This window comes from Hemitrygon akajei, chromosome 7, assembly GCF_048418815.1.
Source record: "Hemitrygon akajei chromosome 7, sHemAka1.3, whole genome shotgun sequence".
Classification (NCBI taxonomy): domain Eukaryota; kingdom Metazoa; phylum Chordata; class Chondrichthyes; order Myliobatiformes; family Dasyatidae; genus Hemitrygon; species Hemitrygon akajei.
Genome location: NC_133130.1, coordinates 135,440,323 through 135,512,411, shown reverse-complemented (window position 1 = coordinate 135,512,411; position 72,089 = coordinate 135,440,323). Strand labels below are relative to the sequence as shown.

Genomic DNA, 72,089 nt, shown 5'->3' with positions numbered 1-72,089 from the left:
CGAGTGACATTCGACTGGCTCTTCCTCAAGGTGTGGCGGACCCATCTCCACTTCCTCCTCCTTATCTGGAATACAATGGGCTCTTGGTTTGCTCTCTTCCATAGGTCTAGGTTTGACACTCTGTCGTACCACTTGAGGCGGAGGATCTGCTGGAGGCATTTGTTGAGAAAGATCTGGATCTTGTTGCAGCTGGTGTTAGTGATTCTCCATGTTTCAGATCCATATAGCAGGATGGCTTTCACATTGGAGCTGAACATATGGAGCTTAGTTTTGACAGAGATGGTCGTAGATCTCCAAACAGGTTGCAGGGTTGTGAAGGCATGTTGGGCTTTTCCGATCCTTGCTCTGATGTCCTCATCTGTACCTCCTGATTTACTGATTTTGCTTCCGAGGTAGGTGAATTTGTCTACATCTTCAACTATTTGTCCTTCAATCCGTAATGGCTCCTCTTGTTTGTTATTAATGCGTAGAACTTTGGTCTTCTCCTGACTGATCTTAAGGCCTACTCGCTGTGAGGTCTCTCCCAAGGAATCTACTTTCTTCTGCATATCTTGAAGCCGGTGTGAGAGAACAGCGAGGTCATCTGCAAATGCCAGGTCTTCCAAGTTCCCTGTTAACGTCCACTGGATGCCTCTCTCTGAGCCAGCATAGGCTGTTCTTGTAGCCCAGTCGAGTACCACAAGAAAAAGTAGAGGTGACAGCAGGCATCCCTGTCTGACTCCAGTAGTGACCAGGAACTCTTCGGACAGTCTCCCATCGTGGATGACCCTGCATGAGAAGCCATCATAAAGCTGCTTGATGATATTCACCATCTCTTCTGGTACACCATAGTGTCGTAAGATGCTCCACATTGACTTTCTGTCCAGGCTGTCAAATGCCTTCTCAAAATCAATAAAACACACATATAGTGGAGTTTGCCATTCTATTGTCTGCTCCACAATACTCTAAGTGTAGCTATCTGGTCAATGCATGATCTCTCTTTCCTGAACCCTGCCTGCTCATCTCTAAGTCTCTGGTCAATGGCGTCTTACATCCACTCCAAGATGACCCTGGTGAGAACTTTGCTAGGAATGGACAACAAGGTGATCCCCCTCCACTTGCCACACAGTGAAAGATCTCCAGATTTTGGCAGCTTCACAAGGAGGCCCTTCTTCCAATCTGATGGGATCTCTCCGGTTCTCCACATCAAATTCAGCAGTTTATGCAAATGGTCTACCATAACCTGTCCACCCTCTTTCAATGCTTCTGCAGGAATGTTGTCTTCTCCAGCAGCCTTGCCGTTCTTCAGGCTTTTCAGGGCTTTTCGAATTTCTTGCTTGGTGATTTCACCTATATTGATGTTGAGTGGGTCTCCAGGCTCCAGGTCAGGTGGGTTCTGTGCTGGTGGTCTATTCAATACTTCCTGGAAGTGTTCCTTCCATCTCTCCAGCTGATCTTCAACCGAAGTGAGCAGATGGCCTGTCTTGTCTCTAACAGGTCTGTTGAAATTGCTGTTCTTCCCTCTCAAAAGTTTAGTTGTCGTGTAGAGTGCCTTGAGGTCCCCTTTACTGTTTCTGCTTGCTCTGCTATTTCATTGAAGTATGACCTCTTGTCCTTTCTGAGCTGTTTCTTCACCTCCTTGGCCATCACACTGTACCTGTTGGTGGTGATTTGTTTCTGTTGCCGGGTTCTGGCCTGATTCAACTCCTGTTTGAGCTTTTTCCTCTCCTCCACCTTCTGCCATGTCTCGTCCCTGATCCAAGGTTTACTGTTGACTGGTGGTCTTCCCAGTACTTCTTCGCAGGCTCCTACAGTGGCCTGCTTGAAGGTAATCCAGGCGTGTTCTGCTGTTCTCTCTTCTTGTTCCTCCATTTGAAGAGCCCCAAAGCAGCTTTGCAAGGCAATGTGGAAATCTTTCTTGTTCTCTTCCGTCTGTAGTTTTCTAACATCAAACTTTATTCGCCTGTTCTGTTGCTTCTTCTTGGCTGATAGCTTCATCTTCAGCTTTGCAACAACCAAATGGTGGTCAGATCCAATATCTGCTCCTCTTTTGGCTCTCACATCTTGCAATGAACTTCTCCAGCGCTGGCAGACTACAACATGATCAATCTGGTTCTCTGTTTGATGGTCAGGCGAGACCCAGGTTATCTTGTGGCAGTGTCAGTGGGGAAAGAGGGTACCTCCAATGGTCAGTTCATTGAAGGCACAGAAGTCAGTAAGGAGTTCTTCATTTTCATTCATATTCCCCAAACCATTCTGGCTCATCTCTCTCTCCCTGACAGTGTTATCACTGCCTACTTTGGCATTCAGATCTCCCATGACGATCAACATATCTTGCTCAGGTACCTTTCCAACTACTGCTTGAAGCTGGGTGTAGAAGAGATCTTTTTCTTCTTCCTCTGCATTGTTAGTTGGGGTGTAGCACAGGATAATGGATACCTTCTGGAATCTGGACTCGAACCTGGCTGTGATGATACGGTCTGACACTGGTTCCCATTCTATCAAACTTCTGGCTGCTTCTTTGGACAACATCAGGGCCACACCAGCCTCATGCGGGTCTTCCTCTTTCTCTTTGCCGGAATAGAGCAGAGATTCTCCCGTCTGCAGTTTGGTCTCACCAAAAGTATTCCACCTTGCTTCGCACATGCCCAGGAGTGTGAGTTGGTAGCGGTTCATTTCCTTCACTGCCTGTGCGCACCTACCTGTCTCCCAAAGTGATCTCACATTCCATGTTCCGATTAGGATAGATTTCTTCTGTGAGAGCAGCTTTGGAGCCTCCATTATGGTTTTCCTCGGGTGAAGGAGGGTTGTCAGCCCTGCAGCTTCCTGACGGGTTTGGTTGCAGCGCGTCATCAGCCTCCTGAATGGGGCCCTGCTTTTCCCGAGATCTGGGTTAGTGGTTGACAATCTGTTGACGGTTTCTGAAACAATTGCTTGTTTTACGTGAACGGGTTGTTAGCCCATTGCACAACCCCCAACCTGGAGGACCAGGGGTTTTCTGTCGGGGTCACCTTCCCCTAGGCGATGGCATTTCCATGCTAACGAGCTCCACCTGCCCGGGTTTGAAATCAGAGTTTACCCTCTCTTAGATAGGCTGCCATCCAAGGCCAACGAGTCCTATCTACCCGGGTTTAGAATCGGAGTTCCTTCTCCTAGGCTATGTTGGTTCGCGGCACCTTCTTCCATATTATCCGGTGCACCCCTCACACGAGGGATCCCCCATCCACCACCCAGGGGACACGCCTCAACGCCGTATAGCCCCAGCGCGAGGGAGATTGTTTGGCAAGAACAAACAAAAATAAGGCAGGAGCAAGCAGAGTGGCCAATGCTGGAGCCGATACTGTGGGAGTGGACAGAGTTAGAGTGGCTATCTGAGGCTTTAGCAAGGTGAGGCTTGAGTGAGAGAAGGCAAAAAAAGCCGCAGGTAGATTTTTTACCCCAGTTTATTCATTGCTTCCTTCTTTATATTTGCAGAGCTAGAACAGTAGAGATAGCAGGCAGGATAATTGAATGGCATGCCTGTGGAATGTGGGGAGGCTGGGATGTGTTCCTGACGACTACACCTGTGAGAAGTGCATCCAGCTAACACTCCACGTTAAGGAGCTGCACTAGAACTGGGTGAACTCTGGGTAATTTGGGAGGCTGAGGAGGGTAATAGATAGGACATACAGAAAAGTGTAGGACACAGGAGATTGGGTGACAGTCAGGGATTAAACAGCAGTGCAGAGTACCCTGTGGCCATCCCCCTCAACAACCTGTATCCTGTTGGGGGAATGGGGGTTGATCTAGCAGAGGAAAGTCACAGTGGTCAGATTTCTGGCTCTGAGTCGGACTCTCTAACTCAGAAGCAAAGAGGGGAGCAGAGGCAAGCTCTGGTCTTAGAGGACTCATTAGTTAGAGGAACAGAAAGGAGGTTCTGTGGACGAGAATGAGATTCCTGGATGGTATGTTACCTCCTGGATATCATGGTCCAGGACATCTCAGACTGAGTCCTCAATGTTCTTAATTGGGAGGGTGAGCAGTCAGAAGTCATGGTCCACGTAGGTACCAATGACAGGTAGAAAGAGTGATGGGGTTCTGCAAAGTGAGTTCAGGGGGATAGGTGGTAAATTAAAAGGCAGGACCTTCAGGGTAATGATCTCAGGATTGCTACCCATGCCACATGCTAGTGAGGCCAGTAATAGGAAGATTATACAGTTTAACACATGGCTAAGGAGTTGGTGTAGAAGGGAGGGCAGAAGATTTTTAGATCATTGGGCTCTCTTCCAGGGAAGGTGGGACCTGTACAGAAGGAACAGTTTACACCTGAACTGGAAGGGGACTAATATCCTAGTGGGAAGGTTTGCTAGTGCTGTATGGGTGGTTTAAACTAGAGTTGCAGAAGGACGGGAACCAGAGTGCTAGAACAGTTAATGGAGAGGTTGTGGAGACAGACGTTGTTAAGACCTCAGACAGAGACAGGAATCAAAAAGCTGAGCATGGTGTGACTAATGTTCTGAGCTGTGTATATTTCAATGCAAGAAGTATCGTAGGAAAGACAGATGAACTCAGGGCATGGATCAACACATGGAATTATGATATAGCAATTAGTGAGACTTGTTTGCAGGAGGGGCAGGACTGGCAGCTCAATATTCCAGGGCTCGGTTGATTTAGGCATGACAGAGTGGGAGAGATTAAAGGAGGAGGGGTGGTGTTACTAGTCAGGGAAGATGTCATGGCAGAGCTCAGTCAGGACAGACTGCAGAACTCATCTAGTGAGGTGTTATAGGTAAAACTGAGAAATAAGAATGGTATGACTATATTAATGGGGCTATATTATAGACTACCTAACAGTCCGCAGGATTAGGGGGAACATATTAGTAGAGATCGCAAACTGTTGCTAGAAACATAAGGTTGTTTTAGGAGGTGATTTTAACTTTCCACAAATTGACTGGGAGTCCTATATTGTAAAAGAACTAGATGTGATGGAGCTTGTCATATGTGTTCAGAAAAGTTTCCTTAATCAGAACCCAGAAGTCCCAACAGGAGACTGTGATACTTGATCTGCTATTAGGGAATGAAACTGGGAAGGAGACAGCGTTTTGGCAGGGAACACTTTTCATCTAGTGATCACAAATCCATTAGTTTCAAAGTCAATATGCAAAAAGATAGGTCTGGTCTGTGGGTTGCAATCCCAAAATGGAAAAAGGCCAATTTGGATGCTACCACAAAGGTTCCGGCAGGTGTGGATCGGACCAGGCTGTTTTCTAGCAAAGGTTCATACTTGGTAAGTGGGAGGCTTTCAAAGTAAAATTTTGAGAGTAGAAAGCTTGTATGTGTTTGTCAGAGTAAACGGTAAAGATAACAGGTTTAGGAAGCCTTTGTTTTCAAGAAATATTGAGGCCTTAGCTAAGAAAAAAAAAGAGGTGCATAACAGGTATAGTCAGGTAGGAACAAATGAGGTACTTCCGGAGTGTAAGAAATGCAAGAGAACACTTAAGAAAGAAATCAGGAGGGCTGAAGGAAGGCATGAGGTTGTTGTAATAGAGAAGATGAAGGAGAATCCTTCTACAAAAAAGTTCAGAGCAAAAGGATTGCAAGGGACAAAACTGGTTCTCTGAAAGATCAGAATGGTAATCCATGTGGAGAACCAAAAGAGACAAGGGAGATCTTGAATGGATTTTTTGCATCTGTATTTACTCGGGTGAGGTACACAGAGTCTGTGGTAGTGAGGCAATGCAGCATCAAAATCATGAACCCTATACAGATTACAGAGGAGGAGGTGCTTGCTATCTCGAGGCATATTAGGGTAAACAAAGGTGTTACCTCTGATACTACAGGAGGTAAGTGCAACAGTTACTGGGGTCCTAGCAGAAATACATAAATCATCCTTAGCAACAGGTGAAGTACTAGAGGATTGGAGGATAGCTAATGCTGTTCTGCTGTTTAAGGAAGGTTCTAAAAATAAACCAGTAAATTATGAGCTGGTGAGCCAGTCATCAGTAGTGGGAAAGTTATTGGAAGGTATTCTAAGGGACCGGATATCTGAGTATTTGGATAGACATGGACTGATTAGAGATAGGCAGCATGGCTTTGTGCGTGGTAAGGCATGGCTAACCAATCCTTTACAGACTTTCAAGGAAGTTACCAGGAAAGTGAATGAAAACAAAGCTGTGGATGTTGTCAACATGGACTTTAGCAAAGAATTTGTCAAGGTCCCATATAGGAGGCTGGAGGTTCAGTCGCTTAGCATTCAAGATGAGGTAGTAAGTTGGATTTGACGTTGTCCCTGTGGGAGAAGCCAGAGAGTGGCAGTAGATGGTTGTGTCTCTGACTGAAGACCTGTACTCTGTGGTGTCTTGCAGAGACTGGTTGATGCTTGTCATCTATATCAATGATCTGGATGAAATGTGGTGAACTGGATCAGCGAAGTTGTGGATGACACCAAGAATGGGGGTGTAGTGGACAACGGGGAAGACTATCAGAGCTTGCAGCGGATTCTGAACCAGCTGGAAAAATGGGCTGAAAAATGACAGATGGAATTTAATACAGACAAATGCAAGGTATTGCAGTTCGGTAGGACCAACCAGGGTAGGTCTTACACAGTCAATGGTAGGGCACCAAAGAGTGGGGTAGACCAAAGGGATCTGGGAATACTTGTCCATAATTCATTGAAATCGGTGGCACAGCTACAAAGATTGGGTCATAAAGAAAGATTTTGGCACATTGGCCTTCATAAATCAGAGGATTGAGTACAGGAGATGGGATGCTATATAGATGATGGTGAGGCCTAATTTGGAGTATTGTGTGTTGTTTTGGTCACCTACCTACATGAAAGATATAAATAAGTTTGAAAGAGTACAGAGAAAATTTACAAGAATGTTGTTGGGACTGGGGGACCTGATTTATAAGGCAAGATGTGAATAGATTAGGACTTTATTCCTTGAAATGTAAAAGATTGAGGGGAATTTTGATGGGGTATGCAAATTTTGAGGAGTATACTTTTTCCACTGAAGTTGAATGGGACTACAACTAGAAGTCATGGGTTAAGGATGAAACGTGAAAGGTTTAAGGGGAACATGAGGGGAAACTTCTTCACTCAGAGGGTGGTGAGAGTGTGGAATGAGCTGCCAGTGCAAGGGGTGCATGGGAACTCGATTTCAATGTTTAAGAGGAGTTTGGATAGGTCCATTGAATGTAGAAATATGGATGGATATGGTCCCAGTGCAGGTCAATGGGACTAGGCATTTTAAATAGGTCGGGATGGACTAGATAGCTGAAGAACATGATTATGTGCTGTACTTTTCTATGAATCAATTACTTTTGATTTGCATTAGGGAGAATACATCAAGTGCAGTGTCTTGTAAATTTTTCAGGTATTTGCTTCTCCAAGGGTAAATGGGATATCTGCAAGGGTAATCAGAATTTCCACAATTAGTTGTCCTCTTGAATTCAGTCTACTGTGTCTTCCAAGAAACAAGGCATTCGTGCTGCTCCTGCTCGTGGAATTCCACACTGTGGATTCAAAATGGGTACTGTTGGCTGATGATCAGTAACAAGGCTAAACTCTCTCCCACCCAAGTATTGGTTGAAACGTTTTACACCCCAAACTACACTCAAAACCTCTCTGTAAATCTTTGTGTAGATCTTCTCTGCAGTCAAAAGAGAACATGATACAAAAGTTAAGATGTATTCAATTCCATCACTCATAACGTGACATGACTGCATCTAAACCAGAAGGCAAGCTACACTGACGAGGTGAGTGAATGTGTGAGTGCAGTGTCTGATTTCACCATTCCCTTTGCCTTTTAGTAAGCCACCCCATGCTGCTTTGTCCATTACCATTTCTTCCCAACCTGTAGTAATGAGGTCAAATGGAGGAGCTCAGTAGCCAGGTTTGTCAAGAACCTGTTACAGTCATTGATGAATCTTAAAAGGACCACAACCATGACATGCCCTTTAGCCTTGGGGCATCCACCACTGCTTGAATTTTCTCAGCATACCTGTGTAACCCTTGTGCGTCAATGGTGTGACCACAGTAAGTGATGCTTGGTTTGAAGAATTTACACTTGTTTCATTGTGCTCTGAGTTCATAATCTTCTAATCTTGATATTTTAGAGATGTTCCTTTTCATCCTTACTAGTAACAATGATGTCATCCAGGTACCTAGTCCATAGCTTTCGGCCATAGTGCAGGTGCAAATGCTACTCTGAAAATAAGAACATTATAGCAATAAAGCTCGTTCTGAGAGATTATGGTGAGAAACACTTTGGACTCTTCTTCCATTTCCATCTGTAGGTAGGCATCAGTTAAGTCCACTTTGCTGAAGTGTCTCCCTCCAGAAAGCATTGCAAAGATATCCTCTACCCCGGGCAGATGGCATTGATCTACTTTCAGCACGAGGTTGATTATGACCTTAAAATCATCACAGATCCTGACAGACCCATCCTCCTTGGCCATTGGGACCACTGGCTTTGTCCAATGGGCTCCACGCAACCTTTGAACGAATTCCTTCAGCCTCCAGGCAATCATCACGGATGGCATAAGGAACCGGATTGTAAAACTTGGGCATTTTCATTTAACACTATTTTAGCACTGATATTTGTGAGTTTTCCAATGCCATTCTTGAACACTGCTGTCGTATCATCCAGTACCTTCCTCAATTTGCATTCAGTTGACTCTGTTAAAGGGATGGAATGCAGACTGTGGATGGATCTCCAGTCAAGTTGTAGTTGTCTCAGCCAATCACTGCCCCACAATGCTGGTCCTCCTGTTTTTATCACATAGAAGACCAAAGTGGCTTATTCGTTGTTGTATTTCATTGTTACAAATGTCAATCCCACAGGAACTATCTTTTCTCGTGTGTAGGTTTTAGTTGGGATATCTGCAGGCCTCAGATCAGTATCTTCCAAGTACTATTTAAACGCATTTTATAGAGTAACTGAAACAGCTGAGCCAGTGTCCAATTAAATTTTAATTAATTTGCTGTTCACTTCTGGTCTAAGCCATATTGCTTGTCTGTTGTTAATTTTCACATTGTAAATCTTACGGCTACCCAGCCCGATGTCATTCTCATCGTTATCAGATTTTTCAACAACAGCATGCAGATTAGTGCTCTTTTTGAAAGTGCAACTTGACTTTTTATCTTTTTCTCTTCTCTGTGCATCCATTTATTTTTGTCCACCTGACAATCTTTTTACTTGTTCTATTTTGTTGCATTTTCTGAAGTTTTATACCTGCATTGGTCTGGTGTATGTGAGCTCCCGTCACACTGGTAACACAATTTGTTCAGCCGGGCTGGTTTCTGTTTAGACGCTGCAATTCTGTTCGTGCTCACTTTTATTCCTGACTGCATCTTTTCATGTAAGTTTCCATGGATACAGCATATGAGTTGTGCTTCAGTTAGGAGCCATTTTTGAACGCCTTCTTGTAAGATTCTACAAACTGAGCGATCTCTCAGTGCATCATTAAGCCTATTACTGAACTGAAGTTGCTCAATTTCTTCAATTCAGCCAGATAAGCTGAAATGGACGCCCCTTCATTTTGATTCTGCTTATGAAACCAAAAGTGTTCTGCAATCAGAAATAGTTTCAGTCCTAAATGTTCCTGCATTACATTCACAATATCAGCAAACCTCATTTCGGCTGGTTGGATGGGAGACATCAAACTTCTCAGCAACCTGTACGCTTTTCCACCAATTTGACTCAGCCAAACTGGCACTTATTTTTCATCAGCTATTCCATTTGCTTTAAAATACTGCTCAATTTTTTCAGTATTCATCTCCCAGTTATCTGTTGTGCAATCGAGCACATCTATCTTACCGATATAGTCAATATCTTTGCTTTTTATCTATTTATTATTACTCACCAGTACTCACCAGTTATGCACCCATGAACATCTCTCTCCCCTTCAGAACAAAAAGGGTGCTGTTTTTTTAAACTCAAACATCTCTCTTTTCCCTTCTAAAAAAATTATTTCTTTTAACACAAAACACTCGCTGTGCTTCAAAAGGTAGTTAGTCATCTCAAGTTCATTTCGAACCTACCTCAATGTCACTATTATGTTCTGTAACTCCAAAACATAAAATTAATTGAAAGAAAAATGTGGGAACCTGGGATAACTTGTGTATGTTTCGTTTTACTTTAGTGAGCCATGCATCTAATACGTGGTGATGTAACGACATTTACCATTCATGTACTTTTACATATAACCTGTAATTAATTATGTAAACAAACAAAGAATGCTTAATCAAACAATATATTTACAATATTACTCAAATATTACTGAAATATTAAATACACTACATCATTCTCCTTGGTAAATACATTTCTGTAGATAAGTGACCAGAACTATACACAGTACTCCAGCTTGTCCTCACCAATGTCTTAAATGAATTCAACATAACATCCCAGCTCCTGTACTCAATGCTCTAATTTATGAAAGCAAATGTGCCAAAAGTTCTTTTTATGATCCTAACTACCTGTGACGCCACCTTCAAGGAATTATGGATCTGTATCCCAGATCCGTCAGTTCTGGGAGATAGCTTAACCTTGTTATTTGTTTGAAGAAAAGCTAAGAACAGTTCTTGTACTTTGACCAGGATGATACTTACTCTACACTCTCTTGTTAATTCTTTCCAAATTATAATATGGATATTATGTGCAGGTATCCAAAGGAGCTGGAAGTTGACTTTAACTCCCTCGCTCAGCATCTCACTAGAGAACTACCTGAACCTTTATCACCCACCTGAGAAGTCCAAACTATATTATAATCTCACCTGAGCTAAAATTAGCTAAATTTACATAATTTCTAGAGCAGTACTGACTCAAAGTTGAATCACCAAGAAAACGTGACCTAAAGACATTTTTATTAACAGCAACCTCACATCTTCAGGATTAATAAATATGAATTGATATGATCCATGTTATAAAGTAACTTCAGTAGCTACAATTTTAATGAATAAACAATTAAGACTAATTTACTTTGCTGTAAATCAACATATAAAGATGCATACACCTGGCTAATGTTCAGTCCCTGGACAATAAGCTGTGCAAACTGAGAGCCAGAATTTCCTATCAGTGGGAAACAAAGGAATGTAATGTTTTATGATTCGTGGAGATCTGGCTGATGGAGGAGATATCAGATCATGCCATCAGGCCCTCTGGGTTCTCCCTGTTCTGGGTGGACAGGTCTAAAAACCTCTCTGGGAAGAGTAAGGAAAGTGCTTCATGGTCAATAATGCTTGTTGCAACCCCCGGAATATCCATGCCCTCAAATCCTTTTGTTCCCCAGATCTGGAGTACCTTGTGTGGGCTTTACTGGCTGCCTAGGGAGTTCACGGCTGTTACTATCAATGCTGTGTATGTTCTGCTGCAGGCTGATACTGACCTGGCTCTCAAGGAACCATACAAGAACAACATCACCTTAGAGACTGCTCATGCAGAGGCTGCCTCCATTGTCACCGGTAACTTTAATAGGGCATCACTGTCTGAAGTCTCTCTGAAGTTCTGTCAGCACATCCAGCTGCGCACATGGGGAGATAGCGCGCTCAACCACAGCTGCTCTCCCTTCCGCACCGCTTACAAAGTAGTCCTCCCCCCACCGTTTGGGAAGTCGGATCACTCCTCCATCTTGCTTCTGCCAATGTACAAGAGGCAACCATAGCTAAAACCGTCCTCTGTTGGTCTGACCAGTCGGTCTCCATGCTGCAGGACTGCTTTGATGACGTCAACTAGAATGCCTTTCATGATGACAATGTCTCCGAGTTCACGGAATGTCTCATGGAGTTCCAGAAGTGCATCAAGGACCCAGAAATTGGTCAGGGTTTACCCAAACCAGAAACCATGGATCAACAGTTCCGTGCGAGCAGCACTTATCACACGTCACAGACCTTACGTTGCTGGCAATCAGCAGGAGCTCCTGAAATGCAGCTACGATCTGCACAAAGCCATCTAGGCAACGAAATAATAATACAGGGACAAGATCCAGACACAACTCTCCACCACCGAGACACGCAACTAATGGCAAGGTCTGCACACCACCACAGACTTTAAAGCTAAGCGCAGTGGTGCCGCTGACATTGCTGCTCTCCCAGATGAGCCAAATCTTTTTTTACGCTCGGTTCGATATTACCAACACTGAACCCCCATGGAGAGCAGCCAAAACAACCCGCATCTTGGTCATCTCTGAGGCTGAAGTACACGGGTGTTTCCAACGAGTGGACAGTCGCAAGGCTGCGGAACCGGACGGCATTCCCAGGGCAGGTACTCAGGATGTGCACAACAGGACTGGCAGGTGTGTTTACAGGTATTTTTAATCTCTCCCTCTCCCAGTGTAGAGTGCCCTCTCGCTTCAAAACATCCACCATTGTCCCTGTACCTAAAACGACCAAGGTAACATGTCTGAACGACTGGTGTCCTGTCACACTCACCTCAATAATAAGCAAATGCTTTGAGAGGCTGGTCAAGGATTACATCTGCAGCTTGCTACCACCCACACTGGACCCCCTACAATTTGCCTACCGACACAACTGGTTGAGAGATGACACTAGTAGCCACAGCTCTACACTCTGTCCTTACACATCTGGAGAAAAGGGATACTTATGTGAGAATGCTGTTCTTGCACTACAGTTCAGCATTCAACACCATAATTCCATCCAGGCTCGACAAGAAGCTGAGAGACCTCAGCCTTCACCCTGCCTTGTATAGCTGGATCCTGGACTTCCTCTCAAATCGACAGCAGGTGGTAAGAGTGGGCTCCCTCACCTCTGTCCCTTTGCCCCTCTGACCCTCAACACAGGTGCTCATCAAGCTGTGTCCTAAGCCCCTTCCTTTACTCTCTGTATACCCATGACTGTGTCGCCACCCACAGCTCCAATCTGCTAATTAAATTTGCAGATGATACTACATTGATTGGCCTAATCTCAAATTATAACAAGGCAGCCTACAGAGAAGAAGTCATCACCCTGACACAGTGGTGTCAAGAAAACAACCTCTACCTCAATGTCGCAGAGCTGGTTGCAGACTACAGGAGGAATGGAGACAGGCTAACCTCTATTGACAGTGATGGATCTGGGGTTGAGAGGGTGAACAGCTTTAAGTTCCTTAGCATAGACATCACCGAGGATCTCATGTAGTCTGTACATACCAGCTATTTGGTGAAAAGAGCACAACAGCACCTCTTCCACCTCAGACAGTTGTAGGAGTTTGGTATGGGTCCCCAAATCCTAAGGACTTTCTACAGAGGCACAATTGAGAGCATCCTGACTGGCTGCATCACTGTACTTCCCTCAGTCGCAGGACTCTGCAGAGAGTGGTGTGGACAGCCCAGCGCAAATGTAGATGTGAACTTCCCACTATTCAGGACATTTACAGAAACAGGTGCATGAAAAGGGCCCGAAGGATCATTGGAGACCCGAGTCACCCCAACCACAAACTGTTCCGGCTGCTACCATCCGGGGAACAGTACCGCAGCATAAAAACCAGAATTAACAGGCTCTGGGACAGCTTCTTCCACCAGGCCATCAGACTGATTAATTTATGCTGATACAATTGTATTTTTACACTATATTGACTGTCCTGTTGTACATACTATTTATTACAAATTACTATAAATTGTGCATTGCACATTTAGATGGAGACGTAAAGATTTTTACTCCTTATGTAAGTAATAAAGTCAATTCAATTCAATGATCATAGTCCAAGCTAATTACATTTTTTTACTGTTTAATCACAATATAAGAGAGGTCTAACTAACAGCTTAGGCTTTATGTGAACATAAACAATTTTGTCCTAATGCATGTTCTGCGTCCCAATTCCATCTCTAGGATGGAAGTATGATGCGAAGATGATAAACGAGGAGAGTTTACTTTAGTTCATCCCATTTCTCATAGGGGCACTAATATCCCAGGTCACCTTTGGGTAGTTGTACAATTCATTCAAAAACTTACCATTCCCTGGAAAGGTAATCTGAACCTCAGACAGGCAGTGGGTGGAGCAGATGTTGGCACATTTTCCTGTCTTTTCTAAATATAGCTCCCATTCCCACTGAATTTTAAAAGAGAAGATGGATGCTGCCTCTTTTGTGTCACATTTAACAGAGTCTGATTAAATACTGGATAAGATGTGAGCTATTTCTGTCACTGTCAGACTCTGAACCTGAGCATCTAAAATTAAGAAAAGAAGTAAGAAATGCATGCTTGAAAGCACAACCACTACGATATAATTAACTTAACATCTATCTATAGCAAGACAAACTGAAAAGCTTATCTTGGTGGCCTCTGTGATTTGCTGAGGTAATCTGTGGGGACTAAAAGCGCTGTGGCTCAATGGTTTGGATTAATTCGGTCTCCAGCTCTTCTCAGTATTCAGTTCAAGTCTGATGAAATACCTTTGATCTGAGACTTTAATTTTTTGTCTTTCTGCACAGGCGCTGCCTGACTTGTAGACAGCTTCCAGCATCCCTGCACAAGTTGGCGCAATTCGGACAGATCATGGAGAGAGCCCCCCCGTCAGTCACAAATTATGGCTTAAATGTCCTTCAACATAAAGAGCCTACTCAACTAATCAAAGCATTCTTCTTTGTCAGAACTCCAATAAAGGATGCCTGTTACGGACAAGGACTCTGAGAACTGTGCTGCTTTCAGATATCTCAACAGAGGGGGAGTCCGTGGTGGGAGAGTCGGACAGGAGTCCAAGGCATCTCCCACCCCATACACCTTGTGACCACACCTTCTACAGTATACTTTACATACACAGGTGTAGTCCTCGTGCGAACGTGCAAAAGAATAGGAATTTGTAAGCGCAAACTGAAAGGCCAGGCCGAGCTGGTGTTTGGAGTGACAGGCGATCTATTCAACTGGTGTGCATCAGGAAACCAGTCAAAGCTGATCTTCCGAGTGTGAGTTTGATACAGCTTTCATATTGTCAGTCGATGAGATAATGTAACATTGATTAACAGTAAAACTAGTTTTTGATAACGAAATGGTAGTTACAGAAAGACTTACTTAAGTGGCAGTGTTTATAATTTGCGGCTCCACTGTGAAGTGTCTCCAAGGGATGCCTACCCTGAAGAAGGTTAAATCTCTTCCACAGGAGTTCAGTAAGACCGTCTCTCACTGCTCCCATCTGTGATCTCTGCTGCTCTGTGGCTCTTCAACCCTGTGCTCAGCCAGACATGCCACCACAGCATTCTTCTCCAGCCCTTTACCTTTCCCACCCACCTGGCCTCACCCATCACCTTCTAGCTAATCCTCCTTCACCTCCCCCCAACTTTTTATTCTGGCATCCTCCCCCTTCATTTCTAGTCCTGAAGAAGGGTATTGACCCAAAATGCTGACTGTTTATTAATTTCCACAGACGCTGCCTGACCTGCTGAGTTACTCCAGCACTTTGTGTGTGTTGTTAGTTAACAGTGAAACCAAATTTCTATTACAACAGTGTGTGCATTCTATAATTAATGAAGTTCCTGAAACTCGGGTGTTGTTACTGCTACATTTCATGTCTCTACTTCGAAACTTAGTCAGTGGTTCTGTGTTATCACAGAAACACAATCCACATTCCCAGTTGCTCAATATTAACCTTGCTAATCTTTCCCCTACAAAGGAAGTTGTGAGCTAGTACCAGAGAAATATTTACTGCCATGTGAAAATGATGCCACTCAAAGATTAAGCATGTGTGCATCACCAGGCTGGCTCAGCTCTCTGCTCTACTCACTTTACACTTAGGACTGTGAGGGTAAGTACAGCTCGAATGCCATATTTAAGTTTGCTGATGGCACCGCGGTCGTTGGCCGGATCATAGGTGGTGCCAAATCAGCACGTAGGAGGGAGACTGGAGATCTGACTGAGTGGTGCCACAACAACAACTCCTCACTCAATGTCAGCAAGACCAAGAAGCTGATTATTGACTTCAGGGGAAGGAAACCAGAGGTCCGTGAGCCAGCCCTCTCAAAGGTGGAGAGGATCAGCAACTTTAAAATGATCACTTCAGAGGATATTTCCTGGATCCAGCACGTAAGTGCCGTTATGAAAGAAAAAGCATGGCATTGCCTCCGCTTTGTTAGAAGTTTGCGAAGATTCAGCATGATATTTAAAAACTTCTATAGTTGTGTGGTTGAGAGTATATTGATTGGTTGCGTCATGGCCTGTTATGAAAACACCAATGCCCCTCATGGAAAGTCCTACAAAAACTAGTGGATACAGCCCAGTTCATTACCGATAGAACCATCGCCACCATTGAGCACACCGTCACAGGAAAGCAGCGTGCATCATCCAGGACCCTCACCATCCAGGCCATGCTCTCTTCTCACTGCTACCATCAGGAGAAAAGTAAAGGAGCCTCAGGTTCAGGAATAGTTATTACCCCTCAACTATCAGGCTCTTGAGCCAGCGGGGATAACTTAGTCAACTTCACTTGCCCCATCACTGAGCTGTTCCCACACCCTGTGGACTCACTTTCAAAGACTCACCCTCTCATATTCTCATAGTCCAAATTTTTATTGTTTATTTATTATTGCTGTTGTTGTTTTTCTCTTTTGTTTATGAACAATTGCTGTCTTTTGCACATTGTCCGTCCTGTTGGGTGCGAGCTTCCATTGATTCTATTACGGTTCTTGAAAACTCTGAGTATGCCTGCATGAAAATGTATCTTAGGGCTGTATATGGTAACATACATATATCTACTTTAATAATAAATTTACTTTGAACTTTAAACCTTGAATATCATATATCTTACCCATTTATAGGTTACTACTATTTCATTTTAAATTTATTTGATATTTTACCCTGATTTGAGGCCTGAAGAACTTCTAAGGCATTTCACAAAGAGCAAAATTATTTCATGGTGGTTCAATCATGGGGGCAGAATAACACTTTATATTTTCTTTTTACTTTCTGGTTTGGACATATTTTTGACAATAGTTTGACAAATGTTCCAAGCCTAATTCGGAGAACAAATAGACAGTGTCAGTGAGAACAGTAGGCCAAAATCCTGAACTTGTGCATCTCATGTGATACATCATCACGTTATTTTCTACAGGCCCCCTTTCATTTGAGTGTTGTGGCTTCAGATCCTGCAGCCTGCTCACGCCGGGCTCTCAAACGATGAATCAATTTGACGCATTTCCTTTCTCTCATTTAAATGGTGATTGTTTGTTAAAACATGTAAAGTTCAGCAGCTCCACTCACTTCCTTCCTTACTGGTTGCAGACCTTAAGGACCTTAGTGGAAATTTGATCCTTCAATAAAAAGTTTGAACTTGAGAGATGGTATTCATAATTTAAACATGATTCCAACTCCAGAATTGAAAAGATACCTAAAAGAGAGTTTGTGAATGCAGAGGTTGAAGTTGATTGATGCCACTGTGGATACTTCGCTTAGTAACTCTAATGGAAGCACATTTTAAAATCTTCAGCAAGTTCCATTGCCTTGAGATGGCTGCAATACAACGACACATTGCCTTTTCTCCATTCGTTAGTTTTGTAGCAATGCTGAGAAAAGACCCATACTAATTGTCAATATTAGCACTTTCTTGGCAGTATGGAAGAAGTAGAAGCAGGTGTCAACCATTTAATCTCCAGAGTTTAGCCCAAATTTTCCATATAACCATATAACAACTACAGCACGGAAACAGGCCATCTCGGCCCTTCTAGTCCGTGCTGACGCTTACACTCACCTAGTCCCACTGGCCCGCACCCAGCCCATAACCCTCCATTCCTTTCCTATCCATATACTTATCCAATTTTACTTTAAATGCCAATACCGAACCTGCCTCTACCACTTCTACTGGAGGCTCATTCCACACAGCTACCACTCTCTGAGTAAAGAAATTCCCCCTCGTGTTACCCTTAAACTTTTGCCCCTTAACTCTCAAATCATGTCCTCTTGTTTGAATCTCCCCTACTCTCAATGGAAAAAGCCTATCCATGTCAACTCGATCTATCCCCCTCATTATTTTAAATACCTCTATCAAGTCCCCTCTCAACCTTCTATGCTCCAAAGAATAAAGACCTAACTTGTTCAACCTTTCCCAGTAACTTAGGTGCTGAAACCCAGGTAACATTCTAGTAAATCTTCTCTGTACTCTCTCTATTTTGTTGATATCTTTCCTATAATTCAGTGATCAGAACTGTACACAATACTCCAAATTTGGCCTAACCAATGCCTTGTACAATTTAAACATTACATCCCAACTCCTAGACTCAATGCTCTGATTTATAAAGGCCAACATACCAAAAGCTTTCTTCACCACCCTATCCACATAAGATTCCACCTTCAGGGAACTATGCACCATTATTCCTAGATCATTTCATTTGTGATTATGATATATCTTTTATCTTTCCTGCAATAATCTCTATCTCATGATCCTCAATGTCTGAAAATTCAGTGATTCCGCTTTTGAATGTACTCACATCCAAAGAATCATTAGCTTCCTAGTGAAAAGACTCCTTTTCATCTCTATGCTGAATGGTAAGTTGATTATGATCACTAATTCTAGACATCCCAACCAAGGAACACATCATTGCTACATTTCAAGACGTACAAAAAAGCTGGATGAACTCAGCAGGTCGGGCTGCATCCGTTGAAAGAAGCAGTCAACGTTTTGGGTCGAAACCCTTCATCAGGACCCTTCGTTGACATAACATTGAATTTCCACCAGCATTTCGTAAATCAGTTTCACCCTCTGGAAGTCCCAAACCTTATCTTCCCTGGACACCTTCCCTTTCTGAGATCACAGTGGGGACTCTTTCCTCAGTATTACATCTTGGAGGCATGGTCAGGGGATTGTGTTGATTTCCTTTCCATTCATTCACTCCCAGTAAGTTAAATTTGAAAACTTTTGTCTTCAACAAACTGCGACAAAAATTCCAAAACATGTCAGCGCAACTGAAGTCAGTGAGGTTCCTGCACACAGTCTGCTGAAGCAACAATGTGTGATGAAGGACATTTCCTACTGCAGCACCAACAAAGTTCTGCAGCTTCAAAAGTCAGCCAGAGCAGCAGATACATACCTATATGTTGTTCTCATCAAAGTCCACAGAAGACATGCTTTAAAATGGTTAAAAACAAAGCTACTAACTATCCTCTTAAATTAAACATTTGAGAAAACTATCAAATACATTTCAGGGCAGGAAATGACTGGAATTGAATGAATTTCCAGCCGTACGTTCTGAGTTTGCACTCAGATTTTGACTGGAACTCCTCAGTGTTTATAGATTCACAGTACTCATCACAATATGTAACATATAGATTGCGTAGAGAATCAAAATTTATTTATATCTATATTTGCACAGTTAGTTATTCATTGACCCTGTTTACAGTTACTGTTCCATAGATTTGCTAAGTTTGCCTGCAGAAAAAGATTCAGGGTTACATGTACTCAGATAATAAATTGTACTTCGAACTTTGAAATTTTTTGCTATAGCATATGTTTCAGAACAAGTGACCTTTACGCATTATAATTGTACCTGACTCAACCAACTCCTCTGACAGTTTGATCCACATGCCCATGTGTGGAAAACTTACCCTCAGATCCCCTTCAATCTCTATTTTGTCTGCTTAACCCTTTACCCTCTGTCTCTGGACTCAGCTGCCCCAAGGAACTGACTGTGACCATCTACCCTATCCACAGTTTTCATCATTTTATAAATTCACTAAAGTATTACCTCAAACTCCAGTGAAAATAAGTCCAGCATTTCTTCACTTGAAATAACTCTTCATTCTATCCTGTACTGCACAAAATAGCAGCTCTAGGTGCAGTCTAATCAATGGTTTGTGCAATTACAACTCAAAGCCCTAACTCATATGTAATGCCTCGGCCTATGAAGGCAAGAGGACTGAAGACCTTCACTACCATATCTGCCTTGGTCTGGTAGGTCAGATCACCTGGGACTCAGGATGAGCTGGCCAATTTGTTTCAAAAGTGGAAGGGGTCAGAGGGAGGTAGTGGAGGGCTGTTTTCTGATCGGAGCAAAACACACAAAATGCTGGAGGAACTCAGCGGGCCAGGTAGAGGAATAAACAGTCGATGTTTCAGGCTGAGACCCTTCATCAAGACTGGAAAGAAAGGAGGAGAAGCCAGTACAAGAAGGTGGGTGAGGGAAAGGGGTACTAGCTGACAGGTGATAGGTGAAACCTGGTGGGGATGGTAGATTAGGCAAGAAGCTGGGAGCTGATTGGTGGAAGAAGTAATGGGCTGAAGAAGAAGGAATCTGATACGAGAGGAGAGTGGACCAAAGAGAAATGGAAGAAGGAAGGGCACCAGAGGGAGATGATGGGCAGATAAGGAGAAGGAAAGGGGCAAATGGGGGGCCAGAAAGTGGATTGTAAGAAAGAGAGGAGAAGTTACCAGCAGTTAGAGAAATTGATGTTGTTTCCATCAGGTTGGAGGCTTCTGTGATGGAACATGAGGTGTTGCTCCTCCGACCTGACTGCGGCCTCATCGTGACAGTAGAAAAGGAATGGAAAGTGAAATTGAAATGGCCACTGGGAAATCCTGCTTTGTATGGAGGATGGAGCAAAGGTGCTCAACGAAGCAATGCCCCAATCTGCACTGAGAGTCACAGGCGTAGAGGACACTGCATCAAGAGCAGAGGGTACAGCCGAGGACCCCAACAGGCGAAGTGTCTCCTCATCTGGAAGGACTAATTGAGGCCCTGAATGGTGGTGAGGGAGGAGGTGTAGGGGCAGGCGTAGCACTTGTCCCACATGCATGGATAGGTGCCAGGAGAGAGATCAGTACGGACAGACAAGTGGACCAGGGAGTCACACACAGAGCAATTTCTGCGGAAAGTGGAGAGTGGGGGATAGGGAAAAATGTGCTGAGTGTTAGCGAGCCATTGTAGACGGTGGGCATTATAGACAACGGTATGCTGGATATGGCACTTGCCCATCATCTCCCTCCGGGGCTCTTCCTCCTTCCGTTCTCACATGGTCCATTATCCTCTCTGATTAGATGGTATGAGATGCTTGCCGGTGACGTGTGAGACTACGGCTTGAGGTTGTTAATGGTTCCGGTTGCCCAGCAACATGATGGATGACATTGTTCTGGGAAGGCTGGAGCAATGATTCACCAGGATGTGACTGGGACTGAAGGACTTGAGATATAAGGAGAGATAGACAGGTTGGGGCCTTTGTCCCTGAAGCAAAGAAGGCTCAGGGGTGACCTTTTGGAGGTTTATAAGTTCAGAGGGACATTGAACCCATGTATACATGTATTTGTAGTAAACTTAACTTTAACCATATAACCATATAACAATTACAGCATGGAAACAGGCCATCTTGGCCCTTCTAGTCCGTGCTGAACGCTTACTCTCACCTAGTCCCACCGACCTGCACTCAGCCCATAACCCTCCATTCCTTTCCTGTCCATATACCTATCCAATTTTTTTTAAATGACAATATCGAACCTGCCTCTACCACTTCTACTGGAAGCTCATTCCACAAAGCTACCACTCTCTGAGTAAAGAAGATCCCCCTCGTGTTACCCCTAAACTTTCGCCCCCTATCTCTCAACTCATGTCCTCTTGTTTGCATCTCCCCTACTCTCAATGGAAAAAGCCTATCCACGTCAACTCTATCTATCCCCCTCATAATTTTAAATACCTGTATCAAGTCCCCCCTCAACCTTCTACACTCCAGAGAATAAAGACCTAACTTGCTTTGTACAACTTCAACATTACATCCCAACTCCTATATTCAGTGCTCTGATTTATAAAGGCTTATTAGTAAATGAGATGGACAGTTTCAGTTGAAACCAGAGAGCACAGACTTATGGTGAGAGGGGGAAGATTTTAAGGTGATGTGAGTGGCAGCTTCTTCAGAGAACAGTCACTGTGTGGGACGAGCTGCCAGAGAAATGGCTGTGACAGGTATAACTATAACGTTTAAAGGGCATTCAGACAGGTAGATGGATAGGAATAGGTGTCATACAAAGGTAAATGGGACTAGCTCAGATTTGCACCATGGTTGGTGGGGATGTGTTGGGCCAAAGGGCCAGCTCCCATGATATATAACTTTATACTTTATGACGTGTGTCACATGTTTATGAAGCTGTGAATGTGCATCCCAATGACCCTCTGCTGTCATTTAATCCATAAGTCCTGACAGAAATTGATGTTCCAAAACGACTCTCACTTGTCTGGATAAACTTCCAATAGCCACTGCTCGACCCAACTTTTCACCCACGCCCCACTCTATCCTTCGACACCTTTCTTTTCTGTCAATAACTCAGCCATTTGTCACATCATCTGCAAAGGTTCTCATCCAAGTCATTTAGATTGTCACAAACAACAAAGGAGCCAACAGCAGCCCCTGTCACAGAGTTCAGTAAGACAGACAACTCTCCACCACCACCCTCTGCCTCCTATCACCCAATGTCCGGCATACCTTGGATCCGTTGACCCTCTGGACTAGCCAGCATGCGGATTCGGACAAACCTCCACAGATGTTCAGAGGAAAGTATTCTAACTGGCTGCATCACAGCCTGGTTTAAGATCATAGAGTCATAGAAAAGTACAGTGCAGAAACAGGCCCTTCGGCCCATCTAGTCCATGCCGAGCCATTTAAACTGCCTATTCCCATCAACCTGCACCCGTAACCGAACCATAGCCCCCCATAAGCCCTACCATCCATGTACTTATCCAAACGTCTCTTAAACATTGAAATCAAACCTGCATGCACCACTTGCATTGGCAGCTCTTTCCACACTGTCACAACCCTCTGAGTGAAGAAGTTTCCCATCATGTTCCCCTTAACAGTTTCACCTTGCCCCTTAACCTATGACCTCCAGTTGTAGTCCCACCCAACTTTGTAGAGTGGCTGAGGAGTGCCTTCCACACTGGCTGCAGATGAAGGAAGAGGGTCATCTTGTTGGAGCGGCCCTCTCCTCCGCTGAGCTCTCATGGTAACCGGCTCATTGATGTGGGTGCTTTCTGCTCTTTGCACACCTTTCGGAACTGCCTGGCTGTCTGCTATGCCATCCCATGTTGACCAGCTTCAGATCCTGTTTGCAGGCGTTCTTGAAGCAAAGCCGTTGGCAACCAACTGGGCATGTGCCCTCTGCCAGCTGCCCATTCAGCAGGTCTTTTGGGACTCTACCAGAGCCCATTTGCCTGACCTGTCCTAACTACTGGAACCGCCTCAGCCTGCGGCAGGCGAACATGCAGGGGATGCCTGCACGTTGTAAAACCCCGGTATTAGCGGCTCTGTCCTGAGGCAACATGGGTGAAAGCTGACCAGTTTCTTCTTTTGACGAGCATAGACTGCCCAGGCTTCACTGCTATAAAAGAGAGTGCCAAGAACACAGGCCTGGTACACACATCTTGGTATCTGCTTTCAGATAGTTCTTGCTCATTGCTCTCTCTTGTTCAGCCTAGACTTGACAGCTGCAGCCTTGGCTATTCTGTCGCTCAAGAGAAAGAGTGTTTGTGGCGGTTGACCCAAGATGGGTGAAGGAGTCAACCACCTCTGGAGTGTGACCATTGATAGTGATGGATGGGAGGGAGTCCGTGTCCTGGACCATGACATTGGTCTTCTTCAAGCTGATGGTCAGCTTGGACTTCTTGCAGGCATGAGTCAGGTGGCCGATGAGGTCCTGTGGTTGGGCTTCCATGTGGGAAGTCAGCACTGTGTCAGTAGCCAACAGCAGCTCGCGAATGAAGACCTCTTGGATCTTGGTCTCGGACCGAAGGTGAGCAAAGTTGAAGAGTCTGCCCTCAGCTCTGGAACGTAGGTAGACGCCCTCAGCGCATTCCGCAAAAGCATACCAAAGCAACATGGAGAAGAAGATGCCAAAGAGTGCCGGTGCCAGAACACAGCCTTGCTTTACTCCGCTTCTCACTGGGAAGGCTACTGAGGTTGCACAGTTACAACAGACAGTACTGCACATATCTTCATGGAAGGAAGCGATCAGTTCTGGAGGGAAGCCTATCTTCTGAGCAACCTAAAGAGCCCCTTTCTGCTGAACAGGTTGAACACCTTCGACATGTCAATGAATGCAATGAAGAGTGGCTTATGCTCGTCTTGATATTTCTCCTGCAGCTGACGAGTGAGAAGATCGTATCCACAGTGGAACAGCCTACTCTAAAACCACACAGCAACTCTGGGTGGGACACCTTGAGCAAGGTGCCTCCGCTGTGCCGAAATGACCTGGGCAAAGGCATTTCTCACCTTGCTGAGGAGGGAGGTGCCGCAGCAGTTCTTACAGTCACTGCAGTCGCTGTTGTTGTTGTTCAAGGTAACGATGTTAGTGTCTTGCATGTCTAATGGGACTCAATTACCACAGCCGTATTAGATACACAACACTCCTCCCTGCTTAGGAATAAACTCCAATTCAATATGGAATGCACCTCAATGATATACACAGTATACTATATCATACAACTGCTATACAGACTCCACAGCATAGTACATTTTTAACTTGTCCCATTCAGGCTTAAATATTAAACTGCTGTGAAGGCTTTCTTACTCTTGCAGGATAACATCTTTCCTGTCAGGAGAGGTTACTCTGCTTGGCAGGTGAAACATATGACTGTGAAAACGATCTTAGTTTCTGGGGCCTCATCTGTGGCGGTTGTAGGAGTTGACTGCAGTTCTGACAGCTCGGGACACCTTTCTTCTCCTTACCTTACTTTTTCTCACCTTCCTTTTTCTTCATTTAGTTACTTGTGAGTATCTCTGAACTTCCTAATTTCTCAAGACATTAGGATTAGTTTATCCTCTTCCATTTCCATAGCACTTATGTCATCGTCCTCCTTTTCCTTTTTTCTTCTTTCTAGGATGTGCAGTTTGATCTTGGGAAGGTGGATTGAATTCACTGGAGTATTCCCTCATTAATCTTTCTGTTGTTCCCTTTTCAATCTGATCTCTCACCTTGGTCTCCTCATCCACACCATCTGATGAATCTTCTTTATTTATAACTCCATTGACTCCTTTCTTTTTGGCCTTCCATTCGTCCAGCCGGGCTTTGGTCTTTGTGTCTACCTTTACGAGCAGCTTTTTGCCTCCCACTTGAAGTTCGTGCAGTAACCTTAATGCATAGAACATAGAACATAGAATAGTACAGCCCATTACAGGCCCTTCGGCCCACAATGTTGTGCTGACCCTCAAACCCTGCCTCCCATATAACCCCCCCACCTTAAATTCCTCTATATACCTGTCTAGTAGTCTCTTAAACTTCACTAGTGTATCTGCCTCCACCACTGACTCAGGCAGTGCATTCCACGCACCAACCACTCTCTGAGTGAAAAACCTTCCTCTAATATCCCCCTTGAACTTCCCTCTCCTTACCTTAAAGCCATGTCCTCTAGTACTGAGCAGTGGTGCCCTGGGGAAGAGGCACTGGCTGTCCACTCTGTCTATTCCTCTTAATATCTTGTACATCATGTCTCCTCTCATCCTCCTTCTCTCCAAAGAGTAAAGCCCTAGATCCCTTAATCTCTGATCATAATCCATACTCTATAAACCAGACAGCATCCTGGTAAATCTCCTCTGTACCCTTTCCAATGCTTCCACATCCTTCCTATAGTGAGGAGACCAGAACTGGACACAGTACTCCAAGTGTGGCCTAACCAGAGTTTTATAGAGCTGCATCATTACATCGCGTCTCTTAAACACTATCCCTCAACTTATGAAAGCTAACACCCCATAAGCTTTCTTAACTACTCTATCTACCTGTGAGGCAACTTTCAAGGATCTGTGGACATGTACCCCCAGATCCCTCTGCTCCTCCACACTACCAAGTATCCTGCCATTTACTTTGTACTCTGCTTTGGAGTTTGTCCTTCCAAAGTGTACCACCTCACACTTCTCCGGGTTGAACTCCATCTGCCACTTCTCAACCCACTTCCGCATCCTATCAATGTCTCTCTACAATCTTCAACAATCCTCTACACTATCTAGTGGGGTGTGTCAGGAATGGACAGGAGGAGGAGTATAGGAAACTGATACAGGACTTTGTGATATGGTGCAACTCAAACTACCTGCGTCTCAATATCACCAAGACCAAGGAGATGGTGGTGGACTTTAGGAGATCTAGGCCTCATATGGAGCCAGTGATCATTAATGGAGAATGTGTGGAGCAGGTTAAGACCTACAAGTATCTGGGAGTACAGTTAGACGAGAAGCTAGACTGGACTGCCAACACAGATGCCTTGTGCAGGAAGGCACAGAGTCGACTGTACTTCCTTAGAAGGTTGGCGTCATTCAATGTCTGTAGTGAGATGCTGAAGATGTTCTATAGGTCAGTTGTGGAGAGCGCCCTCTTCTTTGTGGTGGCGTGTTGGGGAGGAAGCATTAAGAAGAGGGACGCCTCACGTCTTAATAAGCTGGTAAGGAAGGCGGGCTCTGTCGTGGGCAAAGTACTGGAGAGTTTAACATCGGTAGCTGAGCGAAGGGCGCTGAGTAGGCTACGGTCAATTATGGAAAACTCTGAACATCCTCTACATAGCACCATCCAGAGACAGAGAAGCAGTTTCAGCGACAGGTTACTATCGATGCAATGCTCCTCAGACAGGATGAAGAGGTCAATACTCCCCAATGCCATTAGGCTTCACAATTCAACCGCCAGGACTTAAGAACTTTTTAAAAGCTATTATTAATGCTTTTTGAGATAGTGATTTAGATGCATATCATATTTTTTACTGAGTTAAGTATTGTATGTAATTAGTTTTGCTACAACAAGTGTATGGGACATTGGAAAAAAAGTTGAATTTCCCCATGGGGATGAATAAAGTATCTATCTATCTATCTATCTATCTATCTACACCACCACCAACCTTTGTGTCATCTGCAAACTTGCCAACCCACCCTTCTACCCCCACATCCAGGTCGTTAATAAAAATCACAAAAAGTAGAGGTCCCAGAACAGATCCTTGTAGGACACCACTAGTCACAACCTTCCAATCTGAATGTACTCCTTCCACCACAACCCTCTGCCTTCTGCAGGCAAGCCAATTCTGAATCCACCTGGCCAAACTTCCCTGGATCCCATGCCTTCTGACTTTCTGAATAAGCCTACCGTGTGGAACCTTGTCAAATGCCTTACTAAAATCCATGTAGATCACATCCACTGCACTACCCTCATCTATATGCCTGGTCACCTCCTCAAAGAACTCTATCAGGCTTGTTAGGTACGATCTGCCCTTCACAAAGCCATGCTGACTGTCCCTGATCAGATCATGATTCTCTAAAGGCCCATAGATCCTATCTCTAAGAATCTTTTCCAACAGCTTTCCCACCACAGACGTAAGGCTCACTGGTCTGTAATTACCTGGACTATCCCTACTACCTTTCTTGAACAAGGGGACAACATTCGCCTCCCTCCAATCCTCCGGTACCATTCCCGTGGACAACGAGGACATAAAGATCCTAGCCAGAGGCTCAGCAATCTCTTCCCTTGCCTCATGGAGCAGCCTGGGGAATATTCCGTCAGGCCCCGGGGACTTATCCGTCCTAATGTATTTTAACAACTCCAACACCTCCTCTCCCTTAATATCAACATGCTCCAGAACATCAACCTCACTCATATTGTCCTCACCATCATCAAGTTCCCTCTCAGTGGTGAATACCGAAGAGAAGTATTCATTGAGGACCTCGCTCACTTCCACAGCCTCCGGCATATCTTCCCACTTTTATCTCTAATTGGTCCTACCTTCACTCCTGTCATCCTTTTGTTCTTCACATAATTGAAGAATGCCTTGGGGTTTTCCTTTACCCTACTCGCCAAGGTCTTCTCATGCCCCCTTCTTGCTCTTCTCAGCCCCTTCTTAAGCTCCTTTCTTGCTACTCTATATTCCTCAATAGACCCATCTGATCCTTGCTTCCTAAACCTCATGTATGCTGCCCTCTTCCACCTGACTAGATTTTCCACTTCACTTGTCACCCATGGTTCCTTCACCCTACCATTCTTTATCTTCCTCACCGGGACAAATTTATCCCTAACATCTTGCAAGATATCCCTAAACATCAACCACATGTCCATAGTACATTTCCCTGAAAAAAACATCATCCCGATTCACACCCGCAAGTTCTAGCCTTATAGCCTCATAATTTGCCCTTCCTCAATTAAAAATTTTCCTGTCCTCTCTGATTCTATCTTTTTCCATGATAATGCTAAAGGTCAGGGAGCGGTGATCACTGTCCCCCAGATGCTCACCCACTGACAGATCTGTGACCTGACCCGGTTCGTTACCTAATACTAGATCTAGTATAGCATTCCCCCTAGTCGGCCTGTCAATATACTATGACAGGAATCCATCCTGGACACACTTAACAAACTCTGCCCCATCTAAACCCTTGGAACTAATCAAGTGCCAATCAATATTAGGGAAGTTAAAGTCACCCATGATAACAACCCTGTTATTTTTACACCTTTCCAAAATCTGCCTCCCAATCTACTCCTCGGTATCTCTGCTGCTACCAGGGGGCCTATAGAATACCCCCAGTAGAGTAACTGCTCCCTTCCTGTTCCTGACTTCCACCCATACTGACTCAAAAGAGGATCCTGCTACATTACCCACCCTTTCTGCAGCTGTAATAGTATCCCTGACCAGTAATGTCACCCCTCCTCCCCTTTTCCCCCCTCTCTATCCCTTTTAAAACACTGAAATCCAGGAATATTGAGAATCCATTCCTGCCCTGGTGCCAGCCAAGTCTCTGTAATGGCCACTACATCTTAATTCCATGTATGTATCCAAGCTCTCAGTTCATCACCTTTGTTCCTGATGCTTCTTGCATTGAAGTACACACAATTTAGCCCTTCTACCTTACTACCTTTATACCCTTTATTCTGCGGCTCTTTCCTCAAAGCCTCTCTATATGTTAGATCTGGCTTTACTCCATGCACATCTTTCACTGCTCTATCGCTCTGGGTCCCATCCCCCTTGCAAATTAGTTTAAACCCTCCCGAACCATGCTAGCAAACCTACCAGCACGGATATTGCTCCCCCTCCAGTTCAGGTGCAACCCATCCAATCTGTACAAGTCCTACCTTCCCCAGAAGAGATCCCAATGGTCCAAAAATCTAAAACCCTGCCCCCTGCACCAGCTCCTCAGCCACGCATTCAACTGTCCTCTCCTCCAATTCTTACCATCACTATCACGTAGCACTGGCAGCAATCCTGAGAACGCCACCCTTGAGGTCCTGTTCTTCAGCCTTCTGTCTAGTTCCCGAAACTCTCACTTCAGGACCTCATCCCTCTTCCTGCCTGTGTCGTTGGTCCCAACATGTATCACGACTTCTGATTGCTTTCCCCCTCGTACCAGGGTGTCATGCACCCGGTCAGAGACATCCCGGACCCTGGCACCCAGGATGCAACAAACCATGCGGGTGTCCTTCTCATGTCCACAAAATCTCCTGTCTGCTCCCCTGACTATAGAGTCTCCAATGACGACAGCTCTCCTCTTCTCCGTCCCACCCTTCTGCACCACAGGGTAGATTCTGCATGCAGAGTAGATTCCGGTTCTTTGTACTTACTAAAGCTGAATGTTTGCAAATTTCCTTAAGCTCCTTGAACTCCCTTCTAGCTTAAAACTAAGCCACATTTCGCTAGTAACTGCCTGATGAACATATTAGAAGCTTTTGCAGATATGTTGCCTATAAATGTCATGGTCCTGTCTGGCCATTCTCCATCTTGCTATTACCTCCTTAATTGGGCCTTAATCCCCTCATCTGATTTCCAATCATTCCCAGTTCCACTAATTGCAGCACACTGGTTCCCATTAGCAAACACAGGATAAAACTTGGGCGTCACAGTCATGCTTTGCCAGTTTGCTAGTCAACTTTAGTGTGAGTAAACCTTGTTTCCTGATTCCTTAGGACTGTCAGTTCTAAGCTCTGCATCATTTCCTGGATACTCTACGTAAGCCTTGTCTCCGTGTAAAGACCCTCCTGGATACCGGTTCCCCGTTTGCGACGGTGCTAACGCCTCACGACTCTGCCTCCGCGCCTGTGTCCTGCACTTGGGTTTGTCCTCAGCCTGGTCCTTGCAGCAATAAAAACTGTTGTAGTCAGACCACTGCATGTCACTTTCATAATTCCTCTGAGCAGCATGGTCCTTCCTTCGTCCAATGTGCTTTCCAAGCAGAGGCACAGAGGTTGGCACTAACACCTGTTTGCCCTCTGTTGGGCAACAGTCCAAGGTGTACAGCATGGACACAGTTGTGGCAACATCCAGTACCTTTCTTAATTCACTTGCTATAGACTCTATTGCAAGGGATGTGGCATCAAATAAAGTTGTAGTTGTCTCAGCCACTCATGACCTCACAATGCTGGCCCTCCTGTTTTTTACCACATACAAGCCCTGTGTGGCTTGATGGTTGTTGTAACTCACTGTTACAAATGCCATTCCCACAGCAGTTATCTTTTCTCCAGTATAAGCTCCGAATTGGATATCTACAGACTTCAGTTCAGTATCTTTGAAATGCTGTTCACGTTCATTTTGTGGAATGACTGAAGTAGCTGAGCCAGAGTCCAATTTCATTTTAATTAACTTACTGTTCACTTCTGGTGTAAGCCGCATTGCTTGTACAGTATATTATTTGTTTTCACATTGTAAATCTTAAGGCTAAGCAGTCCTACGTCACTCTCATCATTATCAGATTTTTCATCAACAGCATGCAACTTGACTTATTATCTTATTCTACTCTCTGTACAGTCCATTTACTTCTGTCTGCCCAACAAGCTCTTTGTATGTGTCATACTTCGTTGCCTTTTCTGCAATTTCACCTTTAAACCTGCATTGGTCTGGTGTATGTGAGCCCCTTCCGCATCAGTCACACAATTCCTTTGGCCAAGCCCGTTTCTGTTTAGACATTGCAATTATGTTCACACTCACTTTCATTCCTGACTGTAATTCAATTGCACCTCTGTATGCTGTTACCATTGATACAGCAATTTCAACTGCTCTTTTAAATGTATGTTGTGCCTCAGTTAGGAGGTTTCTTGAATGCTTTCTTGTAAGATTCCACAAACTAAACAATCTCTCATTGCATCATTAAGCCATGACTTAGCTGTCAATGCTCAATCTCTTCAATTTAGCCACGTACACTGAAATGGATTTCCCTTCCTTTTTATTCCACCTCTGAAACCTAGAGTATTCTGCAATCAACAAGGGTTTCAGTTCTAAATGTTCCTGCATTACGTTCATGATATCAGTGAAGCTCGTTTCAGCTGGCTTTGTTGGAGCAGTTAAACTTCAAAGTTAGCCATATGCCTTTAAATCCAATGCACTCAGCAAAACTGGAACTTGTTTCTCATTGGCTATTCCATTTGCTTTAAAATACTGCTCAATCCATTCCATACACAATGTCCAGTTATCTGTTGTATAACAGAATATGTCAATCTTTCCAGTATAGCCAGTCATTTCTGCTCTTAGAACCACAGAACCATAGAACACTACAGCACAGTACAGGCCCTTCAGCCCTCCATGTTGTGCTGACCCATATAATCCATAAAAAAAGTACTAAACCCACACTACCCAATAACCCTCTATTTTTCTTTCATCCATGTGCCTGTCCAAGTGGCTCTTAAATACCCCTAATGTTTTAGCCTCCACCACCATCCCTGGCAAGTCATTCCAGACACTCACAACCCTCTGTGTAAAAAACTTACCCCTGATGTCTCCCTTAAACTTCCCTCCCTTAATTTTGTACATATGCCCTCTGGTGTTTGCTATTGGTGCCCTGGGAAACAGGTACTGACTATCCACCCTATCCATGCCTCACATAATCTTGTAGACCTCTATCAAGTCCCCTCTCATTCCTCTACGCTCCAAAGAGAAAAGTCCCAGCTCTGCTAACCTTGCTTCATATGACTTGTTCTCCAAACCAGGCAACATCCTGGTAAATCTCCTCTGCACCCTCTCCATAGCTTCCACATCCTTCCTATAATGAGGTGACCAGAATTGAACACAATTCTTGTTTTGTGATTATTATTATCACTTGGTACTCACTCTTTATGAACCTGTGAATTCTTCCATTTTCTTCCTCTTTTCTAATATTCAATCATGCCTTCCCTTCTGAAGAACAAGTGCTGCTCTGCTTTTCTTAAACTCAAATGTTTTGCTGCGCCTCTACAGTAGGTAATCGTCTTGGGTTCATTCGAAAAAACCTCGTTGCCACTGTTATGTTTTGTAACTCTTAAACATTAAACCAATTAAAATACAGACACAGGAGTCCAAAATGTGGGTCTAGCTTCATGTTTACTTTAAGCAAGGTGAGCACATAACACTTGATAGTGTCATGACATGTGCAATTCACTTACTTTTAAATATAACCCATAATGAATTATTTAAATAAACAAGAATGCTTAATCAAACAGTATATTTACAATATTAATCAAATACTACTGAAAGATTAAATACACGAGGCAGCAGATCAATTGTATATTGTAGATATGAAGGGGAAGCGGTCTGAAGCACGGCAGCCATTTTTGGAATGATCGTGTTTGAGTTGTGAGTGCGAGGTTGAGTACGAGTGCTGAGGCTTTGGTTCAGGAGGTTTCAGCGTGCCGAGGCTGAGTAGGTTGGTGCAGGTGAGGTTTTCCTTAGAATTACTCCCCCTATCGGAGTAGTTGAGGTGGCATTTAGGGCTGTGGCATTAAATTGGGAGATCAGAGAGACTGTCAGTGTCACTGGTTACTACATCTATAGGGTGTGCGCCCAGTTACACTTCATATGGTCCAACCGTTGGTCCTGACTGACCATATTAAGGTACCTGGAGCTGCAGCTGGACATACTTAGGATTGTCTGTGATACTGGAAGTACCATAGTCAAGCGTTTTAGTGAAGTAGTCATACTGGAGATGAATGTAACAGGTAGTTGGGTGGCCACCAGGAGAGACAAGGGGAAAGAGACAAAAATAATGCAGGATCATTCTGTGACCATAACCCTGCAAAACGTCTACCCCTTTGATTACTGCTGGGAGGCGGGTGCTGGGATGACTAGTCAGGGCACAGCAACAGCAGCCAGCTCACTGGCCCGGAAGGGAAAGGTAAAATCAGGGAGAGCTGTGATAGGAGATTCGCTGGGGAATAAGAGATTCCATAGTCATGAAAGGGAGGCCAGGATGGTGTGTTGCCTCCAGGTACCAGGATGGAGAAAGTTTTGGACTAGCTTCAGAACGTTCTTAGGAAGCTGGGTGATCTTCCAGTTTAGATGGCGCTACCAAACGTGTGCAACAGCTTCTAGTAGTCAAAGAGGTAAGAAATCCAACCAAAAAATCACTAAAAATACCTTTTCTGTGGTAAATTGTATGAAATTATCACAGCAAACTGAAGGGGCAAGCAATTGTGAGATGAGTTCGGGGCATGAGCCGAGATGGTCTGTTGCAGAATCATTGCAGATGGAGTTCTGATGCCTGTATAGCTGGCCCGGGAGTGAGGTGGGATCACTCTGGGTGCCAAAGGGAGAGGTCGAGGCCCAGGTAGAGAAGTTCAGAAGCTCGTTCAACTGGCCTGAGTGCCAGGTTGGATCACTCGGGGTACCAAAGGGCCTGTTTCGCAGCAGTGGTGTCTGGGTCCTAGTATAAGGTACGATACACTGTTTAGACAATTTAAACACTGGTCCAGGCCAGAGGTGAGGGCTGATTTCACTCGCTCTGCACGATCTTCACTCTTCTCTCCAGGTACCAGACCCCTTCACTGTACTGTCGTTGGGTCAATTTAAAAACCGGCCCAGCTCTTTGTGACTCGTGCTAAGATGACTAAGAAGCGAAGGAATAACGGACGTGCCAAAAGGGGCCGTGGCCATGTCCATCCCATCAGGTGCACAAACTGTGCCCGTTGTGTCCCCAAAGACAAGGCTATCAAGAAGTTTGTCATTCGAAACATTGTGGAGGCTGCTGCAGTCCGAGATATTTCAGAGGCCAGTGTTTTTGATGCAGATGTGCTACCCAAGCTATATGTGAAATTACATTACTGTGTCAGCTGTGCCATCCACAGCAAGGTGGTGAGAAATCGTTCCCGGGAAGCCAGGAAGGACCGAACCCCTCCTCCACGTTTCAGGCCAGGAGCCGACGTCCCACGTGGACCTCCTCCCAAGCCAATGTAAACATTAGCTAATCATGTCATTTGGATTGAATTAATAAAAATGATGGACCACTGAGAAAAAAAAAACCGGCCCAGGTAGACTGAAAAGACAGCGTGACCGTCGGGGCCACAGTTGATTTCACTCGTTCTCCGCAATGGTCATCTCCATGGCAACGAAGCTATGAAGATTGTCCTGACTGCTGTGCTCCGTGCCCACTAATATGACAAACTTTTTATGCTGTATATCAATGATTTAGATGATGAAATAGATGACTTTGCTGCCAAGTTTGCAATGGTACAAAGATTGGTGGAGGGGCAGGTAGTGTTGAGGAAACAGGAAGGCTACAGAAGGATTTAGTCTAGGAGAGTGAGCAAGAAAGTGGCAAATGAAATACAATCTTGGAGACTGCATGGTCATGCACTTTGGTAGAAAAAATAAATATGCAAACTATTTTCTAAACGGGGAGAAAAATCTAAAAATCTGAGGTGCAAAGGGACTTGGGAGTCCTTGTGTAGGACACCCTAAAGGTTAACTTGCAGGTTGAGTCGGTGGTGACGGGACAGTAACTGAAGCACAGAAAAGGTGAATATACAGCTGAGGAACTGGTGCAGTGGGCAGACCTTCAGATTCTAACATCATTGGAATATCTTCTGGACCAGGGGCAACATGTACAAGAGAAACTGGCTGCAGCATAAAGTGGGAATTGGGAGAGCCAGGGAAGACCATGAAAATTCCTTGGCAAGTAGGATTAAAGAGAATACCCAAGCATTCTACAATATATGTACAAACAGAGCAAGAGAATAACCAGGTAGAAGGTAGGAGAACCCAAGGATAAAGGTGAGAACATGTGTTTGGAGGCAGAGAATGGGATACAACCCAGGTTATTGAGAGAGGCAAGAGATGAAGAATGCTGGAGCCTTCACCGATATCTTCATGTCCTGTCTAGCTACAGGAAAGGACTAGAGGACTGGTGGGTAGTTAATGTTCAAAAGCGAAATAGAGATGATGCTGAAAACTATACCAAGACGTTTGATGAAGTAAAGGCAGTGGACATTATCTACATGGACTTTAGCAAGGCCTTTGACAAAGTTCCACATGGGATGACTAGTCCAGATGGTCAAAGTATTTGGCATTCAGGATGAAGTAATCAATTGGATTTAACATTAACTTAGTGGGAAAAGACAATGAATGGTAGTAGATGGTTGTTTTTCTGCGTGGAGAACTGTGAATAGCGATGTGCCACATAGATGGGTGCTGGATCCATTAACTACCTTCTATATAAATTATTTAGATGATAATGCGTTAAGCTGGAGCAGTAGATTTGTGGAGGTCACCAAGTTTAAGGGCATAGTGGACATTGAGGAAGGCTATCAAAGCTGTACAGAAGTTGGGATGTTGTTTTAAAGTTGTATAAGATGTTGGTGAGCCCAAATTTTGAGAATTGTGTACATTTCTGGTCACCTACCTATAAGAACAATATCAATAAGCCTGAAAGAGTGTGGAGGAGATTTACAAGGATTTTGCAGGGATCTGAGTTATAGAGAAAGGTTCAATAGCTTGGACTTCATTCACCAGAGTGAAGAAGAATGAGGGGAGATCATATAGAGGATGACAAAATTGTAAGGGGTGTAAGTAGAGAGAATACTTATAGGCTGTTTTCCCTCAGGTTGGTGAGACTAGAATTAGAGGTCATATGTTTCAGATGAAAGGTGAAATACTTGAGTAGAATTTGAAGGAAGTGGTAGATGTGAATTCAGTTGTAACATTTAAGAGAAGTTTGAATAGGTACATGGAAGGGAGTTACATATCATTTTAATATGTCTATCCATGGCCTCCTCTACTGTCAAGATGAAGCCACACTCAGGTTGAAGGAACAACACCTTATATACCGGCTGGGTAGCCTCCAACCTGATGGCATGAACATTGACTTCTCTAACTTCCGTTAATGCCCCTCCTCCCCCCTTCTTACCCAATTCCTTATTTATTTATTTATTCCCCTCTCCTTTTTTTCTCTCTCTCTGCTCCTCTCACAATCACACTTTGCCTGTTCTCCATCTCCCTCTGGTGCTCCCCTCCCCCTTTCTTTCTCTCTAGGCCTCCCGTCCCATGATCCTTTCCCTTCTCTAGCTCTGTATCCCTTTTGCCAATCACCTTTCCAGCTCTTAGCTCCACCCCTCCCCTCCTGTCATCTCCTATCATTTCAGATTTCCCACTTCCCCTCCTACTTTCAAATCTCTTACTATCTTTTCTTACAGTTCGTCCTGATGAAGGGTCTCGGCCCGAAACGTCGACAGTGCTTCTCCCTATAGATGCTGCTTGGCCTGCTGCGTTCCACCAGCATTTTGTGTGTGTTGCTTGAATTTCCAGCATCTGCAGATTTCCTCGTGGAAGGGAGGGGTTTGGAGGGATATGGTCCAGCTACAGATAGATGAGACTAGACAGCAGCCAGGTCGGCATAGACTGGATGGGATGTTTCAGCACACTAGTGTTCTATGACCCTAAGGCAGGTGAGTCTCACATCAGTGCAAGGCAAGTTATTGGAGAGGTTTCATAAGGATAGGATTTATGAGCATATGGAAAACTATGGCCTTATTAGGGACAGTCCGTGTGGCTTTGTGCAGTGCAAATTGATATGGCTGTTAAGAAGGCATATAGTGTGTTGGCCTTTATTAGCTGCGTAGCTGAAGTCAAGAGACAGAAGGTAATGTGACAGCTATATAAACTCTGGTTAGACCACACTTGGAATACTATGTTCATTTTTGGTCGCCTCATTATAGGAAGGATATGGAACCTTTAGAGAGAGTGCAGAGGAGATTTACCAGGATGAATCAGTCCTGATGAAGGGTCTCAGCCCGAAACGTCAACTGTTTGCTCTTTTCCATAGATGCTGCCTGGCCTGCTGAGTTCCTTCAGAATTTTATGCGTGTTGCTTGGATTTCCAGAATCTGCAGATCTCCTCTTGTTTATGATTTACTAGGATGCTGCCTGGATTGAAGAACATGTCTTATGAGGCTAGATTGAGTGATTTAGGAGTCTTCTCTTGGAGCAAAGGAGGATGAGAGGTGTACAAAACGATGAGGCATAGATGAAGATGGCAGACTGCTTCCCAGGGTGGAAATGATTCATACTAGGGGGCATAACTTTAGGATGATTGGAGGAAAGTAAAGGAGGGTTGTCAGAGGTAATATTTCACACAGAAGGTGGTGAATACATGGAACGCACTGCCAAGAGTGATGGTAGAGGCAGATACATTAGGGACATTTAGGAAACTCTTAGACAGGCCCATGAATGATAGAAAAATGGACACCCGTGGGAGGAAAGGGTTAGATTGATCTTAGATTAGGTTAAAAGGTCAGCGTGGCCTGTGATGTTCTATGTACTAAATGCTGTCTTACTAACCTGATTGACCTTTTTAAGGAGCTGATGAAGGTGATTGTGAAGATCGAGCTGTGGACGTTGCTTACATGGATCTTAGAGAGGTTTTTGGCAATGTCCTATATGGGAGTCTCATCTAGAAGATTAAGTGATTTGGCCATTTGAATTCAGAATTGGCTTGCTCATTGAAGAAAGCTGGTAATGGTCTGTGGCACTTGTTATGGCTGGAGGTCCGTGGCTAGTGGTGTTCCACAGGGATCCGTACTGGGACCTCCGCTGTTTGTGAATAAAACAGTATACTGCATAAATGACCTGGATGAAAGCATAGATGGGTTAGTATGTTCATAGATTGATGGATAGTGCAGAAGACAAAGGACTCAGTTGGATATAGAGTGATTACAGATAATGGCAGAGAAATGACAGATGGAACGTAGCCTGGCCAAATGGGATGTGTTGCACTGTGAGAGATCAAAGGTACAGGCACGGTGCATAGTTAATAGCAGGACCATTAACAATGCCAAGGTGTAGAGGGATCACGTGGTCCAAGTCCATAACACCCTGAAAGTGGCTGTTGATAGGGTGGTAAGGAAGGCATAAGCATGCCTTTATTAGTCAAGGAATTGAGTTCAAGAATCAGGCAGTTATGTTGAAGGTTTGTGAAATCCTAGTTAGGATATCTGAAGTATTGAATTCATTGCTGGTTGAGCTATTAAAGGAAGGATACGGGGGCGGTGAAGAGGGCACAGAGATGTTTGCCAGAATGCTACCTGGATTAGAGGCCATGTGCCTACAATAAGGAAAGGTTGGACAGACTAGGATTGTTTTCTCTGGAGGCTGAGGGAGGAATCTGATAAAGGCTTATGAGAGGCATGGACAGAGTCCCAGCGTTGAATTCCAGAGGGCACATGAAGGCATGTTGGGGTCTAATCCACTCAATGCAGCACTGAGCTGTGGTTTCTGTTAAGGATGTGGCTCAGAACTAATTGCTTCTTAAGATCATAGGGATCATTTTGGGGCAGAAAGGGGAGTTAGGGGCCCTGTTTGTATAGAGGGACAAGGATGAGGGGGATTGGAGACCAAGCCAGAATCTAGGCCTTCGCTCAGCTCTCCACGTTCTGTGTACAAAGACAGCAACAAGGACATCCAGGGATAGGTGTTAGGCTGCCAAGCATTGTGCAGGAAGACCAGCAAGAATGAGGGAAGGTGGCCCACAGTCAGTAGGATCTAGAATCAGATGCCAGTGTGGATAGGAAGCACAAGAGATGGTGACCCCCTAGATCAGCAAGTCAGTGAGTCTGGATTTCAAGGGCTGAAGCCTGGGGTCCCATCAGCAAGTCCAAATTTCAAAGCCTGGAATTTGGTGCTGCATTGGTAAGCCCTGGACTCAATACTGAAAATTGCAGCCTGAAGATTGAAGACTGGAATCAGGAGTCTGAAAATCAAGGCCCGATGGTTGAACCCTAGTTCTCTGAGTCTGTGAGTCTACTGGGGAAGGTCAGAGGCCTAATGTCTACAAGTCTACTAGTCTACTGGAGGTTGGAGGCCCAGAGGCAGCCTGACCTGGGGCTGACTCAGCACAGTTCCTATCCCATAGTTAAGTTTGTCGACGACACTGTCATTGGCCGAATCAAAATTGGTGATGAATCAGCATACAGGAGGGAGACTGAAAATCTGGCTGAGTGTTGCTACAACAACCTCTCCCTCAATGTCAGCAAGACCAAGGAGGAGGAAACTGGAGCTCCATGAGCCAGTCCTCATTGGGGGATCAGAGATGGAGAGGGTCGGCAACTTTAAATTCTTCAGTATTATCATTTCAGAGGATCTCGCCTGGGCCCAGCACGTAAGTGCATTTATGAAGAAAGCAACGCAGTGCCTCTGCTTTCTCAGAAGTTAGTGAAGATTCAGCATGACAACTAAATCTTTGACAAACTTCTTTAGATATGTAGTGGGAAGGATATTGACTGGCTGTATCAAGGCCTGTTATGGAAACGTACAAAATCCTAGTGGATACAGCCCAGTCCATCATGAGTAAAGCCCTCTCAACCATTGAGCATATGTACAAGGTGCGCTGTTGCAGGAAAGCACATTTGATCATCAAGGACCCTCATCAACCAGGCCATGCTCTCTTCTCGCTACTGCCAACAGTAAGAAGGTGTGGGAGCCTCAGGACCCACACCACCAAGTTCAGGAACAGTTATTATCCCTCAACCATCAGGTTCTTGAACCAGTGAGGATAACTTCACTCAAGTTCACTCGCCCCATCACTGAACTCTTCCCACAACATATGGATTCACATTCAAGGACTCTTCATCTCACATTCTTGACATTTATCGCTTATGTATTTATTATTATTCCTTATTTTATTTCTTTTGTATTTTCACAGTTTGTTGTCTATCGTACATTGGTTGTTTGTCCATTCTTTCGGGTGTGGTCTTTCATTGATTCAACTGTGTTTCTTGGATTTACTGAGTACGCCTGCAAACAACGAATCTCACGGTGGAATACATGACATATATGTAGCTTGATAATAAATTTACTTTGAACTTTGGAGGACTGTTAGTGTGTAAGTGGGAGGGAGGAAAAGGGCTCGTTTTGCGGTTGTTATGTTGGTTTTGTTCTTTTTTTTTGTTTGTTTGTGTTGCTCTGCTGAGCATTGTGGGCACGCTCTCCTGATACCAGAATGTGTGGCAACACTTGCGGGCTGCCCCCAGCACATCCTCAGTTTGTGTTGGTTGTTAACGCAAACAACGCATTTCACTGTATATTTCAATGTGCATGAGATAAATGCATAAATAACTAAATGAATGAAAGTTAACATGAGAGCGAGTTAGTTCAAGGGAGAAGTGCAGTACAAGTTCTTTGCACAGAGAGTGGTGGGGGCCTGGAATACGCCAGCTGGGGTGGAGGCAAATAGGACAGAAACATTGAAGAGGCTCATAGACAGGCACATGAATGTGTAGAAATGGAAGAATATGGACATAAAGTAGGCAGATGGGATAGTTTAGTTGGGAATGTGATTGCTAATTTAATTAGTTCAGCATAACATTGGGGGACAAAGGACCTCTTCCTGTGCTGCACTGTTCTCTGTTATACGTTCTGTGTTCCATCTTTCCTTAGATGCTAGGCCCAAAATTGCCCACAATATTCCAAGCACAGTCTGACCCACTCCTTATAAAGACTCAGCTATATACCCTCGTTTTTATAGAACATAGAAAACCTACAGCACAATACAGGCCCTTCGGCCCACAAAGCTGTGCCGAACATGTCCTTACCTTAGAAGTTACCTAGGGTTACCCATAGCCCTCTACTTTTCTGAGCTCCATGTACCTGTCCAGGAGTCTCTTAAAAGACCCTATCATATCCGTCTCCACCACCGTCACTGGCAGACAATTCCACGCACTCACCACTCTCTGCGTAAAAGACCTACCCCTGACATCTCCTCTGTACCTACTTCCAAACACCTTAAAACTGTGCAGTCTCATGGTAGCCATTTCAGCCCTGGGAAAAAGCCTCTGACTATCCACACGCTCGATGCCTCTCATCATCTTATACGCCTCTATCAGGTCACCTCACATCCTCCATCTCTCCAAGGAGAAATGGCCAAGTTCACTCAACCTATTCTCATAAGGCATGCTTCCCAATCCAGGCAACATTCCTGTAAATCTCCTCTGCATCCTTTCTATGGTTTCCACATCCTTCCTGTAGTGAAGCGACCAGTACTGAGCACAGTACTCTAATTGGGGTCTGACCAGGGACCTATATAGCTGCGACATTACCTCTCTGCTCCTAAACTCAATCCCATGATTGATGAAGGCCAATATTCCATATGCTCTCTTAACCACAGAGTCAACCTGCACAGCAGCTTTGAGTGTCCTATGGACTCAGACTCCAAGATCCCTCTGATCCTCCACACTGCCAAGAGTCTTACCATTAATACTATATTCTGACATCATATTTGACCTACCAAAATGAACCACTTCACACTTATCTGGGTTGAACTCCATCCGCCACTTCACAGCCCAGTTTTGCATCCTATCAATGTTCCACTGTAACCTCCGACAGCCCTCCACACTATCCACAACACCCCCAACCTTTGTGTTATCAGCAAATTTACTAACCCATCCCTCCACTACCTCATCCAGGTCATTTACAAAAATCACGAAGAGAAGGGTCCCAGAATAGATCCCTGAGGCACTCCACTGGTCACTGGCCTCCATGCAGAATATGACCCATCTACAACCACTCTTTGCCTTCTCTGGGCAAACCAGTTCTGGATCCACAAAAAAATTAATCAGGCTTGTAAGGCATGACCTGCCTTTGACAAAGCCATGCTGACTATTCCTAATTATATTATACCTCTCCAAATGTTTATAAATCCTGCTTCTCAGGATCTTTTCCAACAGCTTACCAACCACTGATGTAAGATTCACTGGTCTATAATTTCCTGAGCTATCTCTACTCCCTTTCTTGAATGATGGAACAAGATCTGCAACCCTCGAATCCTCCAGAACCTCTCCCGTCCCCATTGATCATTGCTAGAGGCTCAGCAATCTCCTCCGTCATCTCCCACTGTAGCCTGTGGTACATCTCATCCGGTCCTGGTGACTTATCCAACTTGATGCTTTCAAGCTCCAACATATCCTCTTTCTTAATATCTACATGCTCAAGTTTTTCAGTCCGCTGTAAGTCAACCTTACAATCGCCAAGATCCTTTTCCATAGTGAATACTGAAGTAAAGTATTCATTAAGTACCTCTGCTATCTCCTCCGGTTCCATACACACTTTTCCACTGTCACACTTGATTGGTCCTATTCTCTCACGTCTTATCCTCTTGCTCTTCACATACTTGTAGAATGCCTTGGGGTTTTCCTTAAATCTACTCACCAAGGTCTTCTCATGGCCCCTTCTGGTTCTCCCAATTTCATTCTTAAGTTCCTTCATATTAGCCTTATAATCTTCTAGATCTCTAATATTTCCTAGCTCTCTGAACCTTTTGTAAGCTTTTCTTTTCTTCTCGACTAGATTTACAACAGCCTTTGTACACCATGGTTCCTGTACCCTACCATCCTTTCCCTGTCTCATTGGAATGTACCTATGAAGAACTCCACACAAATATCCCCTGAACATTTGCCACATTTCTTCCGTACATTTCCCTGAGAACATCCGTTCCTAATTTATGCTTCCAAGTTCCTGCCTGATAGCCTCATATTTGCCCTTACTCCAATTAAACGCTTTTCTAACTTGTCTGTTCCTATACCTCTCCAAGGCTATGGTAAAGGAGATAGAATTGTGATCACTATCTCCAAAATGCTCTCCCTCTGAGAGATCTGACCCTGACCAGGTTCATTTCCCAATACCAGATCAAGTACAGCCTCTCGTCTTGTAGGCTTATCTACATATTGTGTCAAGAAACCTTCCTGAACACACCTAACAAACTCCACCCCATCTAATCCATCTAAGCTCTAGGGAGATGCCAATCGATATTTGGGAAATTAAAATCTCCCATCATGACAACTCTGTTATTATTACACCTTTCCAGGATCTGTTCCTCAATGTCCCTGTTACTATATTCTATTCTTCTTGGCATAGCTGTTAACTTGCACTTGCCTTCCTTACTGCTGATTCAACATGCAAGTTAATCTTAAATTCCTTGAACTAGGACCCCACCCGCCCCCACCCCCACACAACACTCCCTAACTCCAGATGTACCTCCAATTACTGAATTTTCTCCCCATTTAGAAAATAGTCTACAACTTTATTCTTCCCACCAAAGTGCATACCCCACACATCCCTATGTCGTACTCCACCCACCTCTCCTTTGCCCACTCCCCAAACCTGTCCAATGCCTTCTGCGGACTCCCTGCACTTGCAACACTACTCGGCCCTCTACCTGTCTTTGTATCATCTGCAAACTTGGCCACAATACCATTAGATCTTCTTCTAGATCATTAACATATAAAATGAGAGGTTGTCTCAATAGCACTGGTCACCAGAAGCCATCCTGAAATGGAACCCTTTCTGCCCTCTCTCTGCTTTCTGCCAGCCAGCCAATCTTCTATCCATGCTGGTCTCTTGCCTCTAACACCACAATCTTTATGTTGCACAGCAGCACCTTGTCAAAGACCTTCTGAAAATCCAGGTAAATAACATCCACTCTGTCTAACCTGCTCATAACTTCATCAAGGATTTCAATAGATTTGTCAGGCAAAATCTCCCCTTAAAGAAACCGCTTTGATTTTCCTTTATCTTATCACGTACCTCCAAGTACTCTGAAATTTCATCCTTAATAATGGACTCTAAAATGTTACCAGATTATAATTTCCTGCCTTTTGCAAGCTCCCACCCCCACACACTTCTTAAACAGCAGTGTCACATTTTCTATTTTCCAGCTCTCTGGGATACTCCCTGACTAGTAATGCCTCCATAATCTCTCAGCTACCTTTCTCAGGGCTCTGGAATGCCGTTCATCCACTACCCCAGTAACTCATTTCAGACACCTACCACCCAGCGCCTTGGCCATGGTGATGTTCACCTCTATCCCCTGACTCTCTTGAATTTCTGGCATGTTACTGTGCCGTGCATTGTGAAGACTAACACAACGTACATACTCAGTTCTTCAGCCATTTATCTGCTCCTCATTACCAGTTCTTCAGTGTCGATTTTCAGTGGTCCAACGTCTTCCCTACCCTTATCTATTAAGTACTTAAAAAAACTTTTGCAATTCCTTTTGTATTATTGGGTAGTTTTCCCCTCATATTTCAACCTCAACCCCTTAATGTCTTTTTGTTTATCGTCCTTTGTTTTTCTTCGAAGACTCGCTGATCCTCTGCCCTCACACTGATCTTCAGCATTTTGTATACTTTCTCCCAGTTCTTATGCTGTCCCTGACTTCCCTTGTCAGTCATGGTTGCCTTGTTCCTTTTATTACATCTGTCTCCCAGGACCTCCTGGCACTGCTGCTCCATCTTCCTCTTTATTTATTTACTGATACAACGTGGAGTAGACCTTTTCAGCCCTTCGAGCCTCAGCATCCCAGCAGTCCCCGACAACCCCAATTAACCCCAACCTAATCACGGCACAATTAGCAATGACCATTAACCTACTAACCTGTGCGTCTTTGGATTGTGGGAGGAGACCCATGGGGAGAGCATACAAACTCCTTACAGAGGAAGTCAGGACTGAAGTCTGAACTCCGATGTCCCAAATTGTAACTACTGCTGCACTTCTTCCCTCTTAGGATTGCCAGCCAGTCATCTGGGGCCAGCAACCATACTCCTGCGCTCCTTTTCACTCAACTATCAAACTGTAACATCTAATTCCAGCTTCTGTCTCAAACTGCAGGGTGATTTCTATCACACTATAGTTCCTGCCTCCCAAGGGCTCCTTAACCTTAACTTCCCTGATCAAGTCTGCCTCATTCCACAACACCAACCCCTGAATTACCTTTTCCCTAATGGGCTTGACCACAGACTGAACTGAAAAGCCATCTCTTAGACATTTCACATATTCCTTTCCTTGGGGTCATTACCCACCTAGTCTACTTGCCGTGAAGTCTCCCATGATCACTGTAAAATGCCCTTCCCACTTGCCTTTTCTATCTTCTGCTGTACTTCATACTCTACATCCTGACAATCACCTATAGAACATAGAACATAGAATAGTACAGCACAGTACAGGCCCTTTGGCCCACAATGTTGTGCTGACCCTCAAACCCTGCCTCCCATATAACCCCCCCCACCTTAAATTCCTCTATATACCTGTCTAGTAGTCTCTTAAACTTCACTAGTGTATCTGCCTCCACCACTGACTCAGGCAGTGCACTCCACGCACCAACCACTCTCTGAGTGAAAAACCTTCCTCTAATATCCCCCTTGAACTTCCCTCCCCTTACCTTAAAGCCATGTCCTCTTGTACTGAGCAGTGGTGCCCTGGGGAAGAGGCACTGGCTGTCCACTCTGTCTATTCCTCTTAATATCTTGTACACCTCTATCACGTCTCCTCTCATCCTCCTTCTCTCCAAAGAGTAAAGCCCTAGCTCCCTTAATCTCTGATCATAATCCATACTCTCTAAACCAGGCAGCATCCTGGTAAATCTCCTCTGTACCCTTTCCAATGCTTCCACATCCTTCCTATAGTGAGGAGACCAGAACTGGACACAGTACTCCAAGTGTGGCCTAACTAGAGTTTTATAGAGCTGCATCATTACATCGCGTCTCTTAAACTCTATCCCTCGACTTATGAAAGCTAACACCCCATAAGCTTTCTTAACTACCCTATCTACCTGTCAGGCAACTTTCAGGGATCTTGTGACATGTACCCTCAGATCCCTCTGCTCCTCCACATTACCAAGTACCCTGCCATTTACTTTGTACTCTGCCTTGGAGTTTGTCCTTCCAAAGTGTACCACCTCACACTTCTCCGGGTTGAACTCCAATAGGCCTGAACACAACCACCCCCATCAGGGTCTTTTACCTTAGCAGTTCCTCAACCCCACCCACAAAGGTTCTACGTCTTCTGATCCCACATTGCTACTTGTTAGCAATCTAGTTCTTTTTAACCAACTGTGCCAGCCCTTGCCCTCTGTCCAGCTGCCTGGCTTGTCAGCAGGACGTGCATCCTTGGACGTTTAGTTCCCGGTTGTGATCTTTTCACTTCCACATCTCCATGATGCCCAAGCTATTGATCCGCCGATTTTGATCTGCGCTGTAAGCACATTTACCGTGTTACATATACTGTGTGTGTTCACCAGCCCTCCCCACCCCCTCAAATTGTCCCTGTGTTGCTGGATGTTTGATTACTAGCCCTTTCCAAGCTCTCTGTCCTATTCTTCTACACCAGGGATCCATGGACCAGTTGCATAATGGTATTGGTCTCCGGCATAAACCCCTGTCCTACACTCCAACTTTTTACGGCAATTCTCAATGCCTTTGAACTCACCGCACTGCTGCTCAGTGTAGGAATGCAAGAGGCTGCAGAGAGGGGTGGACTCAGCTCGTTCCATCATGGGTACAGCTCCAGTCATCAACCAAGGCATCTACTAGAGGCACTCTCAGGACGGGAACATCATCAGGGTGTTTTCTTTGTGAGCCTGCCTCTTGTAGATGTAGGCCAAGTCCTCTTCTCATTGCTGTCATCAGGTATGAAATACAGGAGCCTGAAGACTCAACCTAAAGGTTCAACAAGAGCTTCTTCTCCACTGCTAATAGGTTCTTGAATTGACCTGATAAAACCTAATGCAGCTGTTGACTATATTTCCCTCAACTTGCACTTACATTATTGTCTATTGTGTCTTGTAAGCTGTATATGATTTGTGTTACTTTAAGTTTATTTACAGCATGTTTGTTGTCTTTTGTAATGCACTGTGCTGTGCAAAAGTCTAACTTTCATGGCATTTATACCCTGGATATGTCTGCCCATGACAATACACTTGACCTTGATCTTGCTGAACTCCGTGAGTGCATATGAGATGTCTTGGGCTGGGTTATCTCGAGCAGTAGCGAATGCAGAAGATCACCTTGGACTCAGTCCATGATGTGTAGCCCAACTCGCAGCCTTCACCAGTTGGAAACCGGATCAGAGTTAGGCAAGACTAGCCCCTCTTATTGAGCGGCGACAAATGCTTCTCCTTGGATTGAGCCTCAACTTTCTTGCTGCTTGGTGTGAAATATGGACAGACTCCTAAAGCTCTTCCTGACTTCTCCTTCCACTATTGTAAATCACAGAAACGTATAGCATGGAAACAGGCTCTTCAGCCCAACAGGTTTGTGCTGACCAAGATGTCCCATCTCCACAAGTCCCATTTTCCAGTTTTTGGCCCATAACCTTGTAAACCTTTCCTATCCATGTACCTGTCCAACTGTCTATTAAAATCCATTAATATACCTGGCTCAACCACTTCCCTAGTAGCTCATTCCACATACATACATAAAAAAGAGTTACCCTTTGACTATATATATATAAAAAAAATTAACTTTCAAGTTCTTATCAAATTCCTTCTCTCTCACCTTAAACCTATGCCCTCTAGTTCTTGATTCCAAACCCTGGGAAAAAGTCTTAGAGTATTCACTCTATCTATGTCCCTCATCATTTTATACATCTCTATCATCTCTCAGTCTGCTACGCTCCAAGGAATAGTCTTTGGCTGTCCAACTTCTTCCCATAACACAGTCCCTCAAGTCACAGCAACACCCTTGTAAACTTTTTCTGCATTCCTTCCAGTTTAATAATTTCTTAACTTTAATAGGATGACTGAAAGTGAGCACAATACTCCAGATACGGTCTCACCAGCAGGCTGCATGCACTGCACAATCGCATCATGACTTTTCAAGTTTTATACTCAGTGCCCTAACTGACGAAGGCCAGCATGCCAAAACCTTCTTCTCCATCCTGTCCACCTGTAGCTCCAGCTTCAGAGAACCCAGGTACCTCTACCCCTGGGTTCATCTGCTCTAGAGCATTTTCCAGGGATGACCATTCACCTGGATTTGATGCAACATCTTGCACTTAGTGAATAAACTCCATTTACCATTGCTTACTCAGCTGATCAAAATCCCCCTGTTATTTTTGATAGACTTCTTTATCAAATATACCACCTATTTTAGTGCCAACCATGCCCTGTACATTCTTATCCAAATCTTTGAAATAGGTAACAAATTAAAATGGCACTAGCACCAACCCCCTGAGGCACACCACTGGTGTCAAGCCTCCAGCCGCATAAACAACTTTCTGCTTTCCACCGTCAAACTAATTAGCCAGCGCTCCCTGGATTCTAATCTTCCTGAGCAGCTTACCACCTGGTACCTTACCAAAGGCCTTACTGAAGACCATATTGACACCATCTACCACCCTACTTCAACAACATTTTGATCACATCACCAAATAACCCAAGCAAATCCAAAAGATAAGATTTTCCCACGCACAGTATCATGCTAATTACCCCTAATAGCCCCTATATACTGTACACCTTTCCAGATGTATGTATATCTTATCCCTCAGGATCCCCCATAACTTACGGTACCTACCACAGATTCTAGACTTGCTGGCCTATAGTTCTCAGATTTTCCTTTGCTGTCCATCTTAAATGAAGACACATTATGAATGAATGCCTCACCCTAACACGAACCCTCACCTGTAATGCAAATATCTCAGCCAAGGCTCCTGCAATTTCTGTTCTAGCTTCTCACAGTATTCTTCATTAAGCCTGGCCAGGCCCTGGAGATTTGTCTACCTTCATACCTTTTAAGACATCCTGCACCTCCTCTACAGTAGTGCAGACTATTTCCAAGACCATCTCATTTACTTTCTCTAGTTTCTAAAACGTCATATCGTCATTAACAATAAAACCAGAGGAGAAATTTTGATTTAGTATCTCACCCATCTCCTGTAGCTCCACACAAAGATGTCCACTTTGCTTTGAGAGGCCCTATTCTCTCTCTCTAGTTAATCTTTTTCCCTTACTATACAGGTACTTTAAAAAATCTCTTTAGATTCTCCTTAATCTTCTCTGTCAAAGCTATCTCATACCCGTTATCTCATTCCAGCATGTCAGTCTATGGCCTCCTCTATTGCCACAAAGAGGCCATACTCAAGTTGGAGGAGCAACACCTTATATTCCAGCCAGGTAGCCTCCAACCTGATGGCATGAACATCGATCTCTCAAATTTCCAGTAATTGCTCATGCTCCCTTCACCATTCCCCATCCCTGTTTCCCTCTCTCACTTTATCTCCTTACCTGCCCATCACCTCCCTGTGGTAGTCCTCCCCCTTCTCTTTCTTCCATGGTCTTCTGTCCTCTCCTATCAGATCACCCCTTCTCCAGCCCTGTGTCTCTTTCACCAATCAACTTCCCAGCTTTTTATTTCAACCCCCCCCCCCTTCCTGCTTTACCTATCACCTACTACCTTGTATTTCTTCCTCCCACCCCACACCCCTCCTTCCCCCTTCCTTTCTGGTCCTGATGAAGGGTCTCGGCCTGCAACATCAATTATTTACTCCTTCCCTTTGCCTGGCCTGCTGAGTTCCCCAGCCCGGTTCCTGCACACAAGTGCTGCCTGGATCGTCACGGGTTCAGTGTGCACAGGATCCAAGAGAAAGAGAGAGAGTGAGCAGCAAAAGGTCATAGTACACTTCGGTAGAAATGACGCAGGCAGGACAAGAGACGAAGTCCTGAGAAGACGGCAGGGTATGGGTAGGGGAGATCTTTGATGATCAATATTGCCTCGTGGGAACATGAGGAGCAGATGTATAAGGAAACTGCTCATAGTTCTAACAATACAAGGCTATATTAGTGGGAGATTTTAATTTACAGTATTGAATGGGCCACCAAGAGTATTAGGTGACTGGACAGGGTGGAATTTGTAAACTGTGCCCAGAAATGTTTCTTGAGACAATATATTGGGAGGCTGCAATGTTGGACTTCCTCTTAGGAAATGAGGCACGTCAAGTATCTGAAATATCTGAATTGGAAGTCAGGGAGCACTTTGGCTCTAGTGACCAGAATCCTATTATTTTTAAGATGATGATAGAAAATGATAGGAGAGGACCTCAGGTTAAGAGTCCTTAACTGGAGCAGGGCTAATTTTGGAGGAATTATGTAAGATCGTAAGACACCTTATGCACCAGAACTGGAGAGGGACTAATATCCTAGCAGGAAGGTTTGCTTATGCTGCACAGAGGGGTTTAAACTAGAGTTGCAGGGGGATGGGAACTGGAGTGCCGGAACAGATAGTGGGGTGGTTGTGGAGACAGAGGTTGTTAAGACCTTAGTGGGAGTTGCAAATCAGGAATCGAAAGGTTCAGTAACTAATATCCTGAGCTGTGTATATTTCAATGCAAGAAGTATCACAGGAAAGGCAGATAAGCTCAGGGCTTGGATCAAAACATGGAATTATTATATTGTAGCCATTGTTGCAAGGGGGGCAGAAATGGCAGCTCAATGTTCTGAAGTTCCGTTGTTTTAAACATGACAGAGAAGGGAGGATTAAAGGAGGAGGGGAGGTATTACCAGTAAGGAAAATGTCACAGTAGTACTCAGTCTGGACAGACTGAAGAACTCATCTAGTGAGGTATTATGGATTGAACTGAGGAATAAGAAAGGTATGACAATGTTAACTGGGCTATGTTAAAGACCACTTAACAGTCCTAGGGATTTCGAGGAACAAATTAGTAGAGAGTTTGCAGAATCCTGCAAGAAATAAGGTTGTTACGCTGGTGATTTTAATTTTCCGTATATTGACTGGGACTCCCACACTGTTAAAGGACTAGATGGGATCGAGTTTGTCAGATGTGTTCAGGAATGTTTCTTTAATCATTACACAGAAGTCACAGTGAGGGAGTGTGCAATACTTGATCTCCTCTTCAGGAATGAAACAGGGCAGGTGACGGAGGTTTGCATGGGGGAACACTTCGCATCCGGTGATCACAATGCCATTAGTTTCAAAGTAAATATGGGAAAAATTAGGTCTGGTCTGCAGGCTGAGATTCTAAATTGGAGAAAGGCCGGTTTTGATGGTATCGGAAAAGATCTGGCAAGTGTAGATTGGGTTGGTTGTTTTCTGGCAAAAGTGAACTTGGTAAGTGGGAAGACTTCAAAAGTGAGATTTTGAGAGTACAAACCTTGCATTGCCTTGATTTTCAAGAGATATTGAGACCCTGGTTAAGGAAAAAAAGGAGGTGCACAGCAGGTATAGTCAGGTAGGATCAAATGAGATTGCTTATGGAGTATACAAAATGTAAGAGAACACTTCAGAAATAAATCAGGGGGGTAAAAGAAGAAATGAAGCTACTCAAGCAGACAAAGTGAAGAAGAACCCTAAAGAATTCTACAGATATGTTAAAAGCTAAAAGATTGCAAAGGACTAAATTTTTCATCCAGCGTGTCAGAATGGTAATCCATGCATGGAGCCAAAAGAGATGGGGGAGATCTGAAACGAATGTTCTGTCCCTGTACTTACTCAGGAGATGGACATTGGGTCCACAGAAGTGAGGCAAAGCAGTATCCACTTCATCAACCCTACACAGGTGGCAGAGGAGGAGGTGTTAGCTGGCTTGAGGCAAATTAGAGTGGATAGATCCCCAGGGCCTGACAAGGAGGCAAGTGCAGAAATTGCAGTGACCTAGCAGACATATTTAAATCATCCTTCGTGGCAGGTGAGGTACCAGAGGATTAGAGGATGGCCAATGTTGTTCCACTGTTCAAAAAAGGCTCTAAAATAAACCAGAAAATTACAGGCCAGTGAGCCTGACATCAGTAGTGGGGAAGTTATTGGAAGGTATTCTAAGGGAGCTGATATAGAGGTATTTGGATAGGCAAGAACTAATTAGATCTAGTCAGCATTGCTTTGCACATAGTAGGTCGTGTCTAACCAATCTTATAGAGCTTTTCAAGGAAGTTACCAGGAAAGTTCATGAAGACCAAGGCAGTGGATGTTGACTACATGGACTTTTATAAATGATATGACAAGGTCCTGCAAGAGGTTGGTCGAGAAGGTTCAGTCACATGGCATTTAAGACGAGGCAGTAAATTGGATTAGACATTACCTTTGTGGGAGAAGGCAGAGAGTGGCAGTAGATGGTTGCCTCTCCATCTGGAGGCCTGTGACAAGTGGAGGGCTGCCAGGGTCTGTTCTCGTTTACCGTTTATATCAATGATCTGGACAATAACGTAGTTAATTGGATCAGAAAGTTTGCAGATGACACAAGGGTGGGGGTGTAATGGACAGCAAGGAAAACTATCACAGCTTGAAGTGGGATCTAGACCAGATGGAAAAATGTTCTGAAAAATGATAGTTGGAATTTAATGCAGACAATTGAACAGAAAGGCACTGAGGAGTGCTGTGGAATGCTGTAGAACAAGGAGATGTGGATTTGTGGTGCTTAGAGGCACATGATAAAATAGGCTGAAGTCAGCATGATTTCCTTTAGGGAAAATCGTGCCTGACAGATCTGTTGGAATTCCATGAAGAAACCTCGGGAGAGAGAGAATAAAAGGAGCAAATTCAGGTAAGGCTGGTGTTTTAGGGCTGCCCGGGTGCGGAAAGTGTCCGTGCAGAAAGAGGCCTAACCTCAGCTGCAAGTAAAAGAAGGCAGGCTCAAGTGGAGCAGCCATTGTTTGGGAGTGCCAGCGATAGAGTGTGAAGGCTTTGGTTTGACAGGTTTTAGCAAGATCAAGCAGAGGCACAGTTGAGAAGAGGTAAGCCTTTCCCTTTTTTGGGAAAGAGTAGTCAGGATGGAATGTTCCTCCTGTCGGATGTGGGAATCTGGGATACCTGGTGGTTTCCCTAATGACTACATCTGTGGGGAGTGCACCCAAATTCACAGCCTCACTGATCGGGTGAAGGAAATGGAGCTGGAGTTGAATGTACTTGGGATAACTCGGGAGGCTGAAGATATTATAGATGAAACTTTTGAAGAGGTGGTCACACCCAGAGTACAGCCTTTGGACAGTAGATGGGTAACCACCAAGAGATATAAGGGAATTAACAAGTCAGTGGTTGCCTCTCTGACTGGAGGCCTGTGACTAGTGGTGTGCCGCAGGGATCAGTGCTGGGTCCATTGTTGTTTGTCATCGATTACAACAATCTGGATGATAATCCAGTTAACTGGATCAGCAAATTTGCAGATGACACCAAGATTGGGGGTGCAGTGGACAGTAAGAAAGGCTATCGTTGCTTGCAGAGGGATCTGGACCAGCTGGAAAAATAGGGTGAAAATGGCAGATGGAATTTAATGCAGACAAGTGTGAGGTTTTGCACTTCAGTAGGACCAAACTAGAGTGAATGGCAGGGCATTGAGGAATGTAGTAGAACAAAGGGATCAGGGAATACAGGTTCATAATTTGTTGAAAGTGGTGTCACAGGTAGATAGAATTGTAAAGAAAGCTTTTGGCACATTGGCCTTCATAAATCAATGTAATGAGTACAGGAGATGGGATGTTATGTTGAAGTTGTATCAGACATCGGCGAGGCCTAATTTGGAGTATTGTGTGTAGTTTTGGTCACCTACCTACGGGAAAAATGTAAATAAGGTTGAAAGAGTACAGAGGAAATTTACAAGGATATTGCAGGGAATAAAGGACCTGAGTTACCAGAAAAGTTTGATTAGATTAGGACTTTATTCCTTGGAACATAGAAGATTGAGGGGAGATTTGATACAGGTATACAAAATTAAGAAGGGTATAGATAGGTTAAATGCGAGCAGGATTTTTCCACTGAGGTTGGCTGGGACTAGAGGTCATGGGTTAAAAGTAAGAGGGAAAAGGTTAGGGGGAACCTTTTTACTCAGAGGGTGGTGAAAGTGTGGAACAAGCTGCCAGCACAAGTGGTGCATGTGAGCTCGATTTCAACTTTTAAGAAATGTTTTGATGGTAGGGGTATGGAGGACTATTGTCCCGGAGAAAGTCAATGGGAGTAGGCAGTTTAAATGGTTCAGCACAGACTAGATGGGCTGAAGAGCCTGTTTCTGTGTTGTACTTTTCTATGACTCTATTACTCTCTCTAGAAGGGGTCAATTGGATGAGCTTGTTTGAAGGGAAAGAAAGAAAATGTCAAGCTGGGAGGTATTTAAGACTGTGTTATCAAGTGTCCAGGAGCTGTATGTTCCTGTTAGAGTGAAGGGCAAAACCGGCAAATTTAAGGAACCCTGGGTGACGCAAGATATTACAGCCTGGTCAAGTAAAAGAAGGAAGTGTACTTTGGGTTTAAGAGGTCAGAATGTGTAAATCCTTTGATGAGTAGAGCAATATTAAGAATACACTATGAAACAAACCAGGAGGACGAGTAGAAAATACGAGATGGATCTCTGGTGGTAAGATTAAGGAAAATCCCAAGAGGTTCTATAGCTATATCAAAAGTAAAAGGGTAGCTAGTGATAGAGTAGGTCTCCTTATAAATCAGTGGAATCTCCAATGTCTCAAGCCACAGGACACGGGTGGGATTTTTAAAAATTATTTCTCCTAGGTGTTTACTGAGGAGTATGGCTACTCAAAAGATTGGCAAAACAAGTGGACTTCTATATTAATAGGGAGAATGTATTTACAGCCTTTAGTGCACTAAATGGATAAAATTCCCAGGGCCCAAACTAGAGAAGAAATTGAGGAGGTATTTCCAGGGGTACTTGCTTAATCGTCAATCACCTGTGAAGTTCCCAAAGACTGGAAGGTGGCTAATGCTGTTCTGTTGTTTAAAAAGGGAACAAAGACAAGCCGGGGATCTTCAGGCAGGCCAGCCTGACATCAGTGGTGGAGATGTTACTGGAAGTAATCTATGAGCACTTGGACATCCAGGGTCCTGCTAGGAGTCAGCACGGCTTTGTGCATGAAAAGTCATGCTTGATGGACCCTGCAGAATTCTTTTGAAGTGCTAACCAAAAAGGAAGAGGAAAGTAGGGCAGTGAATGTTGTCCATTTGGACTTTAGCAAGGCTTTTGACAATGTTCTGCATTGCAGGCTGGTCCCTATGGAATCCGGGGAAAGCTAGTTAGGTGGATTCAAAAACTGGCCCAGCGGTCAGAAGCAAAGGGTGGTGGTTGAAGATTGTTGCACAGAATGGAGGTTGGTGACTACTGGTGTGCCACAGGGGTTCTTGTGTTATATTATTTATATAAATCATTTGGATGTGAATGGACAAGGCTTGATTAGTAAGTTTGCAGATGACATAAAATTAGGTGTTTTTGATAGTGAAGGAGGTTATTGTAGATTACAAGCTGATGTTGATAGTTAGGGAAGTGTGCTGAGAAGTAGCAAATGGATTTCAATACAGATAGATAGATAGATAGATAGATAGATAGATAGATAGATAGATAGATAGATACTTTATTCATCCCCATGGGGAAATTCAACTTTTTTCCAAAGTCCCATACACTTGTTGTAGCAAAACTAATTACATACAATACTTAACTCAGTAAAAAAATATGATATGCATCTAAATCACTATCTCAAAAAGCATTCATAATAGCTTTTAAAAAGTTCTTAAGTCCTGGCGGTAGAATTGTAAAGCCTAATGGCATTGGGGAGTATTGACCTCTTCATCCTGTCTGATGCATTTTGGAAAGATAAATCAGTGTAGGACAAACTGGAGAGTTATGGAACAGTGGGGCCAAGGCATCCAAGTGCACACCTCATTGAAAGTAGCATAAAGAGGTTGAGTATGCTGGTCTTCATTAGTCAGTAAGAAGGTGGGACATTATGTTGCAATTGTATAAATCATTGGTGAGGCTGCATTTGGAGTATTGTATAGTTTTGGTCACTTTGTTATAAACCATGTGATTAAAATGGCAAGAGTGCAGAAAAGACTTGCCAAGGTGTTGTCCTAAATAGAGGGCATGAGTATGGGGAGAGTTTGGCCGGGCCAGGTCTTTGTTCCTTGGTACATAGGACAATATGGGGAACCTTATACAGTTGTTTTAAATTATCAAAGGCATTGATAAGGTGGGTAGAAGAGGTCAAAACCAGGGTGCACAGATATAGGGTGAGAGGGAAAAAGATTTAAAAGGGACCTGGATAACTTTTTCATGCTGGAGATGATGATTATATGGAACGAGCTACCAAGGAAAGTGATTGAGGTGGGTACAATAGTATCATTTAAGAAGCTCTTGCATAGGTATATTTGGGGCCAGGTTTAGTGGGATATGAGCTGAGCATGGCATGTTGGGTGGCCACAGTGGATGGCATGGATTGGTCCGGCTGTTTCTGTGCTGTATAGTCTATGACTACAGGAAAGGGTTACTTGTTTAGGGCCTTTCCAATATTGGCATGCCTCATGGTGTTCAGCAGACAATGAAATGTTGCTTTCTGTTTGGGGACTGGAGACGTGGTAGCCAGGTTATGCCCAACTACTTCCCACCAATGAAAATATTTTTAAAAACTAGTTGTTTAATCCTCGATCTTAGAAACAAATCCAGTTTGGGATCGAACCCTTGAACTATGGGATATATTACACCAACCTGACACAACAGACATTAACTTTCTTCGAAAACACGTCACCCTCTCCCGCGCACTCAAACGGAAACTATCTCATATTTCGTGATTACCTCTCGAAAATAGAGACCTGTAACCTTTTGACTGCTGGCAACACACAATGTGGGTGTGAGCTCGATTTGTCTGTATCTGCATGTGCATCTGTGTGTAGTTGTGCGTCAGTTTGTGTGTGTGTGTTTGTGGTAGCGTGGTCAGTGTGTGTGTGTGTGTGTGTGTGTGTGTGTGTGTGTGTGTGTGTGTGTGTGTGTGTGTGTGTGTGTGTGTGTGTGTGTTCGTGGTAGCGTAGTCAGTGTGTGTATATGTGTGTGTGTTTGGGTTAGCGTGGTCAGTGTGTGTGTGTGTATGTGTGTGTGTTCGTGGTAGCGTGGTCAGTGTGCGTGTGTGTGTATGTGTGTGTGTTCGTGGTAGCGTGGTCAGTGTGTGTATATGTGTGTGTGTTTGTGTTAGCATGGTCAGTGTGTGTGTATGTGTGTGTGCTTGTGTTAGCGTGGTCAGTGTGTCTGTGTTTGTGTGTCTGTCTGTAGGGATGTGCGTTATGTGTGTGTATATGTGTGTGTGTTTGTGTTAGCGTGGTCAGTGTGTGTGTGTGTGTGTGTATGTGTGTGTGTTCGTGGTAGCGTGGTCAGTGTGCGTGTGTGTGTGTGTGTGTGTGTGTGTGTGTGTGTGTGTGTGTGTGTGTGTGTGTGTGTGTGTGTGTGTGTGTGTTCGTGGTAGCGTGGTCAGTGTGCGTGTGTGTGTATGTGTGTGTGTTCGTGGTAGCGTGGTCAGTGTGTGTGTGTATGTGTGTGTGTTTGTGTTAGCGTGGTCAGTGTGTGTGTGTATGTGTGTGTGCTTGTGTTAGCGTGGTCAGTGTGTCTGTGTTTGTGTGTGTGTGTCTGTCGGGATGTGCGTATGTGTGTGCCCGTCTCTGTGCGTGTGGCAGGGGTGGGGAGGGGGCAATATCGGTGAACAATTCTAGCTCTGCCTGTGCTCTTTGCTGTGAAATCAGCTGAAAGTACGGAAAGTTCACAAGTGAAGAGACGACTTCAGAGGGAGGGTTTGTTAAAGAAAATAACCCAGTCCAGTGAACAGAAATTGTTCCAGAGCGGAAAGGGAAAGCGGTTCGTGATATAAATACAGCAGCGTGGGCTCGCTGTGAGACACAGATTAGCAGCGGCAGGATGAGAGTTTGTTACAAGAACTCTTTATCAATCCCAACAGGTAACGGAATTCCGGCTCGGATTGCCGGGCCGTCCTGATTTATAGACCAACCGGCACCGGATGAAGCACAAAAAAATCAGGGGCTGCTGGCGGAGGGAGCGAATCCGTGAGGACGGTTCGTGGAACGGCGGGACGGGAGCGCATCCACAGCGGGTATGTGTCCACACTTCTGAACTAACTGTCCACGGGCTGTTCCATCTACAGCTCTACACCGTCCACGATTCTGCACTAACTCACCGTCCGCTTCTTTGTACCTCTTACTCACATTCCGTGGCATCACTGAACTGGCCACAATGGTCTCACCTCCTCGATCAAACCCACTGACAGTAAAATCATAAGACACGGGAGCCGAATTGGGCCAATCGAGCCATCGAATACGCCCCGTCACGTCTGTTTAGTATCCCTCTTAACCGCATTCTTCTGCCTTCTCCCCGTAATCTTTGACTAATCAAGAGCCTATCAACGCTGCTTTAAAAATACCCAATGTCTTGGCCTTCAGAGCCGCCTGTGGCAATGAATTCCACAAATTCACTACCCTTTGGCTGAATAAATTCCTCCTCATCTCTGTTCTAAATGGATTCCCTCTCTTCTGAAAGGCGGTGCCCTCTAGACTCCCCCACTGTAGGAGACATCCTCTCCCACGTCCACTCTATCTCGGCCTTTCAACAACTGATGGATTTCAATGAAATCCCCCTTCATTCTTCTAAACTCCGGGGAGTATAGGTCCAGAGCCATCAAATGCTCCTCATACATTAACCCTTTCATTTTCAGAATAATTTTCATGAACCTCCTCTGGACCGTCTCCAATGACAGTAGGTCTTTTCTTAGATAAGGGGCCCAAAACTACACACAACACTCCAACTATGATCAGCATTTCATCCTTGCTCTTATATTCTAATCCTCTGGAAATGAAGACTGACTTTAAGTAAATGTTGCTTTTGCTGTCCAAGAGCAGATTCTGAGAACCAAACTAAGGAAGCTCACTAACAGTCAAAAACTTTCCTGCCTGCAAGGTACTCGATGTTCTCTCAAGGCTTTTCACCCATCGTGCTGGGTGGTATTAAGTATTTTGGCCCGATAGATGGGCTTTCTCTGAACTGGGGGCAGTTCTGGGATTAGTAATGTTATAGGTATTTTGACTATCTTAAACACGTTGAGTAGGATGAATGAAGCAGAAAGGTACGGGCGTTTTTGCGAAACTGGCGCTTACTGGCATAAGTCACTTCATTGTACGATATAGCACAGAAAGTGGCCTTTTGGCCTTACTGGTCTATGTTGACCAACAGTCCCAACAAAGCTACTCCCATTTGCCTACATTTGGCCCATATGCCTCTAAACCTTCCCTGAGCAGGTACTCCTCTAAGTATGTTTTAAATGTTGTTAATGGACTTCTCTCGCCACTTCCTTTGGCAGCTCATTCAATATACTGGCCACCCTTTGAGTGAAAAGGTTGCCCCTCAGATCTCTATTAATTTTTTTCCTCCTTGCCTTAAACCTGTGCCCTCTGATTCTCGATTTGCCAACTCTGAGTAGAAGACAGTGCATATTCACCACCTATTTTATACACCTCTAGAAGATCACCCGTCATTGTCCTGCCAATGTAAAGAGGACCAAATTGTTCAACCTCTCTCCATTATTTAATCCATCGATCTATGTTGAAAAGTTGTTGGTTTGTTCTGAAAGGCTGATAGTCCTGCCCAAGATAGGAACTAAATTCACCAGTTAAGAGTGAGCCCAGAGCAAGGAGCTTCATGGGCCTGACCTTGAAGTTGCTCCGGCTCAAAGAGGCACATCTGCCTCACTCTGCTGACCACCTTTAAATGTGTGCACGTGAATACAGAGTCAGGCCAGGATTTGAATGAGATATTCACACAAGAACGGTCACTGGAAGGAGTTTGCAGTCCATGTGGAGACTGTATCCTGGGAGCTTTGCTCTAGTCCCAGAGAGCAGGGAGGGAGGCAGTGAAGCTGTTTATTATTCTGGTCTTAGAACCTTCCTACCTCCAGAGCACTCGGGAATAGTTTTAGTGTGCACAAGCTGCCTGGCCCTTCTAGTTAAATCACAAGGAAAGCGTGTTATTCGGAACATTGTGTGGCAATTGTGTACAGATCGTGTGCAGGCCGAAAGGATTTAGTTTATCATTCAGCACAGCATCGTGGTCCGACAGCCCAGTTCCTATACTCTTCTGTTCCATGTTCTATGATAATTCTTCTATGTTTTAAAGAACGGTTATTTAGTATTTAACTCACCATTTTAATTCCAGGCATAAACTTTCTGCAGTTAATGAAACATGGGACTATAGAGGCAGAAAGCAGCAATTCAATGGACATAATGGGCTGTTGTCAGGAGAGATGTTGAGTGTGAGGGGAGAGAAGTCAACACAGGAGCTTCCATGCATTTGGAAGGCTTGGTGTACTTATGGCAATTTGGCTTATAGGTTGTGACAATTCCAAGAAAACATGTAAACTTGTATCTGTGAAGCAATCCATGAAATCACGTGACTTTGGCGCACTGGGAACAGTTCCACGTACAGGACGGGACGAAAGAACACATCTGCCACCTACTGGAGCTGGAAGTACTTGCACCTTTCCCGCAAATTGCAGTTAACTCGTGGAGAGCAACTCATGTTCGAGATTTTCATCCCTCCTTTCACAATTCTTTATTTTTTTTAATGAAGGGTTTTTTTTGTGCATAACGGAACTCGTTCTATTTTAGTTACCTGAAACAGACAGCCCTCTACACTTTTTCCACACTTCTTCTGATCTGCAGCTCGGGGCAGGATCCGGCTGTGTGACTTGCTCTTCTGCTTTTGAGTGAAGTTTTTCAAGTGAAGTTAGTTTCACACACTAGGGGATAAGATCAGTCAGGGTGCTGCTCATCGTTACTGTGCTAGTCAACAGAGATGCTGTTGGTCCCTCTCAGCTGTGCATAAATACCCATTGACGCTGCTTTAGTTAAAGCAATACTGCCCAGTTTTATTTACAGTGGTATGTCACACAATTAATAATCTATAGTGCCATATGGGTAGCAAAAAGCCTGGATAATAATTGCTAAAGCCATTACTCCTAGGTAGCAACAGTTCTACATATTATGAATATGACTATCGTGTAACAACTGCAAAATCTTCATAGAGCGTAGAACAGGATTTGCACTAATAATGTTGTACTAAATAAAATACAAAATTCAGCTCATGACATCTAAATCCTTCTGCTACACAATTCCCCTTTCCCTCCATTCTCAGCACACTTGAGTGCCGTTGAGTCACCGTCGACTCACGGCGACCTTATTTATAGTCCATCAGGTTTTCATGGAGGTAAATTGCCCGGCCTTTCTTCCGCTGCTGGGGCCCGGCCGGATTCGAACTCAGGACCAACCACCTCAAAGCCCAGTGCTGATGCCACTACGCCATAGGTTATGTGCCTATCCAAAACACTTCTATTTTATCTGCTTCCACCACCCCTGGCAGCACATTTCAGGCACCCACCAACCTCTGTGTAAAAAAAACTTGTCCCGCACATCTCCTTTGAACTCACTGCTCCCCCCCCCCACCCACCCCTCACTTTAAATGTGTGCCCTCTGGTATTAGACATTCCAACCCTGGGATAACAGATACTCTATGTCCCTCATGGTCTTATAAATGTGTATTAGGTCTCCCCCTCAGCCCCCGCTGAACCAGAGAAGACAACCCAAGTTTGTCCAACCTCTCCTCATTTCTCATATCCTCTAATCCAGGCACATCCTCGTCCACATCGTCTCTAAAGCCATCACATCCATCCTGGAATAGAGAAACCAAAACTGATCCAAGCTGACTAAAAATATACTGTATGTCTCATTTAAAAACTCCAGAATGTTCTTCACATATTTTATCCTCCTATTAGACATCCCTCTGTGCCTTGTAATAATTTTTTTAAAAAAACAGAAAATGCTAGAAACATTTAACAGGTCAGGCAGCATCTGTGAAGAGAGAGGCATCTCATCGGAACCGAGCAAGAGAGAGAAAGCAAGTTGGTTTTCAGTAGCAAAGGAGGTGAGGAGGGATGTGTAGAGCAAAGGGGATATCTCTGAAGGATGCTGCCTTTTCCAAAAGATGATTTTATTCATTATTCTGAGGATACCAAATGATTTAAAGTGCCAGTTAGAAGCCCATTATGCTTCTGTGTTGGGTGTTCCTAGTATCAGGAGCGTGTCCGGCAGGTGAAGCTGTGGATTCAGACAATCGCAGTGGATAATTTTGTTTCATTTCGTAGGGAGCAGGGTTTGCAAAGGGCAGAAGCACATCGCTGGAAGTTAAAGAAGCAGAGGCCCAGTAAAATAGTAGCCTCTGTATTCATTTCTAGAAGTCAGAGCATAGCTGTGGAGGGTCGTTGTCAGGAGAGTAGTGAGGTCAGGACTGCTTCATATTACTTCGAGGATGGAAAAGAGCAGTTCCATAAAGCACATCCACAGGAGGTGTGGGCAAGTGTTTTGGAGTTTCGATGGAAAGAGTGTAGGAGCCTTTTCTTGTGTGTATTTTCTTAAATATTTAAAGATTCGTCACAGGGGCCAGATGTTTGGAGGGATGGAGATGCTGAAAGAGATGGACGGGAAACGTTGAGGATGGGACCTGCATGGTGCTGGTGCAAATTCCAGACATTCACAGCTGGATTCCCGTTTGCACACAGATGTGGATAAAATGCCATCTTTTAGCTAACAGCTGGGTAAATACAGGGGTTTCACTTCCTTAAATGTTTTTTTCCCATGTCGATATCACAAAGATCTGGGTCCAAAGCACAATTTTATTAATTATTTTGTGGATTAATTGCTCAGCTGATCTAATGCCACTTGCCTTTCTTGAAACTGTTAGTCACTTATGCAAGACATAATTAGCACCTAACAATGTGATTCAAGTGCAACTTGCTAAAAGGTAGGAGGCTTACAGCAAGCAGGAAGGCAGAAATGTGGTTCATTGCCATATTCTGGGGAGGAATCAGTGATCACACATTGCAACTAAGCAGGAAAATCAAAATTAACCCTAAAAACGTTAACAGACTTTTGGACTAACTGTTGTAGCGTTTGGATTTCTCACGTCCCTATGGACACATATATTAATGTATTGATCTATTTGGCGAAACTGGCAAGACCAATATTGTCTGATCTCAGGTGGATTCTCATTGTTCCATGGGCACATGTTCAGTGATTACAATTACTCACCTAAAATGCTGGTGGAACACAGCAGGCCAGGCAGCATCTATAGGAGAAGCACTGTCAACGTTTCAGGCCGAGACCTGACGAAGGGTTGCTGCGTTCCACCAGCATTTTGTGTGTGTTGTTTGAATTTCCAGCATCTGCAGATTTCCTCGTGTTTGACACGAGGAACTCACCTGTTAGTTACCAACAAAGAGACCCCCTGTCCCACTTAATCACCATCATTAGTACTACATGCTTTAACTCATCATTTCCATTCCAGACTGAAACAGCAGTGTGGGACTCCTGAGAAATGGTTCCACTCAAAACCGGAGCTTTCTTTCGAATGCAAGCCTTTGCTTCCTTTTTCTCCCGTTCACACGCATGAAATGGCCTGCGAGGTCCAATTTCCAGCAAACCATCAGAGTGAAAGATGATCACGGGTTATCGGTGATTAATCCAATGTGCTATAACACTTGCTAAAGATTCTTGGTACAGTCTCTGTGAAGGTGCATTTCCCAGCCTCAAGGCTTTGAACTCGGCAAGGCAAAACACTAGTAATAATAACTCAGGTAAAATGTTCTGCGGCAGCTGATCCTGCGTTAAGTAGATTCTGTTGTGCAATGAACCTCAGTTCCATTTTGTATTCAGTGCACAGTGTTCAGAGCAGTACAACAGGTCAATTGCTGGTGGTTTTGTTCTTTACACCCTCCATAAGCCTCCTTCCTTCTTCCCTTAATCAGCCCTATCAATATATTCTCCTCATCCTTTTTCCCTGAAGTATTTAACTAATTTTCCTTGACCATTTTTTCTTTTCCAAATCCTACACTCAAGTCAAGTCGAGTCACTTTTTATTGTCATTTTGACCATAACTGCTGGTACAGTACACAGTAGAAACCAGACAACATTTTTCAGGACCATGGTGCTACGTGAAACAATACAAAAACTAGACTGAACTACGTAAAAACAACACAGGAGAAAAGAAACTACACTAGACTACAGACCTACCCAGGACTGCATAAAGTGCACAAAACAGTGCAGGCATTACAATAAATAATAAACAAGACAATAGGCACAGTAGAGGGCAGTAAGTTGGTGTCAGTCCGGACTCTGGGTATTGAGGAGTCTGATGGCCTGGGGAAAGAAACTGTTACTCCCACCCCTCACTGAGGTAATACCTTTCACTTGTATCCCCTGGATGAGCTGGTCTTAGGTTTTGAATTCCTTTACAAGCTCCCACACACCTGCTGTCCCCCTCCACCCCCCATCAATTATTCCCACTGTTTCTTCAGGGATCCTCTCTATCTCCAACCTCCAGACTATATTGATCTCTCTATGATCAGTGTGTGATGTATTGCACAAAGTAATCCTTGTCAATCCAAGATAGAGTCATAGAGAAGTACAGCACAGGCCTTTTGGCCCATCTAGTCCATGCTGAAAAACATTTAAACTGCCTATTTCCAATGACCTGCACCGGGACCATAGTCCTCCATAATCCTACTATCCATGCACCTATCTGAACTTCTCTTAAATGTTGAAATCAAGTTTGCATGCACCAGTTGTGCGGGCAGCTCATTCCAAGCTCTAAGTGAAGAAGTTTCTCCTCATGTCCCCTTAAACTTCTCACCTTTGAACCTTAAGCCATGACCCACCACTTGGTGGGAAAAGCCTGCTTACATTTATCCTCTCTATACCCTTCATAATTTTGTATACCTCCATCAAAATTTCTCTCAATCTTCTATATTCTAAAGAATATAGTCTTAACCTATTCAGTCTTTCCTTGTAACTCAGATCCTTCAGACCTGGCAACATCCTTCTAAGCTTTCTCTGCATTCTTTCAACCTTGCCTACATCTACAGTACTTCAAATTAGGCCTCACCAGTGTCTTATACAACTTCAACATAACATCTCATCTTCTGTCCTCAATACATTGATTTATGCAGACCAATGTGCCAAAAGCTTTCTTTATGACCCTATCTATCTGTGACACCACTTTCATCAAATTACATACCTGTATTCCCAGATCCCTTTGTTCTACCACACTCCTCAGTGCCCGACTGTTCACTGTGTCAGACCTACCCTGGTTGGTCCTACCGAAGTGCAAAACTTCGCATTTGTCTGCATTAAATTCCATCTGCCGTTTTTCAGTCCAGTTTTCCAGCTGATGCAGATCCCTCTGCAAGCCATGATAGCCTTCCTCACTTTCCACTACATCCCCAATCTTGGTTGCATCCACAAATTTGCTGATCCAGTTAACCACATTATCGTCCAGATCATTGATATAGATGACAAACAACAAAGGACCCAGCACCAGTCTCTGCGGCACACCGCTAGTCACAGACTTCCAGAAAGAGGCCATCATCTGCAACCACACTGGCTTCTCCCACAAAGCCGAGCTCTAATCCAATTTACTACCTCATCTTGAATGCCAAGTGACTGACCCTTTTTGACCAGCCTTCCACGTGGGACCTTGTCAAATGCCTTACTAAAGTCCTCGGAGACAACATCCACGGTTTTGCCTTCATCCACTTTCCTGGTAACTTCCTTGAGAAACTCTCTAAGATTGGATAGACACGACCTACCACACACAAAGCCAGGCTAACTATCCTTAATCAGTCCATGTCTGTCCAAATACTTATATATACCTAGATATTTTTAAATGATTTCTTTTTGAACTTGACACTTCTGAAAATGATGCGTTTAGTGTTTTTTGTTGATTTCAGTAACAAATGCCAACATTTTTGAGGAGAAGTTATTAACCTGAGACAATAATTTTGTTTTCTCTCCAACAGATCCTGCCTGAACCACTCGGCACTTCCAGCATTTTCTCTTTTTATTTCTGATTCACATCATCTGCATTTTTTATATTCAACCTCTACTTTTAATGGTTTGTGGATTCCAAGTTCCTACTTCACTGCTCTGTTCAGATACCACAAAACATGAACCACAGGAAACACCTTTATTAACTCTTCCAACCAAAATGCACAGGTGTCTTGTGAATTGCATGCCAGTTTTCCAGATTCATTGATGTTGTTTTGAATGTTGCAGCAATCTTCAGTATTTTCCTCAAACACTAGGTGTCATTTGTAGGAGGTGGTATCAATGGCCCAAACCCAAACCTTTTAAATACTTGGTCAAACACCATTTTGCCACTGCCAGTATCAGATTAGTCCTTCATCCAGATTTTCTGTCTTGGGAATTCATATACATTGATTTTTAGCTGCTGTGGGATAAAACAACACCTGAGAGGCTATGAGAATGCTATTGCTTCCACCTAATGGATTGGAATACGACATCTGCTCCGGTGATAACAAGCACTGATTAGATCACATTGAAGTCCTGGGAGCAGATCTGGCCACCACTTCCTAGAATGTATGGTCCTTGGAAAGAATGCAAGAGTACATTTATGAGAATAAGATCTGTGCTCCTGAGTTAAGCTACATTACCAGGAGAGGCTGAGCAAACATGTTCTCTTGAGGGGCCATAGGAGTCTCCCGCTGGAGTGACTGGAACAGGGGCCAGCAATGTGGAATGCTTACCTGGAGACCGGTGACTGAAAAATCTGTATTCCGATTATAAAGCGGATATTGAATAAAGGCCAGAATTAGGAATGACCCCATTGTTGTTAGATCATCGCAAGAAAAAATCCCTTTACTGGAGTTCTTTGGGAAAGGAAATTTACTGTCTGAACAGAGCTCATCCGGTACCTGACTGACCAACTGCAACTTGGAATATCTCAGGTCAGAGGTTTGACGGGAACGGCAGGAACACTTGGGATATCCCGAAAAATCAACGTCCCATGAACAAACAATTAAAACCAGAAGCTCCCTTTCTCTTCATACCGTCTAATGCAGGTCTCATTACCTCTTCATTGTTGTTATGGAGGTCCTGCCCTCCCTAATTCAAAGCTAACCACTATCAAAATATGAGGGTAGAAGTCCAAGACAAGAAGAAGGAGCGTCAAAGTGGATTGAAGGAGAGAAAACTCTGCACAGAGTGGCCTTTGCTTGGAACACACTGCCAGAGGAGGTGGTGGAATCATATACAACCAAATTTAGATAGACACTCAAGGAGGCAAGGTTCCAAGGTGGGAAATGAGATTAGTGTAGGTGGGAAATGAGATTAGTGTAGATGGGAAAAAAGTTTGACATGGATGTGATGGGCCTGTTCCTCTGCTGAGCAAACTCCATATGACCACAGGTATCAAAGTTCAAGGAGGAAAACCAAGCTGCTCGAGGCAATTAGACTTCCTGAGCCCTCTTAAGAATCCTCAGAATCCATGGCAGCCAACACTGGCTGGGTCCAGAGAAATCAGCAGACATCTTCAGTATGAGAGAAGGATGAAGTGAAGAGGCTTTGCACAGCCACACCTGGCATTGGTCCAGTGGATTTCTACTGGTCCACAAGGAGTGGACTTACTGGTACCTGGGTCACTTTACTGACAAATGTGCTTCTGTGCTCAGATGCAGCGAATGAAGAAACCAAAGTAAATATTCTTCAGCAGATTTCTGAAAACTCATCGAGAATATTTTAAAATCCCAGACCAGTTTTGCCTGAGAGGAAGGATAACATGTCAGTGACGGTCCATTATTACTTTTGGTACGCGCTGTGACACTTCAAACTCGTACCGTGAGTAATAATGCACAGTGGCTGATGCTTCCACCGTAGAACCTTCATCTCTAGGAAAAGCTAGACAGATCATTGTGACTGTGACCGACAAAGAGTTCCTGCAAACTTTAACTGGTCAACAAACCCTGAACTCTTTGCTGATTTGAGCTAACTTACCTAACGATACAAAAGGAAGGCCAAAGACAATTTTGATTTCAAGTTCACACCCTCTTTGATAAAGGAAGTCATCTTCATGAAATACAACACAATAATGTGACAGAAGTTGACGATTGAATAAATACATTTCCTCTTTGTTCTTAACCATTTATATAATGAATGTTGCACATTATCAAGCTGTGTTTTCTACTTAGAGAACGATACAAATTATATTTGGACGAATTTATTACAAAGTAATCAGTGTTAATTCCTCACTTTAATATATTTTGTGATTTATTTGTAGAGATTGACTAAAATTTCGCAAGCAGATGATTGTTATTACGTTTATTTAATCTGCAAAACATTCTTCACTTTTTACCTCTCCTCAGAGTGCCATCTGAGAACGTACTGAAGAGAAATGTTTTAAATAAGTAATGTGGGAAAATCTGAAACAAAAACGGATTGGTATCAAGGCTTGAAGCTGGTGAGGTCGAAAGAAGATTCTGTAAACACCAAATTCATATATACAGTGGATTCATAGGAGTCTGCACATTGTGCTTCCTTCTGCTAAGCTTTTCTCCATAGAAATCTCTTTAAAGATTGTTTTTGCTTTGAGGTTCATATCTCTGATATTTCAGATAACTTTGGAAATCACTGCCTAATCATAAATCCCTGCATCTGTTCCTCCTCAAGATCTCCTGTTCTCACATCCACAGAGATTTATTTCACAGCTGGTTTAACTGCATCACAAAAGGACTGCAACCACTCCATCTTCACATCACTAACTATGTACTGATTCACACAGAGTGGATTTATAACTAACTATTGCCGGTTACATTGACAATGAGGAGAAATCCTTGTAACAGCAAGATCTAAATTTCATAGATTTTTTACAAATACAGAAAGAGTTTGCAACATGAGGTGTGGAGCTCACACGGATTCAGGGGCAGCTGCAAGGCTGAGCAAGGATAGAAACTGGGATCAGTGGAGGGGACAGATGTGTGTGGGTGTAGGGTCAGCAGAGGGGACAGATGTGTGTGGGTGTAGGGTCAGCAGAGGGGACAGATGTGTGTGGGTCTAGGGTCAGCAGAGGGGACAGATGTGTGTGGGTCTAGGGTCAGCAGAGGGGACGGATGTGTGTGGGTGTAGGGTCAGGCCAAGGGGACGGATGTGTCTGGGTGTAGGGTCAGCAGAGGGGACAGATGTGTGTGGGTGTAGGGTCAGCAGAGGGGACAGATGTGTGTGGGTCTAGGGTCAGGCCGAGGGGACAGATGTGTGTGGGTGTAGGGTCAGCCGAGGGGACAGATGTGTGTGGGTGTAGGGTCAGCAGAGGGGACAGATGTGTGTGGATCTAGGGTCAGCAGAGGGGACGGATGTGTGTGGGTGTAGGGTCAGCAGAGGGGACAGATGTGTGTGGGTGTAGGGTCAGGCCAAGGGGACAGATGTGTGTGGATCTAGGGTCAGCAGAGAGGACAGGTGTGTGTGGGTCTAGGGTCAGGCCAAGGGGACAGATGTGTGTGGGTGTAGGGTCAGGCCGAGGGGACAGATGTGTGTGGGTCTAGGGTCAGGCCAAGGGGACAGATGTGTGTGGGTCTAGGGTCAGCAGAGGGGACAGATGGGTGTGGGTGTAGGGTCAGCAGAGAGGACAGATGTGTGTGGGTGTAGGGTCAGGCCGAGGGGACAGATGTGTGTGGGTGTAGGGACAGCAGAGGTTACAGATGTGTGTGGATCTAGGGTCAGCAGAGGGAACGGATGTGTGTGGGTGTAGGGTCAGCAGAGGGGACAGATGTGTGTGGGTGTAGGGTCAGGCCAAGGGGACAGATGTGTGTGGATCTAGGGTCAGCAGAGGGGACAGATGTATGTGGGTGTAGGGTCAGGCCAAGGGGACGGATGTGTGTGGGTGTAGGGTCAGCAGAGGGGACAGATGTGTCTGGGTGTAGGGTCAGCAGAGGAGACAGATGTGTGTGGGTGTAGGGTCAGGCTGAGGGGACAGATGTGTGTGGGTGTAGGGTCAGCAGAGAGGACAGATGTGTGTGGGTGTAGGGTCAGCAGAGGGGACAGATGTGTGTGGGTGTAGGGTCAGGCTGAGGGGACAGATGTGTGTGGGTGTAGGGTCAGCAGAGGGGACAGATGTGTGTGGGTGTAGGGTCAGGCTGAGGGGACAGATGTGTGTGGGTGTAGGGTCAGCAGAGAGGACAGATGTGTGTGGGTGTAGGGTCAGGCTGAGGGGACAGATGTGTGTGGGTGTAGGGTCAGCAGAGGGGACAGATGTGTGTGGATCTAGGGTCAGCAGAGGGGACAGATGTGTGTGGGTGTAGGGTCAGGCTGAGGGGACAGATGTGTGTGGGTGTAGGGTCAGCAGAGGGGACAGATGTGTGTGGGTGTAGGGTCAGGCTGAGGGGACAGATGTGTCTGGGTCTAGGGTCAGGCCAAGGGGACAGATGTGTGTGGGTCTAGGGTCAGCAGAGGGGACAGATGTGTGTGGGTGTAGGGTCAGGCTGAGGGGACAGATGTGTGTGGGTGTAGGGTCAGCCGAGGGGACAGATGTGTGTGGGTGTAGGGTCAGGCCAAGGGGACAGATGTGTGTGGGTGTAGGGTCAGCAGAGTGGACGGATGTGTGTGGGTGTAGGGTCAGCAGAGGGGACAGATGTGTGTGGGTCTAGGGTCAGCAGAGGGGACGGATGTGTGTGGGTGTATTGTCAGGCCGAGGGGACAGATGTGTGTGGGTGTAGGGTCAGCAGAGGGGACAGATGTGTGTGGGTGTAGGATCAGCAGAGGGGACAGATGTGTGTGGGTGTAGGGTCAGCAGAGGGGACAGATGTGTGTGGGTCTAGGGTCAGCAGAGGGGACAGATGTGTGTGGGTGTAGGGTCAGGCCAAGGGGACAGATGTGTGTGGGTGTAGGGTCAGGCTGAGGGGACAGATGTGTGTGGGTGTAGGGTCAGCAGAGGGGACAGATGTGTGTGGGTGTAGGGTCAGGCTGAGGGGACAGATGTGTGTGGGTGTAGGGTCAGCAGAGGGGACAGATGTGTGTGGGTGTAGGGTCAGGCCAAGGGGACAGATGTGTGTGGGTGTAGGGTCAGCAGAGGGGACAGATGTGTGTGGGTGTAGGGTCAGGCTGAGGGGACAGATGTGTGTGGGTGTAGGGTCAGCAGAGGGGACAGATGTGTGTGGGTGTAGGGTCAGGCCAAGGGGACAGATGTGTGTGGGTGTAGGGTCAGCAGAGGGGACAGATGTGTGTGGGTGTAGGGTCAGCAGACGGGACAGATGTGTGTGGGTGTAGGATCAGCAGAGGGGACAGATGTGTGTGGGTCTAGAGTCAGCAGAGGGGACAGATGTGTGTGGGTGTAGGGTCAGCAGAGGGGACAGATGTGTGTGGGTCTAGGGTCAGCAGAGTGGACAGATGTGTCTGGGTGTACGATCAGACCAAGGGGACAGATGTGTGTGGGTCTAGGGTCAGCAGAGAGGACAGATGTGTGTGGGTGTAGGATCAGCAGAGGGGACAGATGTGTCTGGGTGTAGGATCAGGCCAAGGGGACAGATGTGTGTGGGTCTAGGGTCAGCAGAGGGGACAGATGTGTGTGGGTGTAGGGTCAGCAGAGGGGACAGATGTGTGTGGATCTAGGGTCAGCAGAGGGGACAGATGTGTGTGGGTGTAGGGTCAGCAGAGGGGACAGATGTGTCTGGGTGTAGGGTCAGCAGAGGAGACAGATGTGTGTGAGTCTAGGGTCAGCAGAGAGGACAGATGTGTGTGGGTCTAGGGTCAGCAGAGAGGACAGATGTGTGTGGGTGTAGGGTCAGGCCAAGGGGACAGATGTGTGTGGGTGTAAGGTCAGCAGAGGGGACAGATGTGTGTGGGTCTAGGGTCAGCAGAGGGGACAAATGTGTGTGGGTCTAGGGTCAGCAGAGAGGACAGATGTGTGTGGGTGTAGGATCAGCAGAGGGGACAGATGTGTGTGGGTGTAGGGTCAGCAGAGGGGACAGATGTGTGTGGATCTAGGGTCAGCAGAGGGGACAGATGTGTGTGGGTGTAGGGTCAGGCCAAGGGGACAGATGTGTGTGGGTGTAGGATCAGCAGAGGGGACAGATGTGTGTGGGTGTAGGGTCAGCAGAGGGGACAGATGTGTCTGGGTGTAGGGTCAGCAGAGGAGACAGATGTGTGCGGGTCTAGGGTCAGCAGAGGAAACAGATGTGTCTGGGTCTAGGGTCAGCAGAGGGGACAGATGTGTGTGGGTGTAGTGTCAGCAGAGGGGACAGATGTGTCTGGGTGTAGGGTCAGCAGAGGGGACAGATGTGTGTGAGTCTAGGTTCAGCAGAGAGGACAGATGTGTGTTGGTCTAGGGTCAGCAGAGAGGACAGATGTGTGTGGGTGTAGGGTCAGGCCAAGGGGACAGATGTGTGTGGGTGTAGGGTCAGCAGAGGGGACAGATGTGTGTGGGTCTAGGGTCAGCAGAGGGGACAGATGTGTGTGGGTCTAGGGTCAGCAGAGAGGACAGATGTGTGTGGGTGTAGGATCAGCAGAGGGGACAGATGTGTCTGGGTGTAGGATCAGGCCAAGGGGACAGATGTGTGTGGGTCTAGGGTCAGCAGAGGGGACAGATGTGTGTGGGTGTAGGGTCAGGCCAAGGGGACA

General features: G+C 44.8%; 1 long non-coding RNA gene and 1 pseudogene across 1 annotated transcript; both read left to right on the top strand.

Moving 5' to 3' along the window:
• Positions 1 to 33,630: 33,630 nt before the first annotated feature.
• LOC140730055 (small ribosomal subunit protein eS26 pseudogene) lies at positions 33,631 to 34,067 on the top strand (annotated as a pseudogene).
• A 22,931-nt stretch (positions 34,068 to 56,998) lies between these two features.
• On the top strand, positions 56,999 to 67,785 carry LOC140730952 (uncharacterized). The gene is made up of 2 exons (XR_012099707.1): positions 56,999 to 57,682; positions 65,486 to 67,785. It is a non-coding gene; the product is annotated as an uncharacterized lncRNA (long non-coding RNA).
• The last annotated feature ends 4,304 nt before the right edge of the window (positions 67,786 to 72,089 follow it).